This window comes from Cryptomeria japonica, chromosome 7 (assembly GCF_030272615.1).
Source record: "Cryptomeria japonica chromosome 7, Sugi_1.0, whole genome shotgun sequence".
Taxonomy (NCBI): Eukaryota; Viridiplantae; Streptophyta; class Pinopsida; order Cupressales; family Cupressaceae; genus Cryptomeria; species Cryptomeria japonica.
Genome location: NC_081411.1, coordinates 670,692,434 through 670,764,522, shown reverse-complemented (window position 1 = coordinate 670,764,522; position 72,089 = coordinate 670,692,434). Strand labels below are relative to the sequence as shown.

General features: G+C 34.1%; 1 protein-coding gene across 1 annotated transcript; it reads left to right on the top strand.

The window, feature by feature from the left end:
• Positions 1–25,763: 25,763 nt before the first annotated feature.
• Positions 25,764–35,698, top strand: LOC131856932 ((S)-canadine synthase CYP719A21-like). The gene is made up of 2 exons (XM_059208889.1): positions 25,764–26,067; positions 34,062–35,698. The coding sequence occupies exons 1-2, from the start codon at positions 25,764–25,766 to the stop codon at positions 35,696–35,698; spliced, it is 1,941 nt and encodes a 646-aa protein (XP_059064872.1).
• The last annotated feature ends 36,391 nt before the right edge of the window (positions 35,699–72,089 follow it).

Here is a 72,089-nt window from a genome sequence, read left to right as displayed (position 1 = left end):
CCTAGGAGTGTCTCTAGCATGTGATTCACCATTATCTTCATGAGGATCAATAGGCTTGTCGCCTTCTTGTGGGTCTCCATCCACCAGGTCCTTTCCGCTCAGCTCAAAAGAATCCGGGCAGTCCTGAGAATCGTCCTTTCCATTGCAGGGTTTCCTGGCCTACCCTGAGTTCAAATGCAATGCTTCTCCCTTCTCCTACTTCTTCAACTTCTCCTGCCCCATGCTTGAAAATTCCTCTTTATATGTTACTTACTTAGTATCTTGGAAATCCCAATAAATCTTGATCTTGTGAGTTATGGTTATCTTGGATGCATACCAGTATGGTTTCAGGGAAAAAGTTCTCAGTTATCTAACAGCTCTAGCACTTGATATATGGACTTTACTTTTATAAATAGAAGCTTATATTTTCATCTGTTGGTCATGATTATATTTAGATGGCTCAGTTTTAAATTAATTTAGTTTTATTTATTCTTTTGGTTATCTCTATGGATACTTTACTGAGTTTTGACTTATATAGATAACATTCCTATAATAGTATTTACATACAAGTTGGTATCTATATTGATCAAAATCCTCAGTTTGGTTGGAGTTTTGTTTGGCTTTTCCCTCCCTCTTTTCTTTGTTCTAGGATATGATACCATAATTAAGAAGTGTAGTTGGATGCCTTTGTTTATATGCACTACTCTCTTTTCATGGTTCTACATTATATCTAACAGATGGTCTAGATTGTTTTGGAGTTGTTTTTTGGATTTTGTTGTGTAGGGAGTTAAATCTAGTGGAGTGGGTATTGAGAGCCTAATAATCTTTGAAGACTAAAGAAAGGAACAATTATGTAACTTCCCAAGAGGATATCTGGAAGTGGGCCTTGCATACAATGGCTTTATGAGATAGAGCTATGTTCAATTCTTGTTGTAATGTAGCAAGTAGCCAAATTAACTGAATGAGAAAAATCCATCAAATTTGTAAATGTACTACTATATTGCATATTCTTTTATGGGGAAAGACCGGAAGCTTTCTCCACATGGCTCTTTTCTACTGGTGCCCCTAGTGAGTCGGGTTGTAATAGGTTTTCAAAATTAAATAATTTTTTTGGCTTTGGCCTTTTACTGATCTAAAAAAAATTTGATTGAAGGTGAAGTTTGGTATTTTATTTAAAATAAATTTAATGATGAGTTCAAATTAATATTATATAAATATAATCAAAATAATTAAGAATTTGTTATAGGATTAAGGTTCTTATTATATTTTATTATTAAATTTTTTTTTTTGAAAACTTATAATTATATGTATTTAATTTTTAATTTGAATTAGAATTTTGATTAAATTTAATTGGAATATGTTTGATTGATTTAAAGACCATTTAATTTTAAATTTAGCTAGAATTAGAATTTAAACATAGATTATTTAAATTATATAATTATTTAATTCTAAGGTTCAAATATATATAAATTATCATTCCTACCTATCAATTGTTATTTAAAATTTCAAAATAATTATAAAACTCTATTAAAAATTTAATTAATTATATTATAATTGTAATACTAGTTAATACTTATTTTAAATTTTATAATTATTTGAATGTTTTAATTAAATAATTTTTAATTCAAGTTAGTCAATTATAATTAATGATTTCAAGATTAGAAAAAAATATGAATAATCATCGTCAACCTTTGTAATTGTAAACTTGCATATTGACGAAAGGAATGAAATAAGTGGTCATGTCATGTGTACGACAAAAAATATATTTGTAGCCAAATTAGCCAAATTTATTTTTGACCAATGCAACAATATATTGACAACAATGTACCCTAATATTAATGTTTCCATTAGATCACATCAATATTTACAAAAACAAATGATATAAAATTAATTTATATAATAAATTTAAGCTTGCCAACTTATAAATGTAAGGATAAACTAATTGTATTTAGAAACCGTCAAATTTCTTACTTGCAATATGTTGTTAGAACCCTGGCATACATGCAGCTCCAAAGGTGGAATGCATGCATGCGTTATAGTTAGGTCACTTTTTTTGTCATTGAAATACCTAAATTTTTGCCACGTTTAAATGATTGTATGTATGACCAATAAGTCACTAACAAATTATGTTTTACACGTCATTTAAAAAACATATTTTGTATAAAAATAATTTACAAATTTCACATGTGGGCATCATTGGTAGAAATAGTTGATAGATCAGTGACTTAAATATGATTTAAATATTGTTGTGCAACAACTTGAATTCAACTTGAATTCTCTATCTTTATTTTGTGCTGGAAATATTTATTCTCTATTCTTTTTAATCTTTTTAAAAAGTTTTACTTCATTTGACAATATAATTTATTTAAATTATTCATCGTAAGATTTGATGTGGGAGACATTAAAAGTTTTTAGTTCAATATTTTATTTTATATTTCAAATGTTCTAAATTGTAATAATTAATTTAAATTTTTTATATCTAAATAAATAATTAATTTATAATTTATAAATTTATTTCTATATTATTTAAAGATAATGTTTAATTTTATGTATCTTTTTTACTTTCATTATAATTGTTATATTTTTAACTTTTAGATTTCCAAATTCCCTTAAAGTCATTAAAAACAAATTTATTTATTAATGCTATGAGATTTCCCATCAACGTTGCAAATTTATTTACTAGAAGTAGTTGTAGTATAAGACACTTCAAATTTTATGTAAGCTATGACCCTTCCAACTTTTAGTAATTATGAATATTATATATGTAATCCTTTTAGTCTTTATGCAATGTTCTTAATTACATTCATCTTTTCTTTTCACATATTGATCTTCCTTTCTTGTAGTGATTGCATAATTCTTTATCAGATTTAGTTATTGGTTGTAAGAATTACCATAAAGTTTGTAACTATTAGTTACAATAGGCAAATGTTTGAATAAAAACGTTAAGTCTTACAAAATATTTTTTATATTGTTTTTAGTACAAATTTCAAATTACAATTTGTTTTAAAAAATATTAAATATAATTAAATGTGTATTTTTTATTTGAAAAATCTTTTTAAGATTATTTTGTTTAATAGGTTTTAGTTTCTAAGATTTTTTTTTAGTTTTTGCGTTAATGTCTTTTTTTTCTCTAGAAAATAAATTAATTTTATATTGTTTTTTTATAGATTTTCTTTATGTTGTTTTAGTGTTATAGAAAAAGTTTAAATTATTTCTCTTCAATTTATTTCATTTATATTTTGTACACTTAGCTCATTTATGAAATTAATAAAATAAATTCCTATAGTCAAGCTAAAACAATGTCAACCATATGTTGGAAATTGTTTTATAGAGTTGTACTTGACACATTTTCTAGTGTTTTGTAATACTATATGGCGTGTTCAAAAGAATGTCTTTCTACTTATTTACTTGATTGTACTTTGTCCATATTGCAATACTTGTCCGAAGTGGTTTTTTGACATTGATCATATTTTTCATATAACAAATTTTAATTTATAAATCTACTTATACTTGATTTCAATGACTTTCTATTGGTTATAAATGAATGATCTCCATATAATCAAATATTAAACTTGCCTAGCTTAAAAAACAAATAACATATACAATATGTGGCTTGATAATCATTTTTTTAATCATTATTCTTCTAATTCCCTTGGTTCAACTTTCACAGCATTTCAACATACCCATTGCATACCAAGATGCAATTGCTCGTTTGTAGTCCGTTTACATTGAACATCTTAAATGAAATGATCTTTAAGTATTTACCTCAATCATTAGCTCCTCCCCATGGTAGGAATACTTATGGATCCACCATGTTCTTAAATAGCTATTAGTCATTGTCCTTGGTAACCAGTTAGTATTTAAAAAATTTCAAACTAAAATAAATTTTTGTTGTTTCAAAAGTTGACATGCACAATTTTTTTTTATATTAAAGATCGAGATAAAACAAAGGGGGACAACGAAAGTGGGAGGCCAATCCTCAACCACCAAGAGTTCAAAGTATCAACAAAGATCCTTCATTAGACCATGTGATGCATAATACACAACCGAGTATCATAAAGAGTAGTATCAACAAAAAGGAAGTAAATGAGGCCATCAAAATATCCAGCAATGACCAAAATCCTAAGAGAGGAATTCTTCAAAGTTTTCTACCTAGGCAGTCCATACCTGGGGCCCTTCCATCCAGACAATGGTCTTTTGGTTCTAGGTTGGCGCGAGCATTTCAACATGGGTAAAGGAGGGCTCCCTATTTTTTCTGATATCATTGCTTAATCTCTTGAGGGCCTCCTCAAAAGAGGACAAGTTGTCCATGTTATGATGCCACTCATAGCCATCTATCATCTCATAGAAGAACATAGATGGGTGACCATCTTTGAGGAACCTCCACAGCTTATTCCTCTTGACATTCATAGTAAAGGCAACCTGCACAACAATTCTAGAATATGTGAGTCTTCAAAAAGACTTAGTAAGGGCCCTAGGTTGGCCTTCAAATCTGTCAGCATTTCTAATCTTCCATATATGCCAAAGAATATAGGAAGATAAAATAAACTAGAAAATGTTAGCATCTTTTTTCAAACCTTGAATGTGACCAAAAATAATTTCCATAATATTAACAATATAAGGGATAGAGATACCAAACATTAACCAGATCTCCTTAGCAATGGAGCAATCAAAGAGAATATGCCTGTCAGTCTCAGGAAGTTTACAAATAGAGCATAAATCAGTATAACCATGATGCCTGATAGGAAGTCTGTTAAGAGTGCAAAGCCACTTAAAATACTTAATTTTAGGATCGATAGGACTTTCCCATTATCTGGTGAAAGTTTTCTACCACTGAAGAACATACAGATCAAAGTACCAAAGTTTATTAACATGCATAATAATGGAAGTTTCAGAATTCAAAATAGCATATATATTGCGGGTCTTAATTTTAGCCAAAATGGTACCATCAGTCCATTTGAAGGATAGAAATCTATGAGAATCAACATCATAACTTTTAGGGAGACCAAAGGTAGCACAAGCCTGTTTAATAAGATTATAAGTCCATTTTTGAGCATGGGGGGGTCAAATTTAGTATTCAGATTATCCCAAGGAATAAGAGTACCATGCTCCAAAATATTAAAGAGGTTTTTGATCCCCTTACTGGCCCAAGCTCTAGTCAAATAGCCTTGGGTAAGGGCAAGGGGTTTGCTAGCATGATAGAGGTTCCACCAAAGTGAACGCTCACCATGAATTAGGTCACCATTGGAGACATTAGTGTTGATTAAGAACCCCCTAACATCCTCTTACGCTTTCCAAATAGAACTGAAAACACAAGAGCCTTAGACGGAGACAGAGAAGCCACCGACAATAAGGTCGGAGAATGGGAGGCCTTTCCAGGATTTAGCCTTCTTAGGAATAGTAGGCTCAATATTGCTTCTAACTAAGACCTTCCAAGGTTCTTGACCTTTGAAGGGGTGAAAGATCCATTTGGCCGTAAGGGCAATGCCTTGGGTCTTGAGGTCTTTCAAACCCAAGCCACCAAGGCTTTTTTCAATGTGGCACCAATCCCAGTTAACAGAGTGAAGCTTATTGTTACCTTTACCATTAGACCAGAGGAATCATCTGATAGCCTTTTGGATTCCCATATTCTGATAATTGCTAAACATCCAAGTGGATGAGTAATAGATGTTATAGGAAGAAAGGATTTTCTGGTAGACTTGAACCCTGCCAACCAGGGAGATGAACTTATTGTTCCATTTATTTAGTTTCTTGTCAATTCTATCTTTGACCCAAATCCACATGTTTTTGAGGGAGGGGGACACAGAGAAAGGGGCACCAAGTTATCTAACAATTTTGTTCGAGCCACCCCATTGGTACCCAAATTGCCCAAACCAGTCAGGGGGATGTTCCTTCTAGCCGAGGAAGGTGGACTTGGCATGGGAGATCCTAGCTCCAGAAATGGATCTAAAGACTTGGATTTTAATGCTAAGGTTTTCCAAATTTTGCTTGTTGAGCTCAAGAAACAAGGCCATGTCATCGGCAAACTGAATATTTAGAAGCTCATTGTCATCAGGGAGTCTGATCCCATTAATCTTGGGGGAGAGAGAGTTATACCTAATGAGGTAGTACACAGCATCAGAGGCAATAACAAAAAGGGTAGGGGCCAAGGGGTACCCTTGCCTAATAGACCGGGAAAGCATGATGGAGGAGGAGAGGGAGCCATTAACATCAACCTAAGCAGAAGCATCATGAAGGAGGACCTTAACATAGGAGCACAATTCAGCAGGGAAGCCAAAGGCTTTAAGCATCAAAACAATAAAGTCCCATTCCACCCTATCATAGGATTTTTCAAAATCAAGGAGAAACATAGCAATGTTTTGACGTGAGACTTTAGACCACTCCATGGCCTCCCAACTAGTAATGAGGTTTTCCAAGATGTATCTGCCTTTAATGAAGTTGGTTTGGGTGGGGCATATGAATTTGCAAAGAATCTTCTCAATCTAGATGGCCAATATTTTAGCAAGGATCTTGTAGGACACATTAAGAAGCATGATGGGCCTCCATTTTTTTATGAGGGCCTTATCCCCATCCTTAGGAATGAGTTTAATAATTCCCTTATTGATGGTGCTCCCAAGGGAGCCTTCAAGTAGAGCTTCATTGTAGATATTGAGCAGATCAGTTCAGATCCAATTGAGATTGGCTTTATAGAATTCAACGGGGAGCCCATCAGGCCCTGGGGCTTTGTCATCATGGAGGGAATTGATAGCTCTCTAGATTTCATCAACAATGAAATTCTTCTTAAGGTTGCAGGACTCCTCCTCTGAGATCCTACAGGGAATAAGGGTTAGGTACTTAATTCTGAGATCCTTGGTGGACTCCAATTATTCAGAGGTGATAGGTTTTTGGAAGAAGAGAGAAAAGGCCTTTTCTACGTCTTCTAAGTTGTCAATAACATTATCATCAATAACAAGTCTATCAATTTTCTCCCTACCATGTTTATGATTAAGAAGATTAAAAAAGAATTTGGAGCCTATATCTCCAAATTGGAGCCAATGGGTGTGAGCTCTAATCATGGCACCCTTAATTCTAACTTGTTGGTGCACTCTAAGGGCATCCCTAGCCTTGGCCACTTGGATAGAAAGGTCAGTGTTGGCAAGATTAAGCTGGATCTCATTCTCAAGGTGGAGGAGTCTAAGATTGAGAATTTTCTCCTCAAATCTAAAGTCTTTGGATCTTTTTTGGCCAATAGTCTGTAAGAGTTTTTGCCAAGAGACAGTATTATAGTTCCATCTGTCAATGTGGGAGGCTAAGTTCTTGTTGCTCTTATTAATATTCCTGATATGATTAATAGTAGTAAGGACATCAACATCTTTAAGCGGGTTGGTGTTAAGAATAAATTTCAAGGTTCTCTCCCTCTTAAAGGGAGTAGAGTTTGAAAACTCAATGATAGCAGTGATGGGGTGGCGATCTGATAGAGTAAAGGGGCAAATGGCAACAAGGTTACCTTGATTAATAAGAGTGAAGGAGAAGACATCTTTATTAGCATAGAACCGGTCAAGTCTGCAGTATATCCTATTACAACATTTTTGAAAATTGCACCAAGTGTTCCATAGACCCTTGGAATTAGATTTATTGCCAAACAAAGGGTCAAAACAATTTTTCACCCATTTCATCCTATTCCAGTGGGTTTTTTCATTACCTTTCTAGTCAAAGGGGTTGCCCCCCATCTTGTCATCATAGTTCTCAATCATATTAAAGTCTCCTCCCAGGATCCAGGGTATATCAGGGAGAGAGGCAATCTAGTCCCAGAGAGTAATTCTCTCTTTATATTCATTGGAAGCATATATAGAGCAGATGCCAATCAAAGTGTTGTCAACACTAATAGTAGCCCAAACCACCCTATTGCAGGGGAGCACCCTTTATTAATAATAAGTTTCAACCATTTCAGATTAATAAGAAGACCAACTCCACCCTTACCTTTAAAGTGGTTAGAGAAGATTTTAATGGAGTCATTCCAGATATAGTTGAGGCTATTATCCAGGGTAAAATTAATAGCTTTAGGCTCTTGAAGCATGAGAAAGTCCAAATCTTTATGCAAATCTAAGAACAACTTAACAATACATTTCCTGTCTAGAGCTTCCAGACCTCTAATATTCGATGAGACGTACTTCATCGATAACCAGGATAAAGAGTTACAGGACATTAGCAGCATGAGGGCTACTATCACAAGATGACAGATCCTTTGGATTGCCAGTTTTATTTTTACTAGAGGAGGTCTTATTTTTAGAGCCCGGGGGCGGCCTCTCCGATTAGGATTTTCAGTGTGGTCATCATGGTCATCACCATATTCATCAATCTTATGAGAGAGAGCACTGATATTCTGGTTAGGAGTTTTATTCAAATCCATCTCCACATTAGTGGGAAAATAGAAGACTTTCTATCAACATTAGGCTCAGCCATGATGATTTGAATAATGACATCATGCTCAATATCATTGAAAAATTTTGGAGGAAGGCTTCGGCAAAATTCATCAGTAATATCAACACAGGGGGTGGGTTCTATGGAGCTTTCAGAGTTGATACTGGCCTTCTGAGAGATCACAAAGTCACCACTCATGTCGATCTCAAAGTTCTTAATGATATTTTAACTTGTGAAAACAAACCTTCCCCTGTGGATGGAGTGGGCTCAGGATTAGGCTATGAAGTTTGACCTAACGAATTAGCACCCATGACGTTGTTAAGTGCTAGCTGTTGCACATTTTTCCTTATCTACTTCTTAGACCTATTAGAGATGGTGAGGAATCCATCTAGATCAGTGTTAGGGCTCGAGTTGATCTGAGAGGGGCTAGGGTGAGGTATCAGAATAGAGATGTCGGGGATGTTGGTGGGGGTGTCATAATTATTAGACTGCACTTGGGGGGACGAAGTCATCGGGTTAGGGTTAGCATCCTTGGGTTCAGAGGGAGTTTTCTTCAAGTTAGTCTTGGTCGAGTTCTTAGTGATAATAGGGCAATTCTTGAGGATATGTCCATCTGCTTTACATAGAAAGCATGTGTTAAGTCCTCCTAAAAATTCCAGAGGGCAAGAGAAAACTTCACCTTCAATATTGATACCAAGGGCATCCAGGAGATCAATGCCAGGTTTTATGGAAATCAGAACTCTAGCATTGAGATGGGGAACAAGCTGAGTGGAGTCATCCATGCAGATGAATTTGCCAATGGGTTCAATGATATGCAGAGTAAATTTCCATAGGAAGGGAGGGATGTTTTTAACAATGACCCACCTAGGGCAAGATAGAGCTAAAACTTCTTCAGCAATTGCCTCAGGGGACCAGGCAAGGGCTCGAAATGCAATTTTCTCAACATTCCAATACAATTTCTTAAGCACTTCAACTTGCATAACATGGGAACTGAAGAAAAGAATGAATAAACCTTTCTGAATTTGCCTACAAAATGAAATTTGAAACCCTAATTTTAAATTCCAGTTGTTATGAAACCAGTCATCCATAAATTTCCATGGAGGGCATTTTTCAGAATCAACACAAGCAAAAAAATTTGTAGTATCTTTCAGCCTATTCTTTTCAAAAGCAATTTCCTTGGCCATGGAAGTATTAGGGGAAATGGTGATAGAGTTCGAGGCAAACCCAAGGTCCATACCTTCTGGGCCTGCTCCGTTTTCACCATTTGTGACGAATTTAGCATCCTAGTCGATGGAGAATGAACCCTTGCCAACAACCTCACTAAACGATTTCTTTGGTTGCAGGGGAGTTTGGGCGGAGGCAGGACCCAGAGGCGAGTGATCACCTCCATCAAACTCAATCTCCATAAATTTAGAGAGAGCTCGTAGGCTCATCCACGGGAGCCTAAACTACAAAGGACATAAAATAAATGCAATCAAAAGAGCAGAGAAAAGATAGAAGATATTCCCAAACCACACTGAGGGGGGCGTTCTCCTCCAAATCCATGGTGGCTAGATGGTCCAGCTCAACACTAGTGCACACACATCTAGAGGCATCTACCAGTCCTATTTTAAAATTCATTTTCAACATGCACAATTTTTAATAGAAAAATATTTAAAAACATGATTTTTTTCTCATTTGACTGATCTACATTAATTTCAGTAAGCCTAAAATTTAATTTTTATCAACAAAAAATAAATAATTATTTTTATTATGTCAAATTTCAAATCATATGTTAATAAATATGCTATGTAGTACTGTCCATATTAAATATTCAAATTATTAAAATATTATTACTAATAAAATTATATCATTTAGAAAATTTATTATAATATATTATAACTAGTAAAATTATATCATTTTAAGTGTTTATTTAAAATTTTATTTTGCAAAATGGCTACATTTGCATGAAGAATTAAATAAGGCCATTACATTATATGAACGAAAAGTGCAAATATATTTTACTTATTTTTAATTTATATTTCTATATTTTATTATGATATAAATAAAAATTTGATAATGAATATTAATTTACTTTAAATCATAAATAATTAAATAAATAAATAATTATAATTATTTTTAAATAATAATTATAATATAATTATATATAAGCTGAATTAAGAACCATATAATGAAATTTTTAGCTTTTTTTATAATTTTTAATTTTAAAAATTTATATTAAGTAATTTTTAGTATGATATTATAGTTTTAGTCTCAACAATTTCAATGCAGTTTATTCTTGATTTTAATATTTTAATTTTAAAAAAATTAATTATTTAAATTTAAAATATTTAATGATTTGATTATATTTATATTTCAATTTATATGATTTTTATCTTAAATTTATCTTTTAAACTATTATAATTTTTTAGTTATATATTAAGTGATATTTCAATTCTAAGAAACTATAAATTAACTTTAATTTTTTAAAATTATTTATTAGTTTAATAAGTTTAATATTCATTACTATTTTTTACAAAATTATTTTTTTGATTAATATTTAGATTCTAATATAGTTTGACTTGGCATTTACTTCATTCTATTTTAATTTTAACTTTAGATTTAATATTATAATTTATTTTAACTATTTATGTGTTTTTTATGAAATTTGAAATAATAATTAAAAGTTATTATAATTAATTTAATTTATAATTATTTGTCTTATTTAATTTTTTCTTTTGTTAAATATAATATGAGTTAATTAAAATTGATTTGATACTTAATATTTTTATTTTAATTAATAATAACATATTATTTCTTTTAATTTATTAGGTTTTGTTTTTAATCCAATTTATATGTATTATCAAATAAAATAAATCCCTAAAATTGAAGGATTAGGTATTGTTTATATTTTTTCATATTCATGCTAAATGCACAAATTTTTCATCTTTCATAGGTTCAAAGTCCAATATCTTGAAAAATTCCTTCTTACTATATTACATAGCAAAAAGATGAATCATATGGTGACTCAAGGGATAGATAATAAGATGTAATAAATAAAAAATATTATGTATAATCTGTTTATTATATATTAAGAAGATAATTGATTTTAATAAAATAATTACTTTAAAATATCTCTCTCCTCCTTTCTATCTTTCCTAAGTTATATGTATCCTCTCATTTCTATCCTCTATCTCTCCCTCTCCCTACATACTTATCTATATCTTCAGCTCTCTCTACCTCTTCCTTTCTATTTGTCTATCTTCTTATATCTATTTCTCTATTTTTATCTCCCCATGGATCTCTCTATCCCTCTATCTATTTTTTTCCCTCCTCCTCTTCCCCTCTATCTCTTTACACTTTGAGAAGGAACATACATTTATCTATTTCTTCAGCTTTCTCTACCTCTTCATTTCTATTTGTCTATCTTCTTATATCTATTTCTCTATTTTTTATTTGTCCATAGACCTTTCTCTATCCCTCTATCTATTTCTTTCCCTCGATCTCTTCCCTTCTATCTATTTTATTATATGTATGAGGTGCAACGATAATCACAGCTCTCTAAGTAGTCCACTCATTTGTGATGGAGCGAAACTTTGGCTGTTGTAAATTATCTTCCCACTGTGCGAGGGACTTTTATTTTCCTTGTAGGAGCGTCACTCATTTCCACATTTGTTGCTCTAGCTTATCTTTTCTCATCAACTAAAGAGACGAAATGGCCTCCATCTCCACCAAGGCTGCCATTATTGGGCAACTTGCATCAGCTTCAATCAGCTTCATTCATTGCTTGTCTACATCTGTTTGTCTATGTCCGAGCTTTCCTTCCTTTTCTACATATGTTTGTCCGTGTCGTCCATCTTCTATTGTGATTCTATATGCGTCTATACTCATATTAATGTAATAGTTCTATCTCTTAATTTTTAAGTATAATAAAGTGCTAGTTTATTTATAATAAAAAGTTTTATTATAGCAATATTTTGTATAAAAACATTAGCATTCTTTTATTTATTATATTTCAGATTGTCACATTTTATATGTAATCATGTAATATAATGGTAAAATTTATGGATTGAATTAATTTTCTTATATACTTTGTTTTATGTTGATTAAATTATTTTAAAATGTGTTAATTAATTTAAAAAAAGATATATATTAGTATGTAAGTTAATAATTCAATTTATCATACATTATCTTTATAATCATTCACTCTCACAATTTATTATTCACATATCAATTAATAAAGTTATGTTAGATTTACAAGTGTAGAGTTGATCTAGATCAATTCTACTACCATAGATATAAGCTTCAAACTTTAAATTCATATATCAGGATTTGTGACTATGTTTTCCTCCATTATTAGTTATTATGAACCGATTAAATATAATTTAATTTAAACTGCACATTAAGTGTGTATTTAAAGATTAACTTTTAATCCAAAAGATTCATGCACTGAATTGCTTACAAATTTGATATAATAAATTTACATTAAGATAAATGTTTAGACTTTTAGAATTTTGTCTCTTCTTTGTAAAGAAAATAACCAATACAACTTCAAGAATTATAAATAATATAAATGCTATTAATTATAAAGTTATATAAAATGTAAAATTTTAAGTGTAATTTATATTTATATTATCTACTTTAAAACTTTTGGATTCTTTTCTAAAACTAATCTGAAATTTAATTGTTGAAAGATGTCTATAAAATGATGTGGATGACCTTCAATTTTTGATATATACTACTTTTTTCTTAAATTTTTATTGATCACTTAGTTTGAATATTTAGTGAATGAGAACAAAAAATTATAGTATTTTCAATAAAGTTGTGAAGCCAATATTTCAATAAAAATAGAATAATTTTAGTCAGGCTCCAATATAAATTAAATGTTATTTTAACTAAGCTTCTCTCCTTGATTAAAAAAATACCTTTTGAGTTGATTAAACATTCCTCTTTGATATATTGAAAACCATAATTTAATTGTTTGAGTAGTAATACACATTTTTAGTGGGATAAGCTTCCCTCCTTGATTGATTTGCATGTTAGCCTTTCCATTTCAATTTGGAAGTCTTCCTAGTATTACTTTGATATTAATGACAATTAAATAAATGGAATCAATTCCCATTTCATTCATAATAACTCCTATTATTACAAGATTTGAACAATGAACTGAATTAGACACCCATAATTTACTTTCATTAACTACACTTAGTTGTGTATCTTTGGGGTAATAGTTCCACCAAATGTTTTTTATTATGGGAAAATAGGTTTTGATGGGACCCAAAACTCCTTACAAAAGGTTTTGAAGGGACCAGAAACCCTCAAATTTTACCAAGATTTGGAACCCATAGAACAGCGCTGCCATATAAATCAAACCATGAAAACCAGCAACCCTAAAATAGCTAAGCTGACAAAAGCCAACCCAACACCAACACTGCCACAGGCAAAAAAAAATCCACCCAGACACTAAAGATATGATCAAGACAAAAATGTTGGCCACACCAAAAAGGATACAACCTTAAACTTACGAAATAGTGACAAGGGTTAACAAGAACCCTCACCCAAACAACAAGGATATTCTTGGCTCCCTTAACGCGGCACAAAAGCACTAGACACCAATAAACCAGCCTAACCCATAACCAAAAACAACCACTATATAAATTTGGCTCTTGAAAACTATCAGCTCCAAGAAGACAAACACCACCAAAAGCTCCACCTCTATAAGAGAAGATAGAAGAGAGCTTGAAAAGGTGGATCCATTAACCAGAAAATCACCTGCCTCAAGAAAAACCAGGCTCCCACAACTTGATGAGATGGGTTTAGTCATGGTGCTCATAACCACTAGGGTGAAGCCAACAAGAATAACAACTTCTAACTACAGAACAAAGTCTAACAACTTAATAAAAACCCATTACGCTTAGCTGGAACAAAGGGTTTTGGCAGGCCCTCATAACTTAAAGATCCAGGAGAAAGATCTCCTCTAGAACCCCAACAGTCCAGAAAAAGGACAACACTAGCCATCTGCCAGCACCACCCAACATCCATGGTAGTACTCAAATCCACCTCTATAGAAAATAATTTGTCTCCAACACCGTCCTTCTTTTCCTTAGAATAAGGAGGGACCACCTCAATAAGGCAAGCTGGAGAAAACCTAGGCAACATAGAGAGGGCATAACAACATAATCTACAAACAAAAGCAAGATTGTGTTGAAGAGGACAACCCCTCAACACATCTTCAGCAAAGATTAAGGGAACAGAAAACATTCTTGCCCTCAGGGCCATGAGCTAGAGTTCTAGAAAGAACATCTTGTCCTTGGTAAAAAAAAAGTAGCAACGGGCGAAAAACCCTTAAGCCTAAAACACTAGAAGCCCAAACCTCAAAAAGGAAAAGCAAAGAAGCACAAAAAGGGGCTTCCCCAACATCAAGATCATCCCAGGATGCTTCATTGCAGGGAACCTTAGAAACATCATGGGGAGCCATCATCACCACAGTCCACCAAATGGCCAAACAATTTCTGGCCGATGGCAGGAAAAGCATGGTGGGCAAACACCATCGCCCTCAAACCCTCACAACACCCTCTTTGGTCTGAAACCCTGAAATAATCCACCAAGGCACTAAGAAGGGAAAGGGGAAAAAGGACAGTAGCAGGATCATGATGGATCTCATGACATCTTGCCCACCATCTGGGTCGCCTTCATCCTCCATGCCTACAACATCTCTCATAGCCCTAGGCACCCCTATCCCTTACGCGCACTTCATCACCCAATGTTCTTATAGTTAATGTGGATAAGAAGATTAAATTATATGGTTTGAACCAAGGATGTAGGCTCTATAGGCAAGAAGCCCCACTATTTCTCCAAGGTTCTCCCCATGGACAAACATGCTCCATTATCAACATGGTAGAGATGAACCCGCGAGGTTTGAACCTAGGTTGTAGGCACTATAGGCAAGAAGAGCCACCATTTCACCAAAGGGTCATCCCCAATAGTTCCAACAAATGTTACTTTGCACATAATATCTAGTATTGATGTAGAGAAGGGGCTTATAATGTCTCAACTAACTCAAACAAACACTCATTATTAATTTTGGACAAGGATCAATAGTAGTTTTCAGTGGAACAACAAAAAGTAATGATCTCTTCTTTGAGACTCTTCATTACACCACACATAATATCCTCCTCCGCAACACATCCTTGTTCCTCTGCCTCTTCCAAAAAGTGGATAAGCTCTTCTACTTTAGAGCTCAGGCCATGAAAATATTTGCAGGTTGAAGAACTTTGTGCTTCATCTTCTTCTCTACTATGTTTTCTCTTTGCCATTTCAGCCCATTCTACACAAGACATTTCATAGAGGAACTCAATACGCAGTGTATCTATAGCGCGGATACTTATTTATGGTATGGCGTATCCAAGTCGTGGGGAATAGTGATGAATACATGGCATTGGAATGGACAGTTTGACTTGTTTTAGTATGGTAGTTGTGATATCTAGACATGTGGGTAGTGTCACCATGACACACTCAATGTACTTGGTGTGGCTAACATGAACCTAAAAAGTTGAGATAGTCAGATAGGCTTGTTATGAAAAATACATAAAATATTTCTTTATTCCAATTTCAAATATTATATTTGATATGCATTTTAAAACTGATGGAGATGACAAAGAGCAGTTAAATAGTTTAACTGTGCTAAAACTACCTCTCTAACTATCTACCCTAATTAATATAATATATTTACTAACAATTTAATACATTATACTAACAAGGTTGGCATACTTGCTACATTTCACTCCAACTTATAAGATACACCCACTTGTACAATGTGCGGTTTGATTGAATCTACCGCCATTGCATCATCCATTGAAAATGAGATTTGACCCGTGACATGGGTGAGGTGAGTAAGGAAGGTTGTATTCTTGATCTTACTCAAGATATTGTGAATGTTCTCATGTACATGAAGTATCCATTGGAAGCTCGAATAACACCTTGTCCATCTTAAGAAGATATCCAAAATAACAAACAACATATAGGTTGTTTCAACTTTCCTTGCTTGTCTACATCTATTTGTGTATGTCCTCCATCTTCTGTTATGATATTTATGTATTTGACTTTCTATATAAGTCTATATTCATATAATATATGAACTAGCAATTGCACCTTGGTGTGCAATGGGTACACCGAATTGTTTTTTGAATTTTTTTCAGACACAACTCCAAATAATTTTTTTTTTTCGTTAGTAAATGAAATAAAATTGAATATACTAGAAAAAACACTAATATATTAATTTATATATATATGCACGTTCTTAAATAAAAAATATGGATTATCACAACTTGCAAAAGACCTTATTAAAAATCAAAATTTTAAATACATACTTGATTTAACCCACCAATAGATCATTTTGAGGCTTTACTAATAAAAGCATAAAGCTATAATTGAGCATGTTGGGAAGTTAATGATTAGTTAAGATGGTGAATATTGTATGTATATGATACAACAATTGAAAATTAAGAAGATAAATAAGCACTATTACCAATAGTATCATGTTCTATTTGCAATAGTGAGAGAGGGAGAGATGGGGAGAATCTAGGGAGATATAAAGGGGGAAAAGAGTGAGAGAGAGGGTAGGGTAAGGAAATAAAGATGGAGAAGGAAAGGAATATAGAGAGGACAAATATATAGATAGAGAGGAGAGGGATATATAAAGATGGAAGATAAAAATATTAGAGAAGGAGAGAGAGATGAGCAATGAAAGAGGAAAAGATAGAAAGATACATTTATAGAGAGGAAGTGATATATAAGGGAGTAGAGAGATAGAGATAGAAAGTCAACTTAAATATATATAGGTCTAGGAAGAGGAAGAGGGAGGGAGAGAAAGACATCTCTAGAGATAGAGGGGGCAAGACGAAGATATATTTAGAGATGAAGATAGAGCGTTTGAGAGGAAAAGAATATATATATATATATATATATAGAGAGAGAGAGAGAGAGAGAGAGAGAGAAAGAGAGAGAGAGGTGGTGAGATAGAGATAGAGATTATTGGAAAAGAAAGAGAGATACATATATATGGTCAGTGAAAGGGAGAGTGAGGTAGAGATAGAGATGTAGGATAGTGGAGGAAGAGAGAAAGGGAGACATTGAGTGTGTGTGTGTGTGTGTGTGTGTGTGTGTCTGTGTGTGTGTGTGTGTGTGTGTGTGTGTGTGTGTGTGTGAGAGAGAGAGAGAGAGAGAGAGAGAGGAAAAGAAAAACAATAGAGATTGTATTGTTTCTATTTGAATCTCTATATTTCCTTACTCATTGTATTTGCATTTGTAGTCAAGACATATGATTGGTTTGTACACCACTTTGTACACCAATTAATTGAAAATATTTATAAATATTGATCACGTTGAATACTAAATTATAATGAAATGTTATGTTGATAGACTATATAACCAAACTAAATAGAAATTAATTTATTCTAATTCTAAGTAATCAATAACAATAATTTGTTTATAATTATCAAACAAATCTATGTCTCCAGGATTGCCTAGCATGCTCAAATCAATGCAAAGAGTATGGAAACGACATCGTGGACAGAGCTCTAAATGTCACAATCACAAGAAGACAGTGTGCAAATGATTTTTCAAAATCACTTTTTACCTTTCAAATAGGGTAAATGGAAAGGTTAGTAAGTAGGGCATGTATTTTAATCCCATTTTTTTTTTATTAACCTTATCCACACCTTTTTTTTTCAGAGATGAATCAATAATGTGCATCCAACACAGTCAATATTCTCACATCGCAATTAATTCAAAAACGATTATAAACTTGACAAATGTTCACCAGATCCTTGATCCATCTCCTAAGGGGGCATCATCAATATCATTCACTAAATCTATATTTGGGGCATCATATTGACAACTTTGACAACATCATATCAAATTTTTTTGGAAAACATATCCAACAATTTTTCTTTGATTCAACATGTGCACACATGTCACTTCAAAGAGGGGCAAAATGTAGATGTATAAATCTGATCACTTTGCTAAATAAATATTTATTATTTATTTTAACCAAATCCCCTGATTAATTAAATCCTATTTCATTAATTTGTTTGCATTCATCTATTTAATTAAATAAATTTGTCAATCTATTTAATAAAATTAATATAAACCTTTTCTAGCCTTTGATTAAATAAATCACTTTATTTATTTTGTCGGTGTCTGCAATGGTAGACTTTGTGGGAGGAGGCAAGCAGCAAGCCAGAAATTTAAATTTCAATCAGGGTGATGGCAAACTTTTTGCATCTGGTTCTAGTGATCATGCAGGTTCCCATGCCTCCTAGGGTCCTGTGGGCAATAAGGCAACAAACAAATCGGTTAAAGATAAAGATTCCAAAGTAGGGGACCGACATGATAGAGGTAGAGTAAAGAAATGGACGGCTCTATTTGGAGTCAGGCCATCGGTGCATACTTGACTTCCAGAAGTTAAAAATCTTTTTGATCCAGTGACATGAGTTTTTGCTATATTTGTGCTGGATAAGATGGTTGATTTCTCTGTCTTTGGTTTGGCTATGACTTTGGTTAGGAAATTTGCTAGTTTTAGACCTAACATTGATGTTGTTAGGAATTTTATAAGGATAAAATGGTTTCTCAAAGGCCAAGTGGATGTGGCGGCTTTTCCTAGGGGGTTTTTCTCCTTTGCTTTTAATATTGAAGAATAGTTGAATAAAGCGCTTTGTGAAGGCCCATCGATGTTCGTCTAGTCAACTTTGGCTTTACAGAATGGGCTCCTAACTTACTATTGGATGATTCCTTCTTTGGGTCAACTCCTATGTGGATGCATCTTCCTAGCCTTCCATTGGAGTTTTGGAATGAGAATGTTTTTAAAGGGATTGCGGGCTCCTTTGGGGAACTCTTGTCGATTGACCTAAGGACTGTAGCCAAATCTAGGTTGGTTTTTACTAGTATTTGTGTTAATGTTAATCAAATGATGGATATGCCTCAATCCATTGAGATTTTTTCTAAACTGGGAAATGGACCCAAGTGATTGAATATGAATCTCTCCCATTTGTGTGTTTTCACTGTAAAAAGTTGGGCCATTGGGCAAAATCTTGTCCTTCCAAGAAGGGTAAGAATAGTAAAACTAACAGTAATCTGAAGCAACAATGGAAAATAAAATGGAAAAATGATGCTCCACCTTTAGAGTTAATCCCTAAGAAGGAAGCGACCGGGTTGGAAAATGAGGAAAATAAGGGTGTGAATAACTACAAGGAAAACTCTAATTGTGCCTATTCTAATAGTCAAAAAGAAAGTAATGAGGAGGAAGAGGATGGTACTAAAGACTTGGTTCAAAATACTAAATCTGTGGATTTGGAGGTTGATCTTATCATCTAGGGTAAAGCTGTTGATTTATCTAATGAGGATGTTTCAGCTTCATTTAATAAGAAGGAAAATGAGGAACACTTTAATGAAGCTCAGGACTGTAACATCTTGGAAATGGTGCCTTTGTTTTTATTAACCAATGGAAGCCCTAAGCAGAGTGGATATATGAACATGAAATTTTGATGTAAAACCCCTCCCAGAAGCATGGAGATGATGGGTCTTGGGGGAAATCCTAGGATTTCTGGTAATAACGAAGGCAAGTCAAATAAGGGAGGACCCAATGGAGGTATTTCAACCAAAAGGAAGAATAAGAAGGTTGAAGATTTTGGAAATCAGAACAAAAAATAGGGAAGACCCTCTCTAAAGAATCAGAGGGATCAGGAAAGTTGGAAGAACTGTACTGATGGAACACAGATTTCCATCAAGCCAACCTTATCTCTACCTAAATTATGAAGATAATTTCTTGGAACATTAAAGGGTTGAACGCCCCCCACAAGAAGGATGTGTTGTGTAATATAGTTAGAGATCATAAACCAGATGTAGTTCTTATTCAGGAAACTAAGTTGTGTAAGGATAAAGTGGAAAAAATTAGAATTTTAAAAAATAATGGGGTGTCTGGTACTAGCTTGGAGGGTGCCTCAGGAGGCACATCTATCTTTTGGAATCAGAATTCCATTAAAGGTAAGGAAATTTCTTAAGGGGTTAACATGACCTCATTTTTGTTTGAGAATTTTAGGGATAACTTTGTCTGGGTTATCTCTAATATCTATGCACCTAATACTAAAGCTAGAAGAGATAAATTTTGGAGGAGTCTGGCAGAAGAGAGACAAAGTTTTTTAGCTAAAATTTGGATGATTATGGGAGATTTCAATACTCCCTTAAAAGAGGCTGAAAAGATGGGAGGCCTTCCTTTGTAGTTAGATGGAAGACAAGATCTCATGGACTTTATCAATGATCAAGCTTCGATGGATTTGGATCTTAGTGGGATTAATTATACCTAGACCAATAGAAGAATTGGCCCTGATCTCATTCAAGTTAGGTTGGATAGATCCCTGATCTCCCTCCATTGGCTCTCTAAGTATAATTATTCTCTAGCATATATCATTAAGATTGGTTCTGATCATTATCCTATCTCTTTCACTGCCAATCCTACTTCCTCAAAACATATTTTTCTGTTTAGATTTGAAAAAGACTGGTTATCCCACCCCTCTCTAGAAAAATTTGTTTCCAAGTGGTGAAATTTGGAGGTTGAGGGTACTTCTTTATTCAGAGTGGTCAAAAAACTTAATATTATCAAAGCCAAATTCAAAATATGGAATAAAGAGACTTTTGGAGATATCTAAAAAATGAAAGCCAATATTAAGATAGATATTAAAGAAGTTTAGGATAAAATTCAACTAGAAAGCCTTTCTGAGGATTTGAGGAATTCTAAAAAAAGGCTATTTCCAAATACCATGAAATTGTATCTAATGAAGAAACCTTTTGGAGAGAAAGATCAAGAGCATTATACTTGAAGGAAGGTGATAAAAATACCCAGTTTTTCCATGTGACTGCTCTTAAGCATAGGGTAGCCAACAAGATCTCCAACTTATCCAGTAATAGGGGTATTTTGTCTGATGAAGATGAAATTAGAAAGGTAGCTGTGGATTTGTTTAGTAATCTTTTGGGTGGTGAGGATTCTCTGGATATAAGAAATCAAGACCTTCTTGTTCAAGCTATCTCTACCATTTTAAATGAGGATGACAACAAAAATCTATCTAGGATCCCTTCGAATCAGGAGATCAAAAAGGTAGTTTTTTACTTTCTTGGAGACAAGTCTCTTGGTCCAAACGGATTCCCTATGTTCTTCTTTCAAATTTTTTGGAATATTGTGGAGATTGACATCTGTAATGACATTAAATAATTCTTTGGGTCTAGACGGCTTCTCAAAGAACTGAATGCTACCTTTATTATCATCATCCCTAGGATCCCTGGAGCTGATTCTTTCAATAAGTTTAGACCTATTAGTCTTTGTACTTATTTTTACAAGATTATATCTAAGGTGCTCACTTCTAGAATGCTAGATATCCTTCCTCGCATGATTTTTGCCTAGCAAAATGGTTTTGTCCCTAGTAGACATATTCTAGATTCCATCATTTCGGTTCATGGGAACATTCATTCTCTAACTGTCGCTTAATAAAGGGCTTTTTCTGAAGCTGGATATGTCCAAGGCCTATGACAGAGTGAATTGGCAATTCCTTTTCAGAATTATGAAAGATTTTGGGTTTGGGGAAAAGGTAATACAACTATGTTCTTAGCTAACTAGTACTACCTCTTATGTTGTTATTATTAATGGATCTCCCTCTAGTTTCTTCAAAAGTTCTAGAGGCCTAAGACATGGGGATCCTATCTCTCCTATCTTGTTTACTATCTTGGCAGAAAGTTTGGGTAGGTTTATTATGAGAAGTGTGGAGGAAGGGAAACTCAAAGGCCTTAAGCCTTCCTCATCCAACTTAACCTCTACTCATGAACAGTTTGTAGATGACTCTATTAACATGGGAGAAGCTACCATAAGAGAAGCTAGAAATATGAAGATTGTCATGGATTCCTATGAAGCTGCTTCTGGGCAAAAAATAAATTGGGATAAGAGTTCTTTGGTCTTCATCAACACCCCTATGGATAGACAAAGAAGGATTGAAAGGATTGTTGGATGTAAAATTGTAGAGTTTCCTTCTACCTATTTGGGTCTCCCTCTGTACTTAAAACCTTCAGAGAATTTCTGGATGAAGCTAGTTGATAGATTTAATTCCAAATTGGCTCGGTGGAAGGGAGCCCTCCTCAACCAACTGGGTAAGGTGATGATCCTTAAGGCTACTCTTCAAAATCTTCCTATCTGTGCCCTTAGTCTGTTTAAGATCCCCAGGAAGTTTGTTGAGGCCATTGAAAGAATACCAAAAAAATTCTTATGGTTAGGAGTGGAAGATAAAAATAGAATCCCCCTTATTGTCTGGAATAATATTTGCACTCCTAAGGCTTTTGGGGGCCTAGGAATAAGGAACATTATGACTATGAATAATCCCCTATTAGCTAAACATATTTGGAGAATAAAAGGGGAGAAAAGGGAATGCAATTCCATTTGGAAAAAAAAATACCTTCATATGCAATCGTCTGATGAAGAATTTATGAATAATTCCTTCCTTGTAGATGGCTCTGCTATTTGGAATGTTGTTCAAATGCCTAAAGTCTAGGCTACTGCTGGAAGAAAGTGGAAACTGGGTAATGTAAGAATTATCAGATTCTGGGAGGATAGATGGCTATTGGATAAACCGCTGGAGGAAATCCCCATTATTAATGAATGGAAAGACTAGTTTAAAAGAAGGTATGGAGACCTTGTTAGGGACTACTAGAGAAATGGTAAATGGATTGAGTTCAGCCAGGTTTGTCTGGGCATAAGATTTTTGGAGACCTCGTTCTCTTCCAAAATCTTCATGGAGCATTCTGAGGATTGTATGATTTGGAAGGAAACTTCTAATAGGCAATATTCCGTTTCTTTAGCTATCTCTATACATTACAAAGTTCCAGATGAGATTCCTCTATGGGAGAAAGTGTGGATGAAGAATTTGACTCTCAAAATTAATATCTTCTTTTGGATCTTTATCCAAAATAAGGTGCTAACCCTTGATAATCTCTAGAAGCGTGGATTTGTTTTTCCTAATAGGTGATCTCTTTGCTACAAGGAAGAGGAGTTTGCCTGCCATATCCTCTACCAATGCACTTTCAGTCAGGATATTTGGAATATAATTCTTAATAAGTGGAAGTTGAGCTCGTTTTTCCTGAACTCATTGGAAGAGTTCTAGCAGCAATGGTTTTTCCCTAGCTCTAATTCTAAGAATGTTGAGCTCTAGAAACTTATTCTCCCCATTGTCACCTAGAACATCTGGAAGAAGCGTAATAACAAGATTTTTATGGAAAAAAGTGTGAACCCTAAAGTGGTGGTGGATAAAATTTATAGAGGGATCCATGATTTCTTAGATGGCATTGGTACTAGATTATCTGCTAAGAAATATTTTAATGAAAGATGGAACTTTTCCAATAGTAGAAATAGCAAGGATAAAGGTAGATATGGTTTTTTCTAGAGCTTTCCTCCCTAGGGATGGATCAAGGCCACTTTCGATGGGGCATCTAAGGGAAATCCTGGCAATGCTGGATATGGGGGTATTGTCAGGAATTTTGCTGGAGGTTGTCTTGCTGTTGTTGCTGGTCCTTTGGGTAACCAAACGAGCCATTATGCTGAAGCTTCGACTACCCTTAATACTCTAATTATTGCTAAAAATCTCAATCATGACAAATTATGGTTGGAGGGAGAATCTCTTAATATTATTGAATGCCTAAAGGGTGAAGCTGAGCCTTTGTGGTCTATCAAAAATATCATTTTTAAAGCTAGATAAATTATTACTAGTTTTAAATCTATTATTATTGAGCATGCTTTTAGGGAAAAAAATGCCATCACGGACGGTCTTGCTAACCTTAGCATTATATTCAAAAAACAAAGCATATGGAATGGTGAAGATAATATTGATTTCAATATTAAAGACATCATTAGAAACAAAATAATTATGGGGAAAGAAAGATTGCATTTTAATCATGGTTGTATTAATGATTAAACATTAAAACTTTAAAAAGGAGATGATAGCTTGTCAGAAGGGAAGAGTTTTAAATAAGAATATTAAAAATTCGCATGCTCTATGGTGATTAGTTTCAAGTGTTTGAGTCTCATCTAGAAGCTCACTTTGAATTTGCTGAAGCAGAAAAATTGCAGAATGAATTCAAGAATGGGAGGTGACTTTAGAAGAGAGGAACCCGATAACCCTTCTAGATGGTGGGAGATGCCCAAGGTCTAGATGAAGTTGGAGAAGGGTTTTATGATGCCATTCATGGAAAAACTAGTGGATTATAACAAAAGCAAAGTTAACTTGGTAGTTACTAGAGTAACTGAAAACTAGAAAAATGGCACTTTCGAAATCCATGGTGTCAAATTCAAGTTGGATGCGGACCTCATCTTTACGGTCATACGTATGCCCTATATTGGATTCAATTTCTTTAGGGACCTGAAAGTCTCCAATAATGTTGTGAAGCTCTTTCCACGCAAAGATAAGGAAAGAGATGAATTAGGCAAAGCATCTGCAGGGTATTATGAAGCATCTAAGATTAAAAAAAATTGGGGTTTTATGCTTAATGCCATTATGGAGCATATAACTATGGAGGGCCACTTCACTAGGGCCCATACCTATCACTTTATGCATGAGAAAAGGGTGTCTCTTCCTTATTACCCTTTTAGATCCCTATCACACTCATTTAACAAGCACAGTAAGAACCCCTCTTTTCCTGTGCTACATTATGGTCTTATTTTTCTCACTTATGAGCATTGTAAGATTTTGGTGATTCAGGAAAACAAAAGGGTATCACTATCCTCAGGCAAAGGCAAGAGGAAAAGTGAGGATTCTGGGCCCAACAAGGATGAGTAGAAACAGAGTAAAAAGGATAAAAAAAAAGGCTCTGCGGAGAAAAATGTGAAGGACACAAATTTGAGTCATAAACATAAGGATGTGGAGGTTGATCTTGAGTATATGGGAAAAGAAGGTAGTGATATGGAGACTGATGATACTGACAGGGCGGAAAGATGGAAAGATGAGTAAGTGGGGGAAGAGAAAGGAGGAGAAGAGGAAGATTCCAATCAGAATAGCTTGGTCAAGGAAACATCCAGAATGGACAGTGGTAATGAGAAGGAAAAACAAGAAGAGGATGAGGATAATAAGGAGGAACCTACCCACAGTGCGAGCCCTGGTGGACTCAACAATGAGCCTATGGAGGAGCCAGATAACCAGAAAAAATAGGAGGACAAGGAAATGGAAACATAGTTGAACAAGGATAAGGAGGATACGAGCGTGGAAAATGATAGAGCTGGTGATGAGATGAATACTGGTATGCTTATCCTAGATAAGCTTAATAGCCAGTCGGATGCTCATTTGGGTTTCGATAGATGGGTTTATAAAAGAATTAATAAAATGGAAAAAAAGGCTAAACATCAGAAAGAGCAGGGACAGAAAGGTGAAAGTAACCTGGAGAAATGGAAAAAGGAAATGGAAGAAAAGGTGGAGAAGCTAGAAGTTCAGATCAGCAAGCTGGAGGAAGGGAAGGCTTCCATGAAGAACTTCTTGATTCTGATTCCAGAGATCCTCAACTCTACAACTAGGAACATGGAGGAAATAGCCAAACACCTTTATGGTCCCATCCCTACCAAGTCTATTATGGACCTTAATGCTAAACAGGCTACTACTGAGGCTAGGAATGTGGATAGTGCTCCTAGAGGTGTGACTAAAAGGACCGAGGCGAGCTTGAAAAAGGCTACCTTTGCTTCATCAAAGGAAATCCCTATCCTCAAGGAGAATATCAAAGAAATGCAAGGGATTAGCAATAAATTGGCTAATGCCCTTAAAAACATAATGTAATTTGTCTTTTTTCTATTTTTTCTGGTTGTTGCTGGTAGTGTTGGACTTTTGTGCTGGCTTTTGCCCAACACTTTGCTAGTTTTTTCACTGTCTCTCTCGTTTAGTTTCTTAATTCTTTTATCTTTTATGGTTCCTTTGTAAAGGGTTTCAAGGTCCCTTCAAAACTTGGTTTTCCCATAATCAAAAAATAAATCACTTTATTTAATTAAATTCCCATTTCTCCCTTTTTAATTAAATTTACATTTAATTAAAATTGATCCTTGCAAATAAATAAATCTAATTTATTTATAAAATCCACCCACTTGTATTTATGCAAGTTGCATTTATTTTTGGTAGAAATAAAGTAATTTTATTTTAATTAAATTTTTTCCTCATCCATTTGTATTTTTCTACATCTCACACTTACCTCCAAAACCCCTTCTAGATTCTTATAATCACTTCCAATTTAGCCTAATTCATCTCCTAATTATTGTCAGATTCCTAAGTAAAAGTAATTCACTTCTCAAAGCCTCCAAAGTCTTCAATAACCATTAAATGCTCTTACATAACCATTTATGGTTAACTCGGCTTTGACGTTTGGTTGGAGACTTTCTCTCTAACTTAACTATCCTTTTGAATCAAGGGTCTTATAAAAGACTTATGGCTTTGACCATAGTTATCCATTTAACCCTTGCACAAGAGTTTACCCCTTGGGTAAAATCTTTATCCAATGGATAACCCTTACCTCCTAAGGTAACCCTCATGTCTTCTCAAGCATTTAATGCTTCTTGCATCTCCTCTCAAGCAACCTCTTGTTGACAATTATCACCATTTTATTGGTGAAAATTGTAAACATTGATTGATTAACTTTCAATCCTAGCCCTAGTTAAGATTATTCAATCTTAACCATCCATTTCCCTATTTTCCCTATAAATAGAGCTCTCATTCTTCATTATCCATATATATCCAATTTATTATGAATCTACATTATAGTCTAATTTACTAAGAATTTTACCCTCTCTTTGTTAAAATATAATCATAGCATTCAGAAGCACTTTCCATATCATAGAATATTCATGCTAAGATAGTATATCATGTTAGGATAATCTATTAATCTTTTATCATATTACTATCTTCATCTTAACTTAATCATCATAGTTTTAATACATCATATAGATCTTAGAATGCATCCATGCATGTAGATCAAATATCACTTCTTCTTGGAGTTATCATTCCTAAGTCACTTGATAGTGATCTAAAAGAAAAACATTGGATTTAGGGATCTTGTGAGATAGAGAATAGTGGGACACCCCTTGCGAAGTTAAAATAGTTCAATTAGTTTATATACTTGCACCAACAGTCTCCTTGATATGTGGGTCTTTTGATCTCGATTTATTCATTTTGATCATCGCATTTTCCCGAGTACATTTCTGGCGCCCACTGTGGGGGCACCTCCCCAAAAATAACATCATTTTTTGTGTAGGTTAGAGATTGCAATCATGCTAGAACACTCTTTTAGCGCATCGGAAACTTTCTGCAATGCATCTCTGGAAAAATTTAGTGCATTCATTGCATTGTTTAGCGCATAGAAACCATTCCTTAACACATTTAACTTTCTTTCTAGCACATGTTCTCTGCTACACCACATTTTAGCACATCCAGTCCACATGTTAGCTTGGAACCGAGATACAAATTTTGTAACTGAGTCAGAAATTTAGGTATCAAGATCAAATTTTTGACTAACTGAGTGCAAGTTCTAACATTTCTTAGTGCAAGAACAGGAGGAAGTTAGTTTAGTTTTTCTTTACTTTCTTTTAAAGTTAGTAAAAAGAACTCATCTTTTCCTTTATTGCAAAAAGTCTCAAAATGAATCTCACCTTCTCTTCTAGATGCCTAAAATTAACTTCATGTTTTCTTTTGGTGCCTAAAATAAAACTCATCTTTCTTTCTTGCATGGACAAAAAAACAACAAATTCAAATCTTTCCTTTTATGCAAGATAGGATCATCTTTCTTTGGTTTTTAGAAAGAACAAAACAAACTTTGCAATTTTTGCATAAAGTTAAAATTGAATATCACATTCCTTTGGTGCTTATTAAAATGAAGTTCACCTTTGTTTTAGAAGCTTAAAATGAACCATCACATTTCTATTTCAAAATCTTTCAAAATTTAGATCGTTGTTGTTTACATTGGCGGTTCATTTTGTTGACAAGGGTTTACTTTCAAAAGTTCAATATTTTGTTATCTTCACACATTGCTATATTCGGATAAAAAGAAAATCATGTCTTCTTGGTGAAACATCTCCATATACCATAGACAATTTTGCAATGAAGGTTTAAAAAGAAATCCTTTTCTTTTGTGTTTGTGAGGTGATAGGTATATGCTCTCACCTTCAATAGGTGATCGAAAAGCCAAAACCATCTCTTTTATGCTTTCTTTCAGTTTCATGCATTAACACCTTTAGAAAGCCTTCCCTCCCAAGTTTCCCTTAGGGTTCCATTAAGGCCAGTGAGAGGGGAACGACCTAAGTGGGAAATAACTTTATTGCCAAGTGTTCCAACCCACTATAATCAAATGTGGAGGCTGGTGAAAATCCCCTCGAACTGTTTTTCTCAATGATTAGTCTTCCCCTAGTATATATCTTTAAGATACGTAAGGCCTTTGTTCTAAATGTTGGGAAGCCTCCCGGGGGAGTTTATCACTGAATATTGAATGAAATCTTGATTAGAAACCATAGAAGTAGAAGCTTTGATCCGAGTCAGTTACCAAACATTGGCAATATCATAGTGCAAGGGTGGGGAAGAATCCACCCCCAAGATCACTCACCATATATCTCCCAAGATAACTACCCAACTATGAAGCAATTCACTTTGGGTTAATTTCTGGCAAAAGGCAAAAAAATGAGCACCCCCTAGTGGTGACAAGGCTGTTTGAGCTAACGGAGTATCGAGACTAGTGGGCTATGATACTATCAATGACCCTTGAATAAAGAGTCTACTTGAGTTGTCTTTTTGTAATCCAAACTAGTGAAAACATCGGGGATTTGAAAACATTTTCAAAAGGACATACACTATTTGTTTAGCATACACAAGCTGTTATCACATTTATCTACTGTGTTTTCAAGTCATTTTTCATAAAATCATCCATCAAATCACAAAATTCATTTCTCAATATCTCGGCGAAAACATCAAAACAAAGTTATCAGGATAGTTAGCATGTAGGAGTAACATCCTAGCACATCTCAACCATCCAATAGTGAATTCCAACCAACAGTTAGCGTTTTCATCACTCACATTAGCACATGATCAGTATCATACTAGTAAAAACTCAGATACTATTTGACAACATCACTCTAGCGCATAGGAGCATCATCTTAGCACATCTGAAGTCCTCACATTTCTGCATCACCCATGTAGGACGTGGAGACATCTCTATAGTTCGACATCCATCCACAATAGACACAGTGCCCCTTGACATCACCCACATAGTGCCCTTTCATTGGGCCACACCCAACAACTCATTCATGTGCCCTGTCATTGGGATTTTTCAAAAAGTAACGATGGCCGTCAAATTTTGTTAAAGCTAGAGGGGGCACTATTCATGTGCTCTTGGGGCCTCCATTATTTTATGGGAAATTATCTTTTATTGGATAATTAATTTTGTAATAAGGCAACTCAAAATTCAGTGTTGCTTATTGTAAAAATGCATTTGTTTTTTCCATAGTGCGTACAAGTAGTCATTATAGGTAACTTCACACACCCATAGATTGTAATGTCCCCTTCTCTAATGACTTGTGGAAATAGGGGACAATTAGATTTTTTCCTCAAAGGTATCAAATAATGCTTAAATAATGATTATAAAGGTTTACTTGTTTGCAAAATTTATAAATGATAGTCCTTATAAAATATAATTGATACCACTTGCATTCATATATTATATGACATATAGATATATATATATATATAATTGTCATTGCTATCTCTAATAGGGTAATTAAATGTACGTAAGGTAGTCTTAATAGATATATAATCCTTTTCTACAACTTATAATCTGCTTGGATGTTGTTGAACCTGATCTAACTTGAAAGAGTATGCTATGATAGATCCAATCTATAGAACTAAGAGAGAATGTTGCTCTTTCTAAAGTGTTATTGTATAATGTATGCTTCTAATCTCCTTCCTTAGAATACTGCAATAATGCTATTTGAGATACATATCTGTTCTGACAATGAAATAATGCTGATAAACTTTCCCTTTCACCTATGAATTGTTGTCTCTGATTTATACTTGAGAAATTTTCAATGTCATGGTGCTATCTCAGATGTTGACTATAAATATGCAACCACTATACAAAAGGCAATAGTATTCAGGTGAGCAGATCCAAATAAGATACTGTAATAAACAAAACCATTTCCTCATCATGAATTGAATGACGTAGAAGGCCTTCTTATATCTTGTTGAGTTGATAAGTCACATTGGAAAGGACCTATCTCATGCCTCTTCATACATAGCACCCTTCATAACAAATACTAATCTCAACCCTTGAGTTATTGATGAAGCTTGTACTCTCAACCGATCTTGTCTAATGATAATCACATTCATTCATAATGATTCTCCTTGTATATAGTTGTTACTGAAGATAGTAAACCGTTGTCTAAATGTACCTTGTCAGATATTATAACATTCTCCTTAATTGATGCCAATAGTAATATTCTCAACTAATCAAATCTGCATTGATTAGTATGACGGTAATACCACTCCTTGGTTTTATAGATATCCTACTTAATTGTCTTCTCCCGTGACTTAGTCATTATCATGTCATAATAATCGTTCCTTGATATCCATATCAGTTATGATCGTTGTATTATCTAGTATCATTCGCAATCAATATCTATCATTCTTATCATATTAACTCTGATCGTCTATCTTCTTAATAATAAGTTTATAATCTCTAATTAAATCTTCTATATATAAATATCTTAAATTGAGGACATTACATAGATTTTAAACATCTTTTTTTTGGTTCTTTCTGCATGTGACTTAACTGCTTATAGCTTCTGTTTTGGCTTTTGGATAGTAATGATGTAGGTTGTGGGTATCAATAGAGGTGTATAAATTGGTCAATTATGATCCAAGAAAGATTAAAATTAGCAAGTATTGGTACATGTGAAATATATTAATAGACTTTTAGTTATTTGTTTCTGGTTTTTTTAAAGTTAGTGATTGAGAGATTGAGTGTATAAGGAATGAACGGTTTTTTAAAACATGAACGATAACTGGTGCTCTTCCACTATGTACTTATACAAATCGTTTTTTAAGTTAAAATTAATATGCACTGCACTGAATTGGTTACCTAAAATCCGAAAGAAAATATAGTAAAATTTAATGAATTCTCTATAAGAATCAACAGATATATAACAATCAAAAAAGAAAGCCAAGAAGTTTTATGATGTAACCTCAGAGACTGTGATCTGATGTTGCCAATTCAAAGATTCGTTTTGCCGACTTCCTCTCGCCAATTCAAAGATTGGTTTTGCCGCCTTCCTCGACCCGAAATGAATGTAAATATTGTAAGTGCTATATCCACTTTGTTCTGCAAGAAATCTCTTGTGGTCTCTACTTTGCCGTCCGCCGATTCTCTTCTCTTGTGGTTTACATTGACGATAAGATTGTGTTTGTCATGGAGGGAAACGTCTAGTGAGCCATTGGGAGAATCGCTCCCTACGATTTTAACAATTTTTGAAAGAAAGAGACTGGATTCTTAATTTGTCTTAATATATGATTTCCATTAAAAAGCAAATAAGAAAATATCATGGTGTGCTAGAGCTTCAACCTACGGATTCAGGATTCTTAATTAATGCTCTTATTCTTTGTTCTCGATGGCTGCATTCGATTTTCTCTTTAGTCATGATGTGTTCTAGAAAGAATTGAATTTTGTATATATATCACAGAGCATTTGAATGATTCAAGATTATGTTTTTGTACTATTCGTACGATTTTTTTGTTGGATAGAACACTCACTGTAACATTTGATTTGAATAGTAATGTTATCAAACACACTCTTTTAACCTAGTCTACCTCTTTACAATCTTTGTGTGATATGTTTTATTTTAGTATTAAATAACCCCAACTATGGGGTGTCTTTTATCCATTCAATTGATTTTACTATCAAACAAAGAAACCATATAAAACAGATAGCCACCACTGAACTTCTATTTATCAAAGATATCTACTTAATCTACATCAACAAAGTAGATAGTTTCTCTTATGTTTTGTTGAATTTTTTTAATCTTACATGTCATGGTTTTTCAAGGCTTTCTTCCCATTACTAGACATTGTGATATTCTGATTTTTCTAACTTCTCATTTTTCAAAGTCAACCTTCATTTTGAATGTGTTTACCTTCTTTTCTCAAAACAATTCCAATTGCATTATGACTAGCATTACAATTTACATGAAACATTTTGTTGACATCTGGAAGTGCCAAAACAAATTTCTATATAACTATCCTCCTCAACATTTCAAATCTTTTTTTTAACCCTATAGTTCATTTAAACTCTTTTCTATCCCCTCTAATTGTTTCAGCTAGGGATGTACCAAATACTACTGAAACATTTGATAAAATTTCTATTAAAACTTTGCTAAACCATGAAAATATCTCACCTTAATAGCACTCCTTGGTGTAGGCCATTCAATGTTATCTTGCACCTTCTCTGCGTCCATCCTTAGACTATATATTGAGACAACAAATCCTAGGTACACCAACTCTCTCCTCACAAAGTTACACTTTTTAAGGTTAATCGATAGTTTCTCTTCCTTTAACTTTTCAAAGGCTCCTTCAATATGCATCAAATGCTCTTCCAATGTCTTACTAAAATTAATAATATCATCTAAGTAAGTGGTAATGAGTTTTCCCAAAAAATCTTTTAGTGCCTAGTTCAAGTTCATGCACCTCATGAATGTACCGAGTGTGTTGATTAGCATAAAAGACATGAGTAAGTATTCATACAGGTCATCCTTTGTTTTGAAAGTTGTTTTTCATTCACTCCCTTCTAATATAGATCTAGTAATATTCACTTTTCAAGTCAATATTTATGACGTAATAAAATCCACTAAAATAACTTATACACATCTTCCATTATCCATCCTTCTTTGGTGCTACTACTATAACCTTAATACACATAGACTAAGGCAATCTTTGATGAAACATTTTTTCAACAACTCTTGTACTCTTCTCTTCAACTCTTCATTGTGTGTAGGAGTCATTCTATGGGCTACCTTATTTGGCAAACTAGCCCTTGGTATCGACTCCATCTAATTATAATAATGTAGTCTAATCCAAATTGTGTGAATCCATTTTGACATGATTATTCTATCCTTAATAGTCATGGACCTTTTATATCTACATGAAAATTTTGTCCTAGAGATATCTATAAAATAAAAGCATTGGTGGTAATAAGAAATGATGATACAAAGTACACTAAAATATAGCCTATTTCTAATAGACGTGATCCTTTAAAAATATATCTTTAAGAAGTTGATAGTTGAGTAACAAATTTATTGTTTTTTAATGTAGGATTTATAATGAAGATATACTAGTTATCAATACAAAAGCACAAAGATCACAATCTCAACATCATCTATCATGATCAGCAAGACTTAATCCCTAATAAACTTACTAAGAACCATTCAACTTCACCAAAAGATCAAAGACCCATTAATTTTGTTTAAAGAATAAGAAAACCAATAAGCAAAACTAGACAAAGAACCAATGTCGAAACCCACGGCAGTCTTATTTAATAAAAAAAGTATAATACTATTCAACACCTAACTTGGCGCAGCATTGGGACATCTGAGCGTATTTATATGTGCCATCCAGGTAAGAATTGCAAGACAATCGTGGCTCTCTATGTAGTCCATTCATTTGTGATGGATCAAACGCTGCCTTTTGTGAATGATCTTCCGGCATTCCATTTCCTTCGTACCCCCACTCTACAAGGGGCTCTTATTTTCCTCTTCGCAGCTTCACTAATTTCCACATTTGTTTCCCTAGCCTTTCTGTTGTCATCAACTAAGGAGAAGAAGTATCCTCCATCTCCACCAAGGCTGCCATTGCTGGGCAATTTGCATCATCTGAACAAGGGTGAAAATCTTCTTTCCACCTTGACAGACATGGCCAAAACATATGGTCCGGTCATGACAGTTTGGATGGGTCCGTTGCCAGTTATAGTCCTCACCGGCCAAGCTCCAATCTGGGAGGCCCTGGTTAATCAGGCCGTCAATTTTTCTGGTCGGCACTTATTCTACTCTAGGCAATTCATTACTGCCTCTTACAGGACTATATTTAGTTCTCCCTACAACGAGCATTGGATTAAGCTCAGAAAGCTTCTGCACAACAATGTTCTCAGCCCAGCCCATGTTGAACTTCAGAGCTCTTCTCACCAGGCAAGTGTGAATAAACTCATCAACAACTTAGAAAAGGAGATGGAAGAGAACAATGGCGTTGTGAGGCCCCTTCATGCCTTGAAAATGATGGCAATGAGTTTTATTGCCCCCTTATGCTTTGGCTTAGACTTTCAAGACGATAACTTCTTGTCCAAGCTGGAAGAATTCATAGCTGAAGATATTAGCCTGGCTAAAAGAGGAGATACATTTCTGGATTTATTTCCTCTTAGTCGCTTCTTTGTCCCTTCATCAATCAGAACTGAAAGGAAATTCAAGTCTCTGCGAGATGATATTCTGCATCTCCTGTTGCCTTTTATCCGATTTGCTCGCAGTTATAGAGAATGCTTTAAGCGGTCTGCTCCCAGCAGTTTCTTGTATTGTTTACTGTCCATTGGACAAGGGGAGGAGGCTGAACATAAATCAAAGTTATCCGATGAAGAGATAGCTTTCAATTTGTATGAGCTGTTCGTTCTCGCAGTAGACAGCACATCCACGGCCATAGAATGGGCTCTGGCTTACCTGATAGCCAACCCTCACATCCAAGAGAGGGCTTTTCAAGAAATAAGCCAAGCAGCGCAGGAAGGAAAAGGTGGGTTGCTAAGTTTTAAGGATTTGAGGAAGCTTCCATACTTACAAAGTGTGGTGAAGGAAACGGTGAGAAAAGAATCGATTGCCCCATTTGGGATGTTTCACCATACAGAAAACGAATGTAAGGTCATGGACATCACCATACCTGAGAAGTCAGTAGTTCTCTTTAATCTACACAGCGTGTCCAACGATCCTGAGCTTTGGAAAGAGCCCGAGGAGTTCAGGCCTGACAGATTTCTCGACAAGAATGAGTCGGAAAAGGTAAGAATGGCATATCTTCCGTTTGGAGCAGGAAGGCGTGTGTGCGCAGGAATGGACGTGGCCAGCGTGTATGTTCCCATCACTCTTGCCAATTTACTTAAATCATTTGAGTGGGGATGTGTGAAGGAAGGTAGTCTGCCTGATCTTAGTCGGGATGTTTCAGGTCTGCTCATGTCCATGAAGTATTCATTGGAAGCTCGAATTACACCTCGTCCATCATGAACAAGATATCAAAAATAACAAACAACATAGGTTGGTTGTTTGAACTTTCCCTTCTTATGTGCATCTCTTTGTATATGTCCCCCATCATTTGTTTGAATTTGAAGTTTTTGACTTTCAATGTACCTATGTAGTCTTATAATTTGGAATTTGTAATATATTTAATATATTATTCTATTGAGTGTAAATTTATTGTTGAATAATCTAAGTCTCAAAAAATGTGATACTTAAGGTGAATGATATTTAGTTAATTTCAGCATAAGAAAAAAAATTACTCTCTTTTAGACAAGGTTCTCTATTTGAGCGAAATATTATTTCAGTCGGATAAACTATCATCTTTGTTAGATTTATAACTTATCTTTACCATAAAAAAAAAAAATTAGAGTCTTTTAAAAAAGGTTCTCTCCTTGAGTGAAATATTCCTTAAGTTGGGTAAAATTTCATCTTTGTTAGATTTATAAGTATGCTATAGTTGTTTGCATAGTAGTATACCTTTTCAGTAAGGCAAGCTATCCTTCTAAGTGAATTTACATTGTAGCATTTCTATTTTAGTTTTGAAGTCTTTAGAGTATTACTCTTCTTTATGATAATTATATAAATGGTAGCATTCTCGTTTCAACTGAAAGTATTCCTACAATTACAAGAATTAACCAATCTAAGGAAATATTTTTTCTCATTTTTTTCATCATAATAATTGAATTTTTTCACTTGACTTGAGTTGAATATGACCATTTAATTAGATTGGATAACTGTAATTTACTTTCATGAACTATACTTAGACCTTTTTAGTATTAGGAATCCGATTTCACACATTATAGTCTGTAAAATATCGATCTCTTCAGGAATAGTCTGCCTAGAGATATTATAGTAGGAAGGAATAAGATATTCTAAGTTATTGTATGCAAATTTATAAATGGAAACAAATATACATCTTCTTAATTAACATGTATATCTTGGAAAACATTCCTCAAGATATCTTGGAGAGAAATTTGAACCTATATAAACATATTGTATAAAAAAATTAATGAAAACATTTCTAAGATTTTAATGTCATCTTAAAAAATGAATAAAAGGGAACCATTTATGTAAAAACTGAAAAGACTGTTGAATTAATCATCTAGAGTGCTACTAATGCCATTGAAAAGAGACTTATCTAAAGATAACAATACAATACAATTACAAATAAAAATTAACCTATTTAACAAATTAGTTTTAAATAAAAGAATGTTAAGAAAGAAAAGTATAATTTTAAATAAAAATTAAATTTGAGAAGAGTGGTAAAAGGAAAACTATTTAACTTGATCTAATTAACTAGTGTTGGGATTTTAGAGATAGGTTACCAATATCTAACATGAGATTAAATAATAAAAATAAAACATTAATTTAAAACTAGTGGTATGATAATAAAAGAGTATCATATAAGGCTTGTTTTGAATCAACTTGTGAATGTAGGTGGTGTCTTTTATTGATAGTCTACACACAATAAAGGAATCTAAAATTATAACAAAAAAAAAATACATATGATACTTGATGAAAATAATGATGTATTTTAATTATACTTATTTTTTTTTTAGATAAATACAGTGTATACATACATGAGTAATGAAGGATCATAAACCTGATGTATGCAATGAAACCATTCTCTACACTTTCGAGAATAAAATTTCAAAGCAAAGCAAAAACCTTATACATCACCTTCAATCGTTCCAAAAAACTATCAAAGTTTATGTCATCGAAGATCAAAATTAACTTTCAAATATAAGTTTAAGTAGCGGATTCTCAACCACAAGTTTAACGGAGAGTTTTTTACATATCTTATAGCCAAAACTTATACAAAAACCAGTATCTAGCTATAAGCATCGAAATTTCCAGAAATAGAACTAGAATATAAAATCTATCTTTCAAATTTCGTCAAGGGGCACAGTAGGAGGAGTCGAAGTTCTGCCTCTTCCTCGACCTCTGCACGAAGATCAGCCTCGACTACGAACAGAGCCATGACCCACTCTTCTGGCACCACCTCTCCTACCTTGTTCAGTCTGGGGTTCAGTCTGGGGTTCCTCTTCTTCAACTTTAGGTGGTAGGATTTCGTTTAACCTTGCAAATAAGATAAGTTCTTCCTCTTTGCCTAGATCTTTTGGATTCTCGCCTATGAAATGCCACTTGAGGTATCTAAGCCCTACCCCAGCAAATGCTCTATATTTGTTGAGGTCCTTACCTTTCAGGTCTAGCAGAAAAAGGTAATACTTTATTAGCTCCCCGAGGACGTTGAACATAATTGTTTCACTTGGCTGAGGGGCTCCTGATTCATGAAGCGCCTTGTTGAGAATTTCTTGGTATTCTTCCAGGATTTCCTCTGGGAATAACTTCTTTGTAAGGCTCCATACGACTTGTTTGGCCAATTTCAAATCCAGCAAAGAGGCGATGAATCTCGATGATATGCTTGTTATGTCTCAAGGATATTCCTCCGGATTCAAATGCCCGCTGCCCAAGATCATTTTAACCGCTAAGATGACCGATATACTTGTTAGTATATGTAAAAAAAATTTAAAAATATTAAATTGTGAGATGAAAATGAAATAAGAATGTTTATTAATACTTTAAAAATATATGTACAAAATATTAATAATTTATTAAATGACCCTTCATAAACTATTACATATATTTTAATTTAAAATCAAAATATATTAATTCTATATAACAATCAATAAAATTTAAAACAAACAAACAAACAAACAAACAAACAAAAACATATTATAATTACAATAGAGTTGTAAAATTATTTTTAATAAAATTATATATTTATTATTATGATATTATAATTGTCATCTAGCTTATAGGGTCTTATAAAATTAACTTCAATAAATATATATATTGATTGTCATGGTGCTGGTGTCAAGATCCTATAAAAATAATTTCAATAAATTGTTATTGTCATAGTATTATAATTGCCACCTAATTGATGAGGTATTATTAAATGTATATATAATTGCCAACTAACTAATGAGGTCATAAGATTCTTCTCAATAAAAATATATATTAACTATTATGATATTATATTCTGACATCTAATAAGTTTAATTATAATGAAAAATATATTAATTATCACGGCGTTATAAGCAATGAGATATTATTAAATTATTTTGAGAGAGTTTTAACTTCAATTTTTTGCCGGCTGAATGTTAAAACATGCTTGGACAAGTACGGTCAGAAATCATTGATTTCGTGGTACGCTAGTTTGTCATGGTCTACGGTCGAAAGTCTATTTCTTATAATATGTCTGTAATACTCGTTTCTTATAATCTGTGTATTCGAAGAAAACACATGATTTCCTTTCCTTATATGGACACATGATACACATGATACGCATTATACACATAATATGAAATTTTAGAGTGATACAAAGTGTGAATGAAGGTGTGATAGAATGCTAGAATGATACAATAAGGTGTAGAGTGCTATAAAATGCTACTATGTGGCCTTAGAGAGCTTAAGCACACATGAAGAAATGAAGATCCAAAATCTTAGAGGGAGAGTGAAGCATCATTTTCATTCAAAATATAAAGGTGACCAACATTACGAAACTAGGGAAATGGTGATTATGAAATAACTGGATGCTAAAAGGAGATTGATGGGTCATACAAATTTATATTTGAAATATTTTAACTATGCTTAGGAACTTCACACGATGGTTAAAAAATATAAAAAAAAATATAAGGGAATATAAGGAAACACACAAAATATGGTTGAGCTAAAAAAATACATTACAATGCTAGGTCTAGTCCAAAATGATTATATAATATGTTATGAGCGATGCATATTAAAGTAGGCCCAAAAAGTAATATGATAATTGTAAGGCATGCAATATTTGACATTACATTTTCTCCCACCTAAGAAAGGTGATGTCACTAAGTTATAAGTTTTAATAAAGAATATAAAGAAAAAATATTGAGAATAAGGATACTCAAAAGGTCATTTTATTCCTTGAGTGAGGGAGTGAGGGAATTATACCCCAAAACTAAAAAATTGTTAAACTACATGACGGGAAAAGAAATCATACAAGTGTAAATTAATTAAAAAAATTTAAAATTCACTAAACAAATAATTTTGAAAATAATGAAGCTTGTTACAAATCCAAGATCAACAAGCACCAACAAAGGATAAATTAAGGACTAGAAATAAAACAATATTTTATAGTCACCAATTTCAGGCTCAGGCAATGACGGGGAAAGGAGTAGCGGTGGAGGTAGGGTTTTTGAGGGTGAATCTGATGCAGAGGAGGCAGATGGGGAGGATGAAGCTGACGAAAAGGAGGAGTTGGGTTTGGCCCACCTTTTCTCTGCACAGTTTGTTGGCGGTGTGTGGTTCTGACTGCGAGTCGTGGTTCGCGTGTGGGGGGGGGGGGGGGGCGACAGACTATTGTTCCTGTGGAGGCGTTGTTGCCCATGCTGGTTGACTGCGTTAGCCATTGGTGTAGGCGATCCCTTGGTTCCTTGTTGCTCGGGGGCTCTTCCTTTTGATGGAGAGGTGTTGTGGGTATTTTTGATAAGCACCCCTATTTCGGCTTGGAGTCTTTGACGAATGTGGTTTTTGGTTTCCTCACGGTCTTTGGGAGGCTTCTGTCTTGTTTTGGAGGCTTTAGGGAGATCAAGGGCCCTGTTGACGCGGTTTTGGTGTTGGTGGCTTTAGTCTACCTTAGGGAGGATGATGGTTTCTTTATTTTTGAGGTGTATGATTAGCCTAGCCTGTGGCTTCTTGTGGGTGTGTTGGTTGATTGCGTTCTGCACAGTTTTTGGCTCTTCATCAGCTCTTTAATTTTTGGGGGATTTGTTTGCTTTCCTGGCATCTCCCTTTGCTTCCTTTCTCATGCGTTGTTTGCTGAGGTATCTATTAAGGCACGATCCAAAATCCTATTGAGGTGGAGTTGTGTCATGCTTATCTTCTCATGAGAAGATGTAAGGGGGAGTTGTGGGTGGCTGTTCTCCCTCAAAAATCCTTGTGGTTTCTTTCTTTCATGGTTTCTTTCTTTCATGGTTCTGGGATCCATGTTAAAACTCAGAGCTTTGGGTTTTGGGAGCCTGTTAAAACCCCGTGGGGTGGATTTTTTTGGCTATGAGCTTTCTATGGTAGCCCCTATTTTTTTGTTTCATCTGAAGGTTAAGGTCCAGCCTTTTTAAAACCCTTTGTCTATATGATTTTGAGATCTGTTATTTCTTGTTCTCGTTTGATTACTGTAGGATCCCTATTTGAGGAGGGTTGTTTTGTCCTTATTTCTCTTAGCTCCATGGTTTGATATATTATGCTCGGCTATCTACATCTTGGGGTTTCTCTGGCTTTTCCTATTGAGGTGGTCCTACCTTCTATGGAGGTGGAGATGAATGTGGCTAGATGAGACCTATCTCCTATTGACGTGGAGTCAGATGCTACTTATGATGTCTAGAAGCTTATTACTATTAGGGGTGTTAATGTTGTTGGTTCTAGGTGCCTTGCTAAAACATTGTTAGGTTGTGGGGGCCTCTTAAAACCCACTCTCAAGGTTGAGGGAGCCTGGGAAAACCCAAGTGTTTTGCCACTATCAGGGATAAGCTAGACTCTAGAGGTTTTCAAGGGCCCGTTTTGGCCAAGTCCTTTTTTTTGTTAGGTGCAGGTCTTGCTTTTGGTGACTTAAAGACTGTTATAGGTTAAGGGAACTTGCGAAAAACTTTTTTTTCCGGCAGAGGGTGCATGTCAAACCCTCAATCTCTATTTTTTAGATCTACAATTTGTATTAGATCTAGTAGTTGGGCCAGCCTGGTTTGTTTTGGTTTAATTTTGTGGACTAGTGTTGGTTTGGCTAAGGCTACTTTGTTTTTTTGCAGCTTCTTGTGCCACATGTTTTGTAATGTTTGATCGTTTTTGCTTGTATGTAGCAGTGTTGTTGTTTGTCTTTGTTGTATTTGTTTGTAGCATCCTTTTGTTAGTTCTAGATCCATGAAAAAATTGAGGGTTTCAAGTCCCTTCAAAACCTGTTGTGCGGGGTTTTTGGTCCCCTGTTTATCCTAATAAAAAATAAATATTTTTGAAAATCATTAAAAAAAGAAGAGAAAATATTATACAATTTGAAGAGTGCAACAAATAGAGCACTTAACCTAGAATGAATAAAGTAATATATATGAAGAGATTCAATGCATAGTTCAAGATCTAGTTTACTAGATCACTAGGCATAATAAGAAGATAATGGATGATCTAAATCAAATGTTATCATCTTTGTAAGAATCTTGATCACCATTGAACCACTTCTACTAACCTACTTTGTTTCTAGGTTAAGTTTACATGCTTGAGAAATTTTAGGAACAACTAAACTAGCACAACTTGTTGGTAAGTTATCTAAGATATATAATGATAGATAAAACTCTGGTTGTTGATCAACCATCATGCCAACACATTAATTTGGAAAGAACATTCAAAATTTATAATTTTTTGTGTGAATGTAAATATGTGAATATTCACATGTGATTTCAATATGTGACCTCTCTTGAAAATATTTGCATATATCATGTGTGGAATTTTAGGGTAGTGTGAAGGAGAATAATAAAGAAAAAGATCCTTAGGAAGGATGTGTGATCCAAAATAATTAAAATGAAATTTTCTTGACCCAAGAATACAACAAAGAACAATGAAGAAGATAACAACATCATACACAAATAGAGGTCTAACAATACATGAGAAAGTATAAAGATGCATAAGTAGAGAAAGATAAAGCTAACCTCAATATTGTGTATTATTAGTTAAAACGAGAAAGGTATTCTTAAATTGTAATACATGTAAGATAAAGGTTTTAATAAAGAGTGTCTAATATTATGGCACAACTAATTATGTGTAGGAAATGAGGGCAACATAAATGTGAAAGTTAGTTTCAAAGTGTCCACACACTAATGAGACTCTTGGTGCAAGTTATAGGAGCTATTTTGAATCGCTAAACTTCCCAAGGGATGTTCCATTATTCTGTATCTCACAAGATCCCTGAAGTCAATGTCTTTTCTCTCAAATCACTGAGCAAAGTGACTTAGGAATGACAACTCCAAGAACGAGTGATGCTTGCTTATAAATATGAATGCATTCCTACAACATGTATAATATTGAAAGCAAAATAGTTTAAACTAGTATGAATATGATGCTATGATAAAGATTAGTAATCCTATCCTAACAAGATATAGTAGTCTAACATGCATATAGTATGATATTAAAAATTGCTTTAATAAAGAGAGGCTAGATGTTTAGTAAAATGACTATAAGTTAGATGCATGAAAGATTTGTATCTCAAAATGAAAGAATGAGAGCTCTATTTATAGGGAAAATAGGACAATGGATGGTCAAGATTGGATATTCTTAACAAGGGCCAGGATTGAAAGTTAATCAATCCATGTTTACAATTCTGACCAGTGAAATGGTGACAATTGCCAGCAAGAGGTTTCTTGGGAGGATATGAAAAAAGATTAAATGCTTGAGAAGACATGATGGTTGCCTTAGGAGGTAAGGGTTAAGAATAGGCTAGGGTTATCCAATTGATAAAGCTTTTACCCAAATGATAAACTCTTATACAAGGGCTAAAGAAATAACCAAGGTTAAAGCCATGAATACTTGATGAGACCCTTGGGTTAGATGAGGGTTGAGTTAGAGAGAAAGTCTATAATCATGCAAGAAGGTTGGGTTAACTGTTAATGGTTATGTAAGAGCCTTAAATGGTTTGGAAGACTTTGAGGGTTAAATTATTGAGGACATAAAGCCTTTAATGGTTTTCAAAGACTTTGAAGGCTTTGAGAAGTGGCTTCCCTTTTCTTAAGGATATGACAATATTTAGGAGATGGATTAGGCTAAATTAGAATTGATTAGAAGAATCTAGAAGGGGGTTAAGGAGGCAAGTGGGAGATGTAGGAGAATGCGAGTGGAGAAAATGAATTTAATTAAAATAAATTTACTTTATTTCACTCAAATAGATACAACTTACATAAATACAAGTGGGGGATTTAAATAAATAAACTAGATTTATTTATTTGTGAAGATCAATTTAATTAAATGTAAATTTAATTAAAAAGGGAGAAAGGGGAATTAATTAAATAAAGTGATTTTATTTAATTAAAAGGTTAGAAAAGGATCAAGTGAACTTAATTAAATAAATTGAGTAACTTATTTAATCAAATAGATGAATGTGGAGAAAATAGAATTTAATTAAATAGAGGAATGAGGTTTAAAATGAAATATTAAATATTCACTTAAGAAAGTGGTCATATTGATACATCTACATTTTTCCCCTCTTTGAAGTGATGTGTGTGCACATGTTGATTCAAAGAAAATTTGTCAAATATGCTGTCAAAATTTGATCGATATGATGTTGTGTGTCAAAATATCAATATGATGCCTCAGATTTGATGAATGATATTGATGATGCCCCGGATATGAAGAATTGATATGAGAATGATGTCAATATGAGACTCATATGAAATTTATGTTGAGATTTAATATGATAATGCCCCCTCGAGAGATCTTTTTTGCACAAAAGGAACCAATGATCTCTCGAAAGAAGAAGAATGCTATTTAAAAGATAGAAGGGTGGATAGTGACAACATCCATGATTTTGATAAGATTGATTAGATTGATTGGATTGAGACTAAGATTGATTAGATTGACTGGATTGAGACTAAGATTGATTAGATTGAGATCAAGTCTGGTTGTAGGTATGACACCTCCTATATAAGACAAAGATGATCGAAACATCTAGTTTCAGGAATGACACCGCTTGTATAAGACAAATATGATTGAAGCATCTGGTTTCAAGAATGATACCACCTATGTAGGACAAAGATGATTGAAGCATCTAGTTTCAAGAACAATATATAATTTATAAGACTTGATCAAAATGTCTTGTTTGAGGAACAATATATCCTATATAAGAGTTGATCAAAAGGTTTGGTTTCGAGGGTGATATATCCTGTATAAGAGCTAATCAAAACATCTAGTTTCAAGAACAATATATCTTGTTTGATACTTGATAGCTGATAGTTGGAAGAATGATGAAGATATGAAAGTGAAGAAAGATTCCATGACGATGCAATAGATATGCATTCGAGGGATGCAATGATGAATGTGACTAGATGATGATGATGATGAGATGAGTGAGAATGTGATGATGTATTGCATTGATGACTTTGATTTATGAGATGATAATGTTGTGAGATGTTCATGATAATGATAATCATAATAATAATGAAATGATACTAATGCAAGATTAAAATGATATGCAACCTAATATAAGATTAATATGATAATGATGTGCTGCTAATACAAAGCTTAATATGCATTCTCATTCTCAATGTTGCCATCTATTTTGACCAAAGTGCTGGTGCTTCCTTTGTTTTCATCATCAAGCCTTTTGATATGTTGGAAGTTTATACAAGCATAATGGTATAATTGAACTATAATGACCTGAGTAAAACTTACATGGATGTTTTGATATTGCAAGATGACACAAGCATCTAAGTATGATTGAACCAAGATGACTTGAGTGTTTCTTACATAAAACAGACAAGAGTTAACCATTTGTATGTGCAAAGTGGAAAAATGTCTTCAATGATATGTTTCCAATCATGTCTCGAGACAATATTTGCATCATACAAATGATTGCCTCACAAACAAAAAACTAAAGAAAAGTATCAGATTCCTTTGTTGCTTTCTCTAGCTCAATGCATCCTCGAGTAGCTCAGGAGATCTAATGATTCAAAATTAGAAGATACAAAATAGTCAAAACTTCATGCTAGATGTAAAGAAATTATAATTCTGAAAATCATCCATCATGTGTGTGTTAAAGTTGTATTTGGATAATGTTCTTGTTTTCTAGCCTAATGAGCAGTTGTTGACATTCGTTTCCTTAGCGTGCTGAGATCCTTGTTGTTTTGTTGGCAGAATGCTTAAAGTGAGAGGAATTCTACCACTAGGCATATATATTTATCAATGTGGATATATACGTGTTGATAACAAAGCCATGGTGGATATGAGGTGGATAACTATTTGTCAAATAATAAAGGACAGTGACTATGCTAAGTATGTCCAAGATAATCTTGCGTGAATAAGTGTTGGGTGATGGCCATTAGCTGAGACTTTGATGGATCAAATGATATGAGCACTGATAGATAGAGGAGTCATTCTCTCACAAATAGCGCGTGTTGCCAGGTTTTCACTACTTGGTTTTATTGCACTCTTTTGTTTTGTTGATTTTTTTGTATTTTTTTCTTTTCCCATGAATTAGACGACTCAAGTGTATAATTTCTTTAGATGGATGTTGTTGGTTGGTTCATCGAGCACGCCCTCTTCTGAAGTTGTTAATTGATAGGTTCCTAATCCGTAGGCTGATATGATGACAAAAGGACCCAGCTAGTTAGGTTCAAACTTCCCCTTCTTTTCTCAATCTTGTTGATTTCTGGGATTTTCTTTGAGTACAAGATCACTGATTTTGAAAGCCCTTGGGATGAATTTGTGATTATATCTCTGACACATTCCCTATTGGTATGCTTTGAGATGCTTATAGGCATGTTGGCATTTTTCATCAAGGAGCTCTAGTTCATGCAACCTGTTGACTCAATACTCCTCATCTAGTATGAGGCACTTGAATGATACTCTTAGAGATGGAATTTCTACCTCAAGAGGTATAATTGCTTCTGATCCGTACACCAATGAATATGGTGTAGCCCCGATGGGTGTTTGAATGCTAGTCCTATATGCCCAGAGTACCGGATTGAGTTGTACATGTCAATCCTTACCCGCATCATTTACCATTTTCTTGAGGATTTTTAGTATTTTTTATTTGATGCCTCTTCTTGACCATTCCCCTATGGGTAGTAAGGTGTAGAGAAGCGATGTTGGATTTTGAATTTTTCACATAGCTCTCGTATGTCTTGATTCTTGAAAAGACATCCATTGTTTGTGATGATGGAACTTGGAATGTTGTATCTACAAATGAGATAATTGAGAATAAATGAGGCAATCTTTTTTCTAGTTACTGTGGTCATCAGGACTACTTCAATCCATTTTGTGAAATACTTTGTTGTAGCGATAATCAACTTGAGTCTATTTGAAGAGGAAGGATGGATTTTCCCTACTAAATCAAGTCCCCATTGATAGAAAGGCCAAGATGTAGTAAATAGCTATAGCTCCTGTGCTGGTGCATGGATAATATTGCCATGAATTTGGCACTTAGGACCTTTTTTTGCAAATTGATAAGTCTTTCTCCATTGTCAGCCAATAATATCCCATCCTCAGAAGTTTCTTAGCGAGAGTAGGATCACTTGAATGCATACCATAGATACCCTCATGAAGCTCATGTAAGACCGATTCAGATTCATTACGATCAAGGTAACCAAGAAGATTACCATCTAGACCTCGATTGTAAAGGATGTCAGTAGTTAAGGTATACCAAGAGGCTTGTTGAATGAAGCTATGTTTTTGGTTGAAGGAGAGGTCAAGTGGAAGGGTATTGTTTTTAAGATATTCATAGATTGTCCTGTATAGAGGAGAGTCTAAACCAGTTAAGGCATAGATGACTTGGGATGAGGAATTGCCATAGGCTGGGGAAAATAGTTTCTCTACTGGGAACTCATAATGACTTTGTTTCTTTGGAATTTGCAACAGTGAAGTGATAGTGGTCATTGCATTGCCTGCTCTGTTGTCCAACCTCGGTATTTTCTCGAAGTTGATGTGTATAAAGTACTATTTGAAATCATCCACCATTCTCTTATAGGGCATTAGTTTATCATCCTTTGTCTGGTATTCATCATTGATTTGATTGATAGCTAATTGAGAATCTCCATAAACTCTCAATTTCGTGATTCTCCATTCCACAACCATTTTGATTCATGTGACCAGGGCTTCATATGCAGGGATGTTGTTGGTGCATGGAAACATCAGTCTATAAGATCATGGAATGGTGTGCCCTTCCGGAGTGATGAACAAGATATCGACTCCCAATCCATGTTGGGTATAGGATCGGTCAAAATGCAGTGTCCATTTCTTGGGTGTGACAGTGAGGAAATCCATGTCTAGAAATTCCACCTGCATTGGTTGTTTATCTAGTAGTGGTGCTTCAGCCAGTTGATCTACAATTACCTGTCTCTTGATAGCCTGACATTCTATGTATTGGATATCAAACTCACTAGGAATCATGACCCATTTAGCCAATCAGTCTGTAAGAGCTTCTTTGCTGAGTAAATGCTTGAGAGGTTCAATTTTTGCTACCAGCTTGATTGTGTGAGCTCGCATGTAGTGGCAAAACTTTTGAGAGACAAATACCACTACTAGGCAACCTTCTCAATCAATGTATAATTTACCTCATAGCCATTCAATGTTCTGTTGATGTAATATATAGCTTGTTCCTTTCCTTTCAGATCTTCTTGTGCTAGAAGTGACCCCAATGTTACTGCAGTTGTTGATATGTAGAGAATGAGAGGCTTTGTAGCTAGTGGTGGCACTAAAACTGGTGGATTCATTACATATTGCTTGAGTTGGTAGAATGATTATGTACACTTGGCTTCCCATCTGAAAGGTATGTTCTTATGTAGTAGATGATTGAATGGTAGACTTTTATATACTATTTGGGCTATGAATTGCCTGAAAGATTGCAACCATCCTTGTAGAGATCTGAGTTGGATAATGTTCCTGGGAGGTGGCATCTCCATGATGTCCTATACCTTCACTGGATCTACTTCAATGCCCTTTGCTGACACAATGTAGCCTAATATTTTTCATGATGTGACCTTAAAGACAAATTTCCTAGGGTTTAGTCTGACCTTAAACTATTCCAATCTTTGAAAGATTTTATCTAATATGCCTAGATGTTCTGCTCGGGTGAATGACTTAGCAAGTAAATCATCCACATAGTCCTCCATGAAGTTATGCATCATATCATGGAAGATTTTTGTCACGGCTCTTTGATAAGTTGCCCCAGAATTCTTCAAGCTAAAAGGCATGACATTCCATCAATACATTCCCCATGGATAGGTGAACATAGTTTTATCTTGCTCCTTTGGGGAAATTTTGATTTGATTATAGCTAGAGAAACCATCCATTAATGATAACATTGTGTGGCCTCCTGTTAGATCCACAATTATGTTGTTGCTTGGCAAAGGAAAGTCATCCTTTGGATAGGCTTTGTTGACATCTCTAAAATCGGTGCATATTCTGATGCTTCCATCAGGTTTTGAAACTAGTACAACATTTGAAAACCATTCAACATAGTCTATAGGTCGAATGAATCCAACGTGTAATAACTTCTTTAGTTCAACTTTTATTAATAGTGCCACATGTGGATTCATCTTTCTTAATTTCTGTTTGATTGACTTAGCTCCTAGAGAGATGGATAAATGATGCATGATTAGGTTCAGATCTATTCCCGATATATCAGCATGGGACCAAGCAAAATAGATTTGTTTTTCTTTAAAGAATTTTATAAAATCAGGTTGCTCTTCTTTTGTCAGTGATTCAAATAGGTGTATGGCTTGGGCTGTTGGATTAAGTGGGCTTGATCAATATGGGTGAACTCTCTTTATAGTGTTCAGGAAGAGTGTCAAGTCTCCCATCCTTAGGTTCCTTAAAAAGGTTTTCACCTGCAAATGTGTCCTTTATTTTTTCTTTTTTGTGATCTAATACTGTCATTCACTGGTTTTCAGCATTAGACCCTTCAATCCTTTCCTTTTTGCGATTAAGAGACTTGACACTCCCTTGATTGTAGATATTATTATTTTGTTCACTGGTAGATCATGTTTTTGGGTTGACTATACATAGATACTAGACATGGATTCATCATCTAGGAAAATGGGTATATCATGGTGTTCAGGCTTTTCCCAGTCTATGAGATCACGAAATATGGGTGGTATGGAGTCATTTGGTGGGTTGAGATCGGCTGCGGTAAGTGTCATGATAGAGATATCATTATAATGGTTTGGTATATGGGTTAGGTTTATAATATGGTTAAGGTCTTCAATGGCATCAACTTCTATGTAGACTTGTTCCTATTATTGGTGCTCGTTCTCCTTAGCCTTGTATATATGTTGTGGTCCGAATTCAAGTGATCAAGACTCTATGCCTTGTCCCTCGTGAGAAAGGGGTGTGTATGAATGGATAGTACCTTTGTCAATATCCTCAGTAATATCTAAATAGCTACCATATTCATATTCATTAGAATTAGTTTCAGAAGTACTATCCCAGAGTCTCTCACTATTGTTAATAGGTACGTTGTAAGGTGAGAAAAGCTCTCTGACAATTGGTACCAATTTTGTAGTTTTTTTTTTAATTCAGAATCAGAGCCTTCTTGTATTGTTTGCATTTGTTCATACACTATTTCTCCTCGAGGAGTAGGAATTTGTTTGGGTGGTGGCTCGTGGCTCTGCCTTGTTTTGAACAAGTTCTTGCACATGATACACTTTCTTATAAGATGCTTCTTCCCTTTGAATAGCCAATTCCTCTCGTCCTTCCTCATTTTCTTGGTCTTTCCTTGTCGTTTCGGCTACTTGGTGTAGTGCTTCTTGCCATGAGTTTTCATTATATTTCTTATTTTCTTTCCACTAAGGTTTTTGATATTTATTTTGTTTCTTCCTAGGTGGTATATTATGTTTATATTTGAGTCATGTTTTGTCTCATGAAAATTGTGAAGGAGGTTGTAGAGGTTTTGTAATGCCTTCCCGATGCTTGCTTATAGCTCATTTTCCATTGTTTCCATCCGTTGTATGATTTGGAATCCTTTTCCATATTGCTATGTAGGTATGACCACCTCTAGGGTAGTAGCTTTGACCTCTTCTTCATCCTTGTATAGCCAACTAAGGATGTCCTTCTCTTCTGATTCATTTGCTAGTGTGCCCAATTGGATAAATTTGCCATCAAATTTGGTAATAAGTTGTGTTTCCTAATGTGTTGATGTTGAAGGTTGTCCATATGATTTAGGCGATGGTGGCAATTTTGATAGACACATGAATTGAAAAGAGTATTCCCCCATGCCTTGATCTTTGATTTTCATCTTTTGTTTGAAGTCTATGGATAAAGACATGAGTTTTTTTTATGATGATCGAATGGTGAGGAAGCTTGACCCTCCCTATTGTCTGAAACCAAGTTGTCCTGAGCTACCCCCATAGCATTGCAATGCTGAAAAGGGTTATTATCGATAGATATGGAAATTTCCTTTCCATTATACTGGAACTTGATACACTAATGGTATGTCAAAGGCACTTTCATTTCATGTATCCAAGGACGACCCAATAGAATATTGTATGTTAAGTCTATGTCTAAGACTTGACACATAGTGTCCTTTTGTATTGGTCCTACCTGAATAGGTAGTATCACTATTTATTTGGATGACCTTTCTTCATCATCATAGGCCTTGATGGTGATCTTTTTGTTTGGATCAATAGACTGCTCAGAGAAGCTCAATGCATAGATAAGTTTTAAAGTACAAATATTGAGACCAACTCCTCCATCTATTAACACTCTTTTAACTTGATGTTTATAGACTAGGAATTCCATATGAAGAGGAGTGTTGTGTGGATGATTCAAGGAGACATCATCGTTTTTGGAAAATGTAAGGTTATGAGGCACTATCATATGAGCCACCATAGAAGGAATCTATCAATGCCCATATTTTTAGGAATGTTTGTTTCGACAAGTTCTTGCTCTAACATGTCCTTGTGTTTTGGCGAGAGTTTGAGTAAATCAAGTATGGATATTTGAGTTGGAATTCTTCTTAGTTGATCAACCAAATTATATTGAGTCTTGGGGATAGTGGTCGATGTTGATGTATGCCCTTTCAAGACATATTTTTGAGCTTTGGTTGTCACATTAATCGATACATTTTCTGGCTTGTCCTTGATTTTTATGACATTTACTTGGTTGTCATCCGTCGATATGTGATTGATGGTGTTATTGTAAAGGTGATTTATATGAGCTCCTCTAGTATCGTACGATGATGAAGGTCCTCCCTTGTTGTAATTTGGAAGAGTACTTTTAAAGCCATCATGGTCACCATTTGTTTTGAGACCATCAACTGTCAAATCACCTCTATTGATCATGTCTTTAATGATGTTCTTAAGCCTCATGCAATCATTTGTGTGATGTCCTTTGTTTAGATGAAAATCACAAAAATGCAAGTCATTCCACCAAGATGGTTTGACCTGGGGTTCAAAGTTGCTTATGGCTTGTATTGTGATAATCTTGTCCACCAAGTATTCTCAAAATGCTGACTCTAAGGTTTTCCCCAATGGTGTATAGATGCATCTATTCGGGAAAGTTTTGGTGTTGCCTTTTTGATTTGCATTATTTCCTCTGTTAGTGTTTTTGCCTTGGTTAATAGTCTTGCCTTAGTTATTGGTATTGGTGTTTGAAATTGAAGGTCGTTGATTGGTATTTTAAGGATAAATGTTAGTGCCTTGATTAACACTTTTTTCATTTTTGTTAGATGGTGGGTTACCTGATAAGGAAAACACTGGTTCTTTGGACTTCACATTATTAGCATCAACTACTCCATCATTAATAACGTTTTTATTCCTTGTCCAAAATCTAGATTTCTCTAAATTGTTGTTGTTGTTTTGAATGTTAAAGGGGTTTCTGTTTGAAAAGTCAACTCCTTCCTTAAAGAACTTCAATGTTCCTTTCTTGATGCAAGCTTCCTACACTTGGATTCCATTTTCTATCAACTTGGTAAAAGATGGGATGTATTGGAGCTTGAGTTGATAATTCATCTTACTATTTAGATTATCGATAAAGATCTCCATCTTTTCCTTTTCAGGCACATCTCGAGGATATCTTGTAATCGTGTGTCTCCACCACTGAAGAAATAGCATGAATGTTTTATTGTTCTTTTGTTTTGTGTTACATACATCCAACATGGTGATTGCGTGATAAATTTGTTTAGCATCTCATCAAATGATCTAATGGGAGGTGTGAGTTTAGACAACCACTCCATTGTTTGTCCTCCCAAACTTCATGGGAATAGTCTCATCAAGTAAGTATCATCGTGAGAAAACTCTAGGCTTATGGTACAAAATTCCCAAATGTGATCATGGGTATCACTTTTACCATTGTATTTTTAATACTTTGGTATATCTAAATTTGGGGGAAAAGGTACCATATTCAATTTCTTGTCAAAAGGATAAGGACAAATCTCGCCCAAGGAGTATCGCACCATGGTTCCTTGTTGTGTGGCTTGCATTTCTCTTTGCAGAATTTGGAGTTGTTGTGTAAGAGTGATCATGGGTGCATTTGTACATCAAGGGAGATCTTCCTCCCTTTCATTAAGATTATCCCAATTTTGGGCATGGTTATGTTCAGGGGTGTTGTTTTTCTCATGTATGATTTCTGGGTCATATGTTTCTTATTCTCTTTGTTGGTCTTGATAGGTGTAATTTCTAGACCTTGTTCTAAAAATTATTTCGTCTACATTCCTTAAGTTTTTGGTATCAAAATCTTTAGGAAGTCTAACTCCTTTGCTAGGTAGCATTAGTAGATATTTTGATGATATGATGAAAGAACAAGGATCCAGTCAACTACTAAGAGGGGGTGAATCGGTAGATAGAAAAACTAATAAAACTTCACCAATCTCATAATCAATCTCTCAAAGTAAACTTAGAACTATCAATGAAATATCTCTGTCAAGATAAAAACTATCAAGCTAAACCAGTTGACTATTACAACAAATAACAGTAATCAACTTGTAACTTACAAACATCTAAATACTTTTACTGATATAAGTAAAACTTCATATTGATGTCAATTATTATGACTTATCAAAGTGGATTAAGGAGTTAAGAAAATCAACAATAATAAAATATAGCCACAAAAACATTCACCACTTGACACAATATTTTTGACATGGAAACCCAAAAGGGAAAAGCCATGGTGAGATGAGACTCACAAGATAACTATCAGAACTCTTCTAAAGTTAACCCTATTAGGAGCCAAGCCTATTAAAGCTTATACAAAAAGTCTTGTTAAGAACTGATCCTGTTAGGAACCACATAGTTAAGGGGTTGACTATAATGCCTTGTTAGAAGCAATACCCTTTGAGGAGTAAACTTCGTAAAGGATTTATAATCCAATCTAATGGATCACCTTGTTAGAGGATTTGAATAACACCAAGCTTGTTAGAGCTTACCCGGTTAGGGGATTTAACTGATGTAATTGTTAGAAAACAACAAGAGTTTGTTGATCTGTTTGAATAGAATTTCACTTGCTTGTTCAGATCCTTTTCATGCTCCTATCTGCCTTTACTAAAACTATAGCTACACCATCTAGGTCTACAACCACACACTCAACTGATCTTTGCCAACCGTTCAACTAAGACAACTCATCGACCTTATAAACAAATCAACTGGGTCGGTAACACAACAACAACCTAACTATCATAGAGATTACAAACAAGTTGGTTCAATTATGACCATTGGATTACATAACAATATCTACACATCATTCAAGAAAGCCTCAACCACTACTTGATCACCACTTCATCGAACTTAGTAACTCATCACATGCTTTGCATTACATGCAGTATACTTGCTCATTCCCAAGACAAAAAACCTTTACCTCAATGCACCAAAATCACTTTGAAACTCTCTTCATACAATATGCATACGTGTCATAATCATTACCACTCCTCATCAAATCATAAACCAATATAACCAATTCACAAACTTAATCTGTTAGGGTTTATCAAAACAACGGGTAGGGTTTACCAGATCAACTCTTCAATACTTAGCAATATCGGTTCACTCCCCAAATTAACCTACTAGTTACAAATTCCTTACACTAGCTCTTCTTACCGGTTACAAAACAACATTACAACAATAACATTACCAGTTAATTGACATCAATGACAATATAACATATCATTAATGCAATCTTCATGAAAATTCCTACATATTTTTCTTTGTCTACTTCGATAAGTATTTCGATGAGCCTTTGGAATGATGGGTTTTCTTGGCACTCTTGGAGAAGTTCCTCAGTGATTTTTGTATCGCTCATATTAGCATACTCATCAAAAGGGTTGGATAATCTATGACCCATACTTGATTCTAGTTGTGATTCCCTTTGTTTGTTTCTCTGAGATCGAATGACAATGGGCATCTAGTACATTTCTATCGGAACAAACACTACTTCATCTATGGGAGTTCCTCATGGTGTTGGTGGTTCAGGTCGAGCTTTGTTATAAGTAATACAAAATTGTTGGAACAAAGAGGGGTTGATCCTTCCTCTAGGCTTTAAGCGTTGTTTGAATGTTGCTTTATGAATATAAGCACTTCTTCTCAAAGGTTCTTTGTCAAACTCGTTTGTTTTGCCTTGGATATACAATCGCATGTGATGCAAAAATGTGCGATGTGATTTAAAGACTTGGCAATTTATATAGAGAAACCTATTCCTTCTTGCAAGTGCCTTAGAACTAGGTTGTCTCTTCTTCAACTTAGTTTTGTGATGAAGACTTGTTCTTCTCAAAATATGAGGATTTTTCATACACGAATGATCAAAGGTTTGATGTTGATGTTGGATTTGGATACTTCGTTTGAAAACTCGAGCTTACTTTATCAAGTAGACATTTAGTTAGATTCATCTCCACGACAAAGTGTGTCAAATGATATGGATAAAAGTTTCTCGATATGGAAACTTGATTTGAAAACTTAAGGATTAAACTAAGTATGTTATTTTGATACGATCCATTAGATAGTAGAACTTTGATCATTGTTATGATACTGCCTGATTTTTTTGGATGAAGTCTTATCTCGAGCTAGTTTAAGATTCAAAAAATTTGTTCTAAGGACGCCTTTCTGATTTTGGAATTGTTTTCTCTGATAATTTGATTCGGATTTTGATTGGTGAGTTTGACAAAAGACCTAAAAGAGTACTCTATTGGCATTCTACACTTACATGAGAATAGTTGATGTTGTCATTGATGGAAACCAACTAGTATTTTTTCTTTACACATATACCGACAATAGGATCAACACTGACACCATCTACCTGCACCGGGAGGCACCTTCATCAACATCTAGATTAAACCGGCAATAAAGTATACCGACACTCAGGCCGACATGGGATAAACTTTTGTTTATTGTATTGTAATATAATTATCTTTTGTAAGCCGACTTGATATATTGTAAAGACTCATATAAGAATGAGATGTCATAAGTAATTTTTGTTATGAAAAATAGATGGAATGGTATATATGAGAGATAGTGAATATTGTAAGGATACTATTGTATAAGGTAATTTAGTGAAAAAAAAGGTATTTGGATAAGGTATCCATCTAAGCTTTAACTGGTACTAAACCAGGCATTAGAGATGATATTTTGAGTAGTACATTATCTTGGATTTAATTATCTTTATTGTAGTCAATGAGACTCTTTTGAATAGTGAGCTCTAGGCTGTTGGCCTTCCTGCATGTGTAGGCCCCTATTATAATTAGTATTTATTCATTGGCCAGTGAGTAAATATTGTGGGTCACAAATCCCACTGAGGTTTTTCCCACACCGAGTTTCCTCGTTAAAATATTTTGTCTGATGGTGTGCATTTATGTTGTCTCTGTTAGTTTTGTTTACTGCATTATTTCTTGCTTACTGGTACATTGTTTTGGGTTACAAAGTTATAAATAAGTTCAATTATTCCATATACCAATTAGACATTGATTCACCCCCCCTCTCAATGTCTTTAGGATTGTCATTGCATCTAACATACTCAATCTATTGTTGATAAAATTTGCCTGAAAGGCTTGATTTGCTCTTTGTTTTTCTGATTTTTTAAGATGCGTTAAAATAGAGACTGGGTGCACTAACAAATGTTCTAGATGCACCACCGAAGGTTCTCTATGCGCTAAGTTGTCTTTCCTATGCGCTGACTTAGATTGTTTAAAAATGACTTGATTGGATGTGTTACACGCTAATATATCCTTGATACGTGCTACTATTTAAGCTAAAAGCGCTAAGCTGATGTTAAAATGTGCTAGGCTAGTGCCAAAAAATGCCACTCAAAGTTTTACTAGTGTGATACTGGCTATGTGCTAATGTGACTACTGAAAGCACTATGTTTTTGTTGAAATGCGCTACAAAATGGTTGACACGCGCTAGGACTTTGCTCCTATGCACTAAGCTGCCTTGATTTCTTTGCTTTTGTTGTTTTGGGGGATTTTAAATACTTGTGTTTTGGATGGATGACTTTCTGAAAAATAAATTACAAACACGACATGAAAGAGATAACATTTTTTCCTTATACTAGACAAATAGTTTATGTTCTGTGAGGATGTGTTCAAATCCCTGATGTTTTCACTAGTTTACATAACAAGTAATACAGATAAAGAAGACTCTTTACTCAAGGGTCATTAACAACATCATAGCCCACTACTCTCGATACTTTGTCAGCTCAAATGGTCGTATCACCCCCTAGGGGGCACCCATTTTTTTGCTTTTTGCCAGAAATTAACTCAGAGTGAATTGCTTCACAATTGAGTAGTTATCTTTGGATATATATTGTGAGTGATCTTGGGGGAGGATTCTTCCCCACCCTTGCACTATGATGTTGAAAATATTTGGATACTAACTCGGCTCAAAGTTTCCAGTGCTAAGGTTCTTAATCAAGCTTGTGTTCGGTCTTCAGTGATAAACTCCCTTGGGAGGCTTCCCCAGCTTTAGAACAAAGGCTTTATGTATCTTAAAGATACTGGGGGAAGGCTAATCATTGATAAAAACCATTGAAGGTGACTTTCATCAACCACCACATTTGATTATAGTGGGTTGGAACACTTGGCGATAAAGCCATTTCCCACTTAGGTCGTTTTCCTCTCACTGGACATTAATGGTGCTCTAAGAGAAACTCGAGAGGGCAAGTCTGCTAAAGGTTTTAAAATACTTGAATTAAAGAAACCTTTTAAGAGTGGTTTGGATTTTTGGTCACCTAGTTAAGGGGAGAGCATATACCTTCTACTTTCAAGAAAAAACAAACAAGTTCTTTTTAGCTTTCAAAGCAATGATTTGCTAACTTCTACTTGGAGATTTTCTCCAAAAATGCTTGGTGTTCTTTTTAACTCTTTATAGAAATGATTTTCTATCTAAGAATGGAAATCCTAGTCAACAAAAGAAATTGTGATATTGATCAACAAAAGTAAAGTCGATAAGTGAAAATTTCCCTTTTGTCTTTCACAAAAACAAAAATGAGGTTCTTTTTATCCTTTGCAAAAAAAATTGAAAATGAATCCTTTTATGCACCAAAGGAAGGTGAAGTTATTTTTACCTTTGGCAAACTGAAAAGCAAGTTGTTCTTCATTTTAAACCCAAATTGAAGTGTTTTCCTAACTTGCAAGAAAATAAAGAGTTTGATTTGTTGTCCTTTTTTATCTATGCAATAAAGAAAATATTGAGTTTTGTTTTAAGCACCAAAAGGAAAGCCTAAAGTTCATTTTATGCATCCATAATAAATCATGAGGTCTATTTTTAAGATTTTTGCAAGAAAAAAAGAAAGACGAGTTCTTTTTAATTTTTTTTGAAAGAAAGGAAAGAAAACTAAATTGATTCCTTTTGTTCGTCTATAAAAAATGTTAGAACCTACACATATTCAGTTAGCAAGAAAAATCAAATCATGATGGTGGGCTTCACAAGCCTAGATTTTTCCTTCTTTGGTTATAGTTTTGTATTTTTCTTTGTTAGAGCTACATGCTAGACTGTTGCATCGATGCGCTACAAAAACATGCAGATGCGCTATAAGGGCTACCGAATGCGCTACTTTGCTTACCGAATGCATTATGTTGATACAAAATAAAACCATAATGCTATGCGCTAACATAAAGTCTAGATGCGCTAGGGAAGGGGTCTAATGTGCTAAATAGTACACTAGGAGCGCTAATGAAAGGTTCTAACACGTTAAAGAAAGGTCCCAATGCGCTAAAACTGATTTTATGTGTGCTTTCAATCTTGTTCATGTATCAAAGACGATGTGATTAATGAGATTAAGCCCCACGATGGGCATCAGAAATGTCTGCAGGAAATGAGGGTGACATAAACATGAAAGTCAATTTCAAAGTGTCCACACACTAATGAGAGTCTTGGTGAAATTTATAGGAGCTATATTGAATAGCTCAACTTCCCAAGGGGTGTTCCATTGTTCTCTATCTCATAAGATCCCTAAAGTCAATTTCTTTTCTCTCAAATCACTAAGCAAATTGACTTAGGAATGACAACTCCAAGAAGAAGCGATGCTTGCTTATAAATATGATTGAATCCTACAACATGTATAATATTTAAATTAGAATGATTTAAACTATTATGAACATGATGCTATGATAAAGATTAGTAATCATATCCTAACAAGATATACTAATCTAACATGGATATGCTATGATATTAAAAATGCTTCTAAATGTTTAATATTCTTTAACAAAGAGAGGCTACATGTTTAGTAAAATGACTATAAGTTAGATGCATGAAACATTTCTATCTCAAAATGAGAGAATGAGAGCTCTATTTATAGGAAAAATATGGCAATGGATGGCCAAGATTGGATAATCGTAACAAGGGCCAAGATCGAAAGTTAACCAATCCATGTTCAATTTTCTCACCAATGAAATGGTGACAATTGTCAACAAGAGGTTTCTTGGGAGAAGATGAAAGAAGCATTAAATACTTGAGAAGACATGATGGTTACCTTAGGAGGTAAGGGTTAAGGTTAGGCTAGGGTTATCTAACGGATAAAGTTTTTACCCAAAGGATAAACTCTTATGCAAGGGTTAAAGAAATAACCAAGGTTAAAGTCATGAATGCTTGATGAGACCCTTGGGTTAGATGAGGGTTGAGTTAGAGAGAAAGTCTCTAATCATGCAAGAAGTTTGGGTTAACCATTAATAGTTATTTAAGAGCCTTAAATAGTTTGGAAGGCTTTGAGGGTTAACTTATTGAGGACATAAAGCCTTTAATGGTTTTCAAATACTTTGAAGGCTTTGAGAAGTGACTTCCCTTTTCTTAGGGATATGACAATATTTAGGAGATGGATGAGTCTAAATTATAATTGATTAGAAGAATCTAGAAGGGGGTTAAGGAGGCAAGTGGGAGATGTAGGAGAATGTTGCAAATGGAGGGAAAAAGAATTTAATTAAAATAAAATTACTTTATTTCAATCAAATAGATACAACCTACATAAATACAAGTGGGGGATTTAAATAAATAAATTAGATTTATTTGTTTGCAAAGATTAATTTAATTAAATGTAAATTTAATTAAAAAGGGAGAAAGGGGAATTAATAAAATAAAGTGATTTTATTTAATTAAAAGGTTAGAAAAGGCTTAGGTGAACTTAATTAAATAAATTGAGTGACTTATTTAATCAAATAGATGAATGCGAAGAAAATAGAATTTAATTAAATAGAGGAATGCTGTTTAAAATGAATATTAAATATTCACTTAGGAAAGCGGTAAGATTTATATGTCTACACTAATATCAATAAAGTAAAAGAGGTAGTATAGAAAGGTTGAATACATATTGAGTGTAGAATGAATTGTACATTTAGGTGATTTCTAATTTCCTATAACATGTGAATAAGAGGAAGATGCATTAGTAGAAGGAATATGTGTGACACAAGCACCAATAAGGTTCTATATTTAACATAAGATGGTTGACATTGGCTAGAGGAATAGCCTATCATTCATTGATATGCATATAAGGGATTTGTTGATTGACTATGTTTTAAAGAAAATTTCCTACGTGTGAATAGATGGATAGACATCCATTGGGTGTTTAGGTGGCTGGGAAAAATATCTCTAAAAGGAAAAAATATTTGTGTAGTACTTATCATCTAAATTAATTTGAACATAAAAAGAACATGAACTAGGAGATAATCCTTTAAAACAAACCACATGATTGACAAGAGGGGGGTGAATCAGTTCAAACCTTAAAATAGTTCACTTCTTATCTTTTAAACTTCAAAACGCAACTAACTTAATACTAAAATTTTGAAACATGAAAGCACAAAGCACAAAAATCACATGAACACCAAATTTTATGGGGAAAACCTTCAACAAAAAAAAACCCATGGTCAGAATCACACTCACAATATGAATAATCAATTACAATGTTTAGGCTAATGGCCAAGGAGCTCACTGACCCTGAATGGACTTGAAAAACTAAGGTGCACAACCTTAGGGCAAGATACAAAGGGTTGCACAAACTACCAAAAGGAATACACCTTCTTTCGACAAGTACAAAGGATCAATGAATTAAAATGAACAAGATCTCCTGATCATGAAATTGTCTTTGAACCACTATGTCAAGAATCTAGTATCACAACAAACACATCTGACATCAAACACTATCTCAAAGCTCTTCACAAACTATCTGAAATCAAACACTATCTCAAAGCTCTTCACAAACTATCTTTTACACTTCTACTACACCAAATATGTGTGTGCATCATTCAAATCCACACCAAATCTATTCACACACATCCCATGCACAACTCATACATCCGTACTCCTATATATACAATAATATTCATCAAAACCCTCAATTAGGTCAATCATAGATAGAATAAATATTATTACATAAATTAGTCTACCAAGACCAATAAAATATATTGCAATCAACTCTAGGAGATAAAGGGGACCCAAACAAATCACAATGCATCCTTCCCAAATTATTCCAATGAACCAAACATGCTATCACATCCTCCAAGGTTGGCATGAAATGAAACATGTAGATGAAAAGGGAAAGTGTGCCAACCTAATGCAACCATAACCAGTAAAAACCCTTAAAGGAGTCAATCGGCTTATGTAGCAAGAAAGACATAATGAAAGTAGCAAAAAAACATAACAAATTCACATAAAGAGATCATATTAAGGCCATATAACATCTAGCAATTATAAAGAACATCCAGTAATTAACCAATTACATGCAGGCTTCAAGACAAATATAATCAAACTAGGACTCTAAGAATCAACTAGATCACAACATGTGAATCTCAATTCTTATTCTCAGTTCTACCTCATCTTCCCACATAAATGATTACATAACATCATATTTATACCAACCGAACATCCAAGTCATCCTCATAAGATTACATTCACCAATGCATGAAAACAAAACGTGTAATTAGGTCGGCCCTAAGAATTAGATAAATCTTTTCAAAAAATAATAACCAAGTGATGCGGTTCAAAAGGAAAGTCAGCCACATGCTAGAGAACATCGTACAAGACCCAAGATGGATCCAAATGCCAAGAATCATGTCAATAAAGGAAAACCAACCAGTAAGAAAAAGAACTATCCCATAACCCAAAAACATTCAACAGAAAGCAATAACTAATCGAAAAAGAATCAAAATGAACTTAAAATATGGAATCAAGCACATGAAATTGTTTGGAAACCAAAAATAAGATTTGGCACAAAGACCAAGAAACTGTCAGTACATACTGGTAAGAATATAGAAACTACACAAAGAACTAAACTAGAACAAAACTAGAAGGAAATATTTTTGGTTGATGCAACATTTCTCATCGACCGGGGATGCTCCTGCATCAGACAACCCAAGTAGGAAAAGATGTTCCATGAGAGGCAACTCATGAACATCTAAAATGATTTGGAATGAAGATCCCTTGCTCATTTCTTATCCAAACATCTTCCTTATCTACCAACCTCTCCTTTCGCTCCTCTAGTGCATCAACTGATTTCTCTAACCTCTGACTTCCACTGTTTCTCTTTCTTTTCTTCTTATCTTTGTTTTAGCAACTCCGATTTGGTTCTTCCACAAGACTTCATTCGATTTTTCATCATCAACTCTTTGTTGACTAGTTCTATCTATCCATCAGACTCATCTATCAGATCCTTCTCCAAGCTCATTTCACCCTTCGATATAATTGGTGCAATTGGTTCTATTAGATCTTTCTTCAAATCCTTTGGTATAACTTATGCAACTAGTTCTATCAATCCTTTCGATATAGACCCTACCACCGGTTTCTCAGTAGTGCAACTTCTATCAGGGCTGTGTTTCTTCACTCCATTCTCTTTCTCCTTCAAATAAATCAATGTTAACTTCTTCCCATCCTTTTTAATAGTAACCAGGTTTCTTCTATAGTCATAAATATCTCCTTTATCATACTGCCAAGGTTTTCGCAACAAGACACGACAAACACTCATAGACACAATATCACTTAAAACTTCATCTCTGAATGGCCCAATATTGAAACTCAACAAACACTACTCCTTTATCTCTATCTTCTTATCATCTTTTAACAAAATCACCTCATAAGGATGAGGATGCTTAATCCTCTTAAACCTGATTTTCACAACCATCTCCTCAGATACTAAATTATCAGTACTTCCACTATTTACAATGAGCTTACAATACTTACCACCTTATTTACACACAATCCAAATAAATCTCTTCCTCTCAGTAGATCTGTTATCCTTTCTTTTGAACATGAGGGATTCTCCTTTCTCCGGTGCACACTCAGATCCGATACCATCCAGATCTTCACTTGCAACACAACTTCTTGCCATTCCTTGCTTACATTCATAGGATCTATGTTCGGTTTCTCTACACATCAAACATTTGCCAGTAAATTCTCTAGCAGTAATGTTGCTAACTATCCTCGGTGTCTTTTGGTCCGATTATTTACTCCACTTAGGTTTTGACTCCTTGTCTTCAATCTGTTTTTTCATACAATCTCATCTTGAATATTTCCTTTCCTTTATTTGGTTTCCTTCTTCTCACCTTCTCCTCACCCTTCAAAGCATACTGGTAAGCTTCTTCAACTGTGGAAACCTTCAACATACTCATATCATCTTGAATGTTGAAAGCAAGTCCATTGATGTACCCCGTCACCTTTTCTCTATCCATCTCTCTATGGCTAGATCTAGTCACCACCTTGTAGAATTCCTTAGTATATTCCTTCACAGTCATGTTTCTCTATTTCAGGTTCTATAGCTTCTTGAACAATTCTAATTCATAGTCTCTCGATATGAACTCGGCCTTCAATCTTGCAACCACCTCTCTCCATCGGGTGATCTTCAATTCACCATTCTCCACTTTATCTTTCCACAATTCCTTCCATCACAAGGCAACAAGCCCTTTCAACTTGTTCTATGCCAACCAAACTCTTTGTGGGTCCTTGACATCCTCAAACTCAAAGTACTTCTCCAACTCTCTGATCCAATCGATCAAATCCTTCGGGTTCAGTGCTTTGAAAAATTTGCAAAACCTCAACTTTATGAACTTTACTTTCTTGCACCATTGCCCTCGGGAATATTTTCTCTCTTTCATCTTCTGGTCCTTCAGCTTCCTCAATCTCTTCACCGACTTCCTCATATTCATTCTCAGAATCAGGGTTTCTTCACAAACCAATCAAAAAATTTCAGATTTCATTCCTTACTTTATTCTTGAAGTCTTCCATCATCTATTCTACCCTCCAGGGGTTTGTTCTCCTCAGAGGCATCTCTCCTTCCACTCTGGTGAACTACCTCAACTCGACAATCTGACTACCGATTTTAATTTCCTCCCCTCGGTGATCTATTGAGCACATGCGCAGCCTACCTCCAATCGGCATTCCATCCACCACAAGGAATACCTCAATGTTCGTAAATGATTCTTCCACCAATCTTCCTTAACCAGCTCTGATACCAATTTAATATAGCCATAACTAGTAAAAACCCTCAAAGGAGTTGACCAGCTTATGCAATGAGAGAGACATAATGAAGGCAACAAGAAAACATAACAAATTCACATAAACAAATCAAATTAAGGCCATAGAAATTTTGACAATCATTATATTATCATCAAAGAACATCTAGTAATTAACCAGTTACATGGAGGCTTCAAGCCAGATATAATCCAACCGAGACTCTAAGAATCAACCGGATCATAACATACGAATCTCAATCCTTATTCTGAGTTATACCTATTGTGCCCCCACAAATAATTACATAACATCATATTTATACCCATCAGAACATATTTGGGTCATCCTCATAAGATTATATTCACCAGTGCACAAAAATGAAACGTGTAATTAGGTCGGCCCTAAGAATTAGATAAATCTTTCCGCAAAATAACAACTGAGTGATGTAGTTCAGAAGGAAGGTCAACCACACACCAAAGAACATTGGACAACATCCAAGATGGATCTAAATGCCAAGAATCATGTTGGAAAAGAAGGAAAACTAACTAGTGAGCACATGAACTATCCTAGAACCCACAAATAGTCAACCAGAAGCGATAACTGACTGGAAAAGAACCCATATGAACTAAAAATATGGAATCAAGAACATAAAATTGTCTATAAACTGAAAATATGATCTACCATGAAGAACAAGAAACTATTGGTACATACTGGTAATAATACATAAACTGCACAAAGAACTAAACAAGAACAAAACTAAAAGGAAATATTTTTGGTTGATGCAAGATTTCTCATCAACTAGGGATACTTCTACATCACAACCAATCGACCCAAAGACATCCTCCAATGCACAAAACTCAATGTCGAACTACACACACAACAGTGGGACCCATATCAAAATCCAAATTCAACCAACAAGGCATATCCAAATCAAAAATACCTGATCAATATAGGATACACCATCAAAATCAACAAGAAACAAGACCCATTGACCACATAGAACTAAGACCACCAAATTTCACTTGCCAATCAAAAAGTCACTAGAAAATTAAAATGGAACATTGCACAAAACAAATGAACATGTCCTCCAAGATGCAACACTAAAAACTACATATTAGAGAATTGCCAAGCATTCTCCAAGGTAGTTTTGACAAACACCCCATTGTAAAAATCAACAATAACTAACTCTACCACCCGAATAATAGAGGACCTGTGAACTCAATATTACAACATACATAGATCATAAACATTATATCCAGAACAACACTCTATAATCATGACATACCAAGGGAATGCACATCATTCTTCCATTGGGACATTAAATGCTATTTCCTGCATAAATATTGTTTCCTACATATTGAAACTCTCACTACACCAACCTTCCAAGAAAACCTTTAACTTTCTCAATATCACTACCAGACTAGACAACATCAAAATATTTACTTTTAAAACATCTGCAACATCCACACTACACATAGTGACATCAATAACAAAACCAAATAGCCTGACATTAATGGCAACATAGATGAACATAACTCAAGTTTCCAACACATCTTTCATGTTGGCAATAAGGATTTAATATGTGAAAAAAATCTCTTTGATATATTAGCCAATAGAGAAAGAAGAATTATTAAAAGGAATAAATTGATCAAGTTTAATTCCATTTAATAGAAATAAATTGTTTGGGCTACTCAGGAATCTTAACTCTGTGATTGCATGAGCCATCAAAGAAGGTGCAACAACTAGAGAGGGAAGTGTAGAGTCCACAAGAGATTTTAACCTAGAGTTTAATCTATTAATATTTAATAATACATTTTAATTTATGTCTATGTGTCTCTATTAAATAATATAGTTTCAATTTGTAAGTAATACAATAGTTCCAAACTTGTATTCCTCTATATTTTTTAACTAAATGTGTTTTAAAAATCTGTAATAATAATTTTACATTAATCTCTAATGAGAAACATATATTAAAAATAAATAAAGATAACTACTTCATTTGAATATATACTCATCCTTAACATTGTTTGGATACTTGAATAGAAAAAATAAAGCATACTTATGAAATGAAGTAAACTAGAAATATAATTATCATTCTCTCATCTCTTATCTACTCATCAAACTAAAAAAGTACTTTATTTGTGTTATCATGTTTCTATTAAAAAAATATCTACTAAGATATATTAAAAAGATACTTGAAAATAATAATGAAAGTAAAATATTTCTTTCTTATAATTATTAAGTGTGACATTGTTTTGATGTGTGAGACTATCTTGATAGATGTGCACATGTAGAGTGTATTTTATTTAGCCTATTTATTATCCTTCAAGGGATACATGGGTGAAATTTATTCCTTTAAATCAAACTTATATCTCTTTCTTTGTATACAGGCATTTTCCCAATTTTACTTTCAACTACAACCTTAGTATCTTAAGCATAATCAATTCTTCTCCATGGTCTTGTGAAATCAAAAAGCCAAGAGAGAAATTTATATTTGATAAGTTTTTATCAAGCTCCTATCACATAGACCCAATCGAACAACTTGTTATAATTTATTCACAATAACTAAGGAAATAATTAATATAACAAACTAAGCTTTGACCATTCAACCTAGTGATATATAAATATTTTTTCATAATATTAAATAATCTATTATGCTCTAGTGCTTTATACTATTTCTTATTTAGTGAAACTCCTAGAATCAAAACTCATTGCATATTTGTGTATACATGTATCTGTACACCCAAATATATAAGGCTAATATATTATTTATAAGTCAAAAATCTAGATAAATTATTAAGGTAAGTATGATAAATTGGAGAAATATATAAATTTAGTGAATATTAAATAAGATGAAATTAGAACTTGTTACAAATATGACATGAGATGGACTTAGATTGTTGTGATGTTGTAATAAAGAATTAGTATTCAAAATCTAGAATGTCATTTGATGCTAGAGGCACCAGTCCACTTAAATCTAGACATATACTTCTTTTTTTTAAAATACAATCATAATACTATGATCCAATCTAAATTGTGTGAATCTATCTAGATGTTGCAAGCCTATCTTTAATAGACATAGATTATATCTGCATAAGAAGATAACCTCAAGAAAAACGTTCATTGTAATAAGAAATGACACTACAAATTAAAAAGCATCTTCCTTGTTAGTAATCACATCTCATGGCTAAGATAATAAATTTACATAGAAATAATTTGACTGTCGACCAATGAAATAAAGAAGTCGATAGTTAAGATCAACAAATGCTTTTTTTATTTTCAAAACAGTAATGGGAGGTTTAATGATCCCACGGCCATTGCGACAGAAATATAACATTGATCCTTCAGCATGGTAGACGTGCACTTCTAGACCAAGGTCCAAACCCATGACTATATTTCTTAATAAAAAGTAAAAGATAATTCAACACTTCACTTGGCAAGGAATTGGAACGTTTCAGTGACACTTAACTTGGGGCAGAATTGGGACATTTCAGTGTATTAATATGTGCAATCTATGTGAGAGTTGCAACGGCAATCACAGCCCTCTAAGTACTCCGTTAATTTGCAATGGAGGGAACGTTGGCTGCTGTTAATTATCCTTGGGCATTCTATTTCTTTCATACTCCCACTCTACAAGGAACTGCTATTTTACTCTCCATAGCTTCACTCATTTCCACATTTGTTGCTCTAGCATTTCTGTTGTACTTGTCAATAACTAAGGAGAAGAAATGGCCGGCATCACCACCAAGGCTGCCATTCTTAGGTTGACAGACTTTGATTGTAATTTGATATAATAAATTTATGTTAAGAAGTTTAGAATGTGTCACTTCTTTATAAAGAAAATAGTCAACATGAGTCAAACATTTTTATTCCACGAATTTAAAGTAATACATGTATTTTGAATTTTTCAGTGATATAAAATGTAGAATATTTTAACTTCAATGATTTTGATGAATTTTTCAGTGATATAAAATGTAGAATATTTTAACTTCAATGATTTTGATACATTTTTAATAAAACTAGCACTGAAATTTAATTATTAAAAAAGTTTCGAAAATGAGGTTAATGGGCCTCCAATTTTTTACATATTAATTTATTTTGTTTGTGTTTTTTTACTTACTAACTTTAACCCTTGGTTTAAGGGAAAATATTTTTTAATAAAGTTTTTAATTAAAGGTTTGTTGTGTCTTCACAACATGTCTCACTTCTCTTCAAGCTAAATAGGGAACCAATTCCGGCTTAAGGCCAATTAAATAGTAGTAAAACCAATAGAATAGAGAAAACCTAGAAGAAATACACAAATAGCAAACAAAAATAGTTATAGACATGAAAGTTATCCTCTTGCAGATGTTTAAGATCCATAATCTTACATGGAAGTTCTAGATGAGTCTTTTCTTCCTACAAAAGCATTTTCACTTTAACTTTCCTACAAGTAGAAATATACAATAGACATGGAAGAAAAAAATTTGGTATTCTCTCAAGAGACATTCTACATAAATTTTCCCCCTCATTTCTAAACATGATCATACATTTGTGGGCATCTGTCACAACCTTCCTTTATCACTTTTGATTTGATACAATTACTATTATATTTTTTTGTGGTTGAGCTATTGAATATGGTTGAATAAATATTATCAAAGGTTAAATAATGGACCCACATACACACTTGGAGAATATAATTTAAATAGACATTATTTATTTTTCCCATTTCCAATTATGGCACATGTTGTAGGAGAAATTAGAAGCTTCTAGAGGAATCTTCACTCTTTAATTCCCTTGCATGTAACTCCCCCACTAGGATATTAATCAATTTTGCATGGATCCAATATGGGAAAAAGAATCTCATTTTCAATTAATTTCTCTAGATAGTGGAGCTAAGGGGGTTTTTCCTATATATTGTATGCAATTTTAAAAAAGAGGGGGTTGATTATTTTTTTTTAGAAAAGTTTTCTCAAGTAGTTTTTTTTCTAGTGGTCACATTTTTCATTTGTAGAATTGTTAAGTTGTTTTGAAGAAATTTCACCAAGCTTGCAAGGAAGGATCAAGGAAGGCTAGCTTGAAGATTTGGAGAGGATTCAACATCAAAAGGCTTCTCCAGGTTCCACCCCCTTTGCATTTGCTAATTGCTTATGTAAATTTTATATTTTTAAAAGGAAATATCTCCTCTTAGATTCTTTTATATGAATATAATTTTCTGAAAGAAATTATTTCTTAATTGTTAGATAGATTAATTAGAAAGGAAAATCTATTTTTCATTAAAGAAATGCATTGTTAAAAACACTTTTCAAACATGCAAATGCAGATTTCTTTTTATTTGTTAATCTGTTTAGAGAAAAAAAAGAAATGAGACTTTCTACTTTTTTCTGCATTTTGAAATCTAGAGAAAATCTTGAACCTGGAAAAATCATGCTTTTCAACATCTCTACTTTTTGAAAACTCAAAATTCTTTTATCTCTGTAAATAGTTTCTTTTTCTATGTATATAATCATTTCTATTGAGAAATCTCGCTATGTGAAATAGTATTTCAAATATGATTTTTTTTTCTCAATATTGTTGTATAAACTCCCTATGAAAATATTATCTATGTTATTTTTTTTTTTCAAAAATCTCTCTCCCTCTGTGAATATTAATTTCCTGACAAACTCATCATAAAAATTTATGTTTATCTCAATGTAAGGCAAATTTTTTGAATATGATCACTATGAAATCAAAATTTATACATTTATCTATCTCTGAGGTAATTTAGTTCTTTGTTGTATTGCTTGCCTCAATTTCAAGCACAATGTATCTTTTTTGCGCTCCCGTGAAAACATCTGAAACAATTTTCTCTATTATCTTTCATATCTATGAGTAGATTCTTATTTTTTATATTTTATAATAACATTTTTATATATCCCTCTTAAATTGTGAATAAAACTGGAATAAAACCTATCCCAATTGGATAGATGCCTACCCCATATGGGTAGATGCCTATCCCATATTGGATAGATGAAACCTTTTGTTCTGTATGGACAGATGCTTATGCCATATGGTTAGATGCTCATCCCAGAAGGATGAATGCCTAATCCAAATGGATGGATGCCCAGAGTATGCGATTGAATCAAACACAAATGATTAAATAAATAAATAAAAGAAAATAAATAAATAAATAAAGGGAGAAGAGGTCAAAATTTTGTTGAGTTAAGTATAGTGGGTTATTACATGTGGTATCGGAGCAAAGGTTAAAATATAGGCTTTGTTCTCACTTCAACTTACACAACTAAGGGAATGTCTTGCAATGGTAGAGATTAAATTATAAAATCTTAAATCAAGAACTAACTACATAATTTAATTTTCAGGTAAAACCCTCGATGGCTAGAGGAAGGGGAAGAGGAAGAGGAAGAGGAAGGGGAAATGGAAGACATGCTACCACTAGGAGACAAAGGGAAGCTAACCATGAGGAAAATCATGAAGAAAACCATGAAGAAAACCATGAGGAAAACCATGAAGGGAATCAACAAAACCAAGGGAATAACGAAGATGGGGTTGAGGCTATAATCAACTTGCTAACTGAACAAAGAGATAAGATCAACTTCTTGGAGCAATCAATGTAGGACCTTAGGGCAAAGCAGAATGACATTGAAAATCTAAGTGGAATTGAAAATGGGAACCTTGGTAGAAATCAAGGGAATGTGATGGACAATAGAAAATAAAATAACATGTTGGAACTCTCTAAGGATTTGAAGAAAATCACCCCCCCTAAGTTCGATGGGAGGCAAATTGGTGAAGGAGCTGAAAATTGGTTAAATGAAACAGAAAAGTGTTTTGAACTAAGGGATTTTACTGAAACAACCAAGGCCTTATGGGGTTCCTATCAACTCACAGGGGAGGCAGCTAGTCGGTGGGCCAACACAAAGGAGCAAAATGGGTATAGCAGGGATATGATCACATGGGATCAATTTTTTCACCACGTTCGCAAAAGGTGGCTCCCACAATTGTTCTTTAATGAGAAGGTGACAGAGTTCCATAATCTATGACAAGGGCCCCTATCAGTCCAACAATATTGGGATAAGTTCACCAAATTGCTTAAGTATGTCCCTATGTACCAGAAAGATGAAGAAGGTCAAGCGAGGAAGTTCATTTTGGGACTAAATACTAGCATAGGGGTAGAGGTTGATATGCATGGACCTAAAAACACATGAACGAAGTACTTGAAAAGTCCCTAAGGAAGGAGAGAAAGATTCAAGCCCTAACAGCAACAAGGCAGAACTATAATGGGAACCACTCATTTAAAAGGAAGCAGGAATTCAAGGGGAACACTAACTTCAACAAAAGTCAAAGAAATAATTCTTCCAAAAGAAGGCCACCCCTAATAAATATCAGAGGAATGGAAATAATAATAATAAGAGGGGAAATAATAACAGGGGAAATTATAATAGGAATGACAAGTACAACAAGATAACTTATCCACCCAGGGCCAATGAAACAAAGAATGACCCCCCTAGGAATCAAGGTAGGAGGGGTCCTCCGGGTGGATGTTTTATGTGTGGGGGAAACCTTTTTTCTCGTGAATGTCCCATGATGAAAGGTTATTTTAGGGCCAATAAACCACAACAAGGGCCTCAACAAAGGATTCATGCAACAGTTAGGAACCGAAGATCAAGATTCTAGAATGTTCCCGTGGAAACTACAGGTACACTATTTGAACAACCAATTTCAATTCTGATTGACACTGGGTCATCTGAATGTTTCATCTCACCTGAATTAGTAAG

Excerpts from the sequence above, each read along its gene's own strand:
- LOC131856932 (XM_059208889.1), top strand. The coding sequence starts at position 25,764 with ATGGAAAAAAAGGCTAAACATCAGAAAGAGCAGGGACAGAAAGGTGAA. Across the intron at positions 26,068-34,061 it reads TGTGGATAGTGCTCCTAGAG|GTAAGAATTGCAAGACAATC; the intron begins GTGTGACTAAAA and ends TGTGCCATCCAG.